Source organism: Solanum stenotomum, chromosome 12 (genome assembly GCF_019186545.1).
Source record: "Solanum stenotomum isolate F172 chromosome 12, ASM1918654v1, whole genome shotgun sequence".
NCBI lineage: Eukaryota > Viridiplantae > Streptophyta > Magnoliopsida > Solanales > Solanaceae > Solanum > Solanum stenotomum.
Window position 1 is genome coordinate 16,077,108 of NC_064293.1, and position 72,089 is coordinate 16,149,196.

The 72,089-nt window shown below is 33.2% G+C and overlaps 5 protein-coding genes across 7 annotated transcripts; 2 read left to right on the forward strand and 3 right to left on the reverse strand.

Moving 5' to 3' along the window:
* Positions 1 to 2,784: 2,784 nt before the first annotated feature.
* LOC125847163 (uncharacterized) lies at positions 2,785 to 3,354 on the reverse strand. The gene is made up of 2 exons (XM_049526848.1): positions 3,130 to 3,354; positions 2,785 to 3,075 (listed from the first exon to the last, which is right to left on the reverse strand). The coding sequence occupies exons 1-2, from the start codon at positions 3,352 to 3,354 to the stop codon at positions 2,785 to 2,787; spliced, it is 516 nt and encodes a 171-aa protein (XP_049382805.1).
* Positions 3,355 to 22,985: 19,631 nt separating this feature from the next.
* Positions 22,986 to 27,448, reverse strand: LOC125849299 (small nuclear ribonucleoprotein SmD3b-like). Its single transcript, XM_049529362.1, has 5 exons — positions 27,214 to 27,448; positions 24,251 to 24,303; positions 24,103 to 24,169; positions 23,959 to 24,015; positions 22,986 to 23,371 (listed from the first exon to the last, which is right to left on the reverse strand). Exons 1-5 carry the CDS (start codon positions 27,370 to 27,372, stop codon positions 23,309 to 23,311), a joined length of 399 nt encoding a protein of 132 aa, XP_049385319.1. The 5' UTR covers positions 27,373 to 27,448; the 3' UTR covers positions 22,986 to 23,308.
* Positions 27,449 to 28,632: 1,184 nt separating this feature from the next.
* On the forward strand, positions 28,633 to 34,623 carry LOC125849301 (peptidyl-prolyl cis-trans isomerase Pin1-like). The gene is made up of 2 exons (XM_049529363.1): positions 28,633 to 29,093; positions 34,205 to 34,623. The coding sequence occupies exons 1-2, from the start codon at positions 28,835 to 28,837 to the stop codon at positions 34,327 to 34,329; spliced, it is 384 nt and encodes a 127-aa protein (XP_049385320.1). The 5' UTR covers positions 28,633 to 28,834; the 3' UTR covers positions 34,330 to 34,623.
* A 13,852-nt stretch (positions 34,624 to 48,475) lies between these two features.
* On the forward strand, positions 48,476 to 56,052 carry LOC125849298 (uncharacterized). 3 transcript variants are annotated; one of them, XM_049529361.1, is made up of 12 exons: positions 48,476 to 48,660; positions 50,157 to 51,076; positions 51,116 to 52,069; positions 52,146 to 52,235; positions 52,393 to 52,857; positions 53,186 to 53,282; positions 53,376 to 53,540; positions 54,819 to 55,045; positions 55,155 to 55,245; positions 55,333 to 55,385; positions 55,465 to 55,558; positions 55,647 to 56,052. In XM_049529361.1, exons 1-11 carry the CDS (start codon positions 48,534 to 48,536, stop codon positions 55,540 to 55,542), a joined length of 3,267 nt encoding a protein of 1,088 aa, XP_049385318.1. In that variant the 5' UTR covers positions 48,476 to 48,533; the 3' UTR covers positions 55,543 to 55,558; positions 55,647 to 56,052. The 3 variants fall into 3 exon arrangements, with proteins under 3 accessions (XP_049385318.1, XP_049385316.1, XP_049385317.1); XM_049529359.1 differs by having other exon boundaries at positions 50,157 to 52,069; XM_049529360.1 differs by having other exon boundaries at positions 50,157 to 52,069; positions 54,822 to 55,045.
* Positions 56,053 to 62,973: 6,921 nt separating this feature from the next.
* LOC125847164 (BURP domain-containing protein 3-like) lies at positions 62,974 to 65,681 on the reverse strand. The gene is made up of 2 exons (XM_049526849.1): positions 65,564 to 65,681; positions 62,974 to 63,821 (listed from the first exon to the last, which is right to left on the reverse strand). Exons 1-2 carry the CDS (start codon positions 65,679 to 65,681, stop codon positions 63,019 to 63,021), a joined length of 921 nt encoding a protein of 306 aa, XP_049382806.1. The 3' UTR covers positions 62,974 to 63,018.
* Between the last annotated feature and the right edge of the window lie 6,408 nt (positions 65,682 to 72,089).

The following is a 72,089-nucleotide window of genomic DNA, read 5'->3' on the forward strand; positions in this document are numbered from 1 at the left end:
ATTCAATCAAAAATTGGGTCATTTGGACCAATTAAAAAAAAAACAATATAAACAAAGACAAACAACCCAAAATACACAACAAAAAATAATAAAAGACCTTACTATTTATTGTAGGAGTAAAATAAACACGTAAAAAATTAGGTGTTCACAACATGCCCCTCTTTGCTTGGAAACATGAAGAGTTTTTAAGCTAAGAAAGTGAACGAAGTGGCTAATTTTTGACTGTTTCAAACTCCGTTGAAGCCATTTTGAAAAAGATGACCGAACCTTGCTTCAGAGGTTGCTACAAATCCTTGATTAAAAGGAAATCATGTTAGTGTAGTTCGAGAAACTTTGATAGCTAAACTATTAGAAATTGCGATCAAAAGATTGTTTCGTATTGCTTGTCATCATCTATTGTCTATAATTACAAAAAAAAAAAAACTAGAGAACTATGCCTCTCTACATTATAAGAGTTACAACATCCCTACTTGATATTTTTCTTAGGGTGTCGTCTTGATCTTTGACTTGCTCTGTGCGTTGTCTTTGAGATTGATCTTTATGCTTTCTTGACGGCTTGTGGATCATTCTTAGGTGCATGTTTTAACTTGAGTAGGCGGTTGAAACTCAAAACTCAAGATCACAAAATGAAGAACCCAATAAAGGATGTGTTTCTTTTAGGGAAGAAAAAATGAGTATCTTTAACTAGGACGTATAACCCTAGAAAGAAAAGGAGAAGTGGGGTGTGTTGCCCTGAGAGTCAAATAAGACATATTGTCTTTATGGATTGTCCTAAGATTGGGTGTATCCCCAAAAATGTGAATGTGGTTTGTATAACCCATGAATGCTGGTGTGTATTGCACAGGATATGCATATGGTCCGTATTGCCCATGAATAGAGAATTGATACGTATTGCATATGAATAAGGACTGGTGCGTATTGCACATGAAAAAAGACTAGTGTGTATTGCACATGAATGCAATATCGATGTGTATTGCATGAGATTTGGATTGGTACGTCTTGCTTATGAAAGAAAGACTGATACATTTTGCACGAGAATAAAAGACGAATGCGTATTTGCACGAAATTCAGATTGGTGCGTATTGCACGAAATTCAGACAGGTATGTATTGCACATGAATAAAGGATGGTGCGTATTTCACATGAATAAAGGACGTGTGCGTTTTGCATGAAATTTAGATTGGTGCGTATTGTCCGAAGCTCTCGAATTGAGAGGCAAGAATGCGAATAGCATGAGATGAAACAACAAACATGTAAAGACTTTGGAGAACTTCCTTTTTGTGATGTTTCATTTTTGACTTGTAATCCCGCATTTTCTTTTGTTCCTGTGTTGAGCAAAAGAAATAGAAAATTGTTAGCTTAAAGTGGTGGTTGGTTTGCGGCCTTGATGCTCCAATGACTTGACAATACTCTTGACCAATTTCTCCAACTCTACTCCAAATTCTTGGTTGAACAACCTTTGAAGCTTTCTCTTTGTCGATTCAAGGGTCTTGATCTTTTTGGTACTACCAAATATCATGGTGTGACTGATGTCCCAAAGAATGAATTTTCCTGTTGAATATTTTTCATGACTTAAGAGACTATATCGTGTTCCTTCACGAGATTTCAGTGAAGATTTGAGGCATTTTTTGTCCTTGCTCGATGGCATGTCAACTCGGATACTCGGCTTTACTTTTGGGAACCCGTAGTAAACTTTGAAATCTTTTACCTTATTTTGTCAAGAGATTATACCGAAAAGACTAGAAAAATAACAAACTTAAGAGTGTGAAAAATTGGATCAAGAAAGACTATAAACTTAAGGAAAGGCATTCCCTTTTTGAAGAAAAATGAGAAAGAGAACTTATCTGGAGGCATATGTCGATTTTGAGTGAACCATGACATGCACTTTGGACTTGACCCTAGATCCGTTTGAGTTGTCTAATTCTCAAAATATGAACCATTTTCAATTTATAACTGATCTATGTATTCTTCATGCAGAGGTATCAAGAAATGGTGATCTTTGCAGATTTCTCCCAATTAGTCACTTTCATGATGTTCTCTTCTTTTATCTTAAGGTGCCCCGCAAGGGTTTTCACCGATAAGATTTTGTCTATTGTTGTCTTATGGTGCCTATAAAGGTTTTCATCGATGAGACTTTCTTTTTTTTTTACTCGACAATGTTGTCTTTGATGATCAATTGTCCGTGCAAGACACATCGAACTATCATTCTTAGAGTTGATCAAAATGTTGGTTGCTAGAATAAAATCAGAAACGGAATTACAATTTGACTATATTCTATCAAAATAAAATTAAAAAAGAATGCCCAATTTTCAATAGATACTGGAATATTGATTTTTTTTTTGGTATGACCGAACCCCAAAGGGTTGCCTACGTATCCTTTCGAAATCAGGTCAAACGTAGTTGAAATTTTCAAAGAGAGGATTTTTGGATTTTTTTTTTTTTGGTTTTTTTCTTAAAAAGATGCCTTTGTTCTCTCAACCACAAACTTGTCACAGTATCTTAGAACACATTAGATGTAGTATCTTTTGACTGTGTCCGCGTTAACAGTTATGCCTGTAATTTTTCCCTCCACATCAGTAAGGTGCAAGGCTCTTTTGGACAACACTTCCTTGATAAGATATGTACCTTGTCAATTTGGGGCAAACTTTCCCTTTGCCTCTTATTGGTGCGGGAGAATGCGTTTTAAGACCAGTTGACCTACTTCAAAGTGTCTTGGGTGCACCTTTTTGTTGTATGCACGAGCCATCCTTTGCTGATAAAGTTGACCAAAACAGACGGTCGTCAATCATTTCTCATCTATTAATATGAGCTGCTCTAGTCGGGTTTTAACCCATTCAGTATCTTCAATTTCAGCCTCGACAATAATTCGAAGATATGGAATTTTGACTTTCGCTGGTACCACAGCCTTAGTCCCATACACCAGCAAATAAGGAGTTACACCAATCGGGGTGCGCACTGTTGTGCGATATCCTAAAAGTGCAAAAGGCAGCTTCTCATGCCATTGTCTAGTGCCTTGAACCATTTTCCTGTGAATCTTTTTGATATTCTTGTTGGCTGTCTCCACAGCTCCGTTGGCCTTTGGTCAGTATGAAGTAGAATTGTGATGCACAATTTTGAACTGCTCACATACCTCATTTATAAACTTGCTATTAAGGTTTGTAGCATTATCTGTGATGACAGTTCTTGGGATACCAAAACGATAAATGATGTTTGAATGGATAAAATCCACGACCGCATTCTTAGTGACTGCCTTGAAAGTGATTGCCTCCACCCATTTAGTAAAGTAATCAATTGCGAGCAAAATAAATAGATGTTCATTAGAAGCTTTTGGCTCAATTGGTCCGATGACATCCATTCCCCATGCAACAAAGGGCTAAGAAGCGGCCATGGGGTGCAACTCTGAAAGAGGTGAATAAATGAGATCACCATGAATTTGACACTGATGATATTTTTTCACAAAGCGAAAGCAATCCTGTTCCATGGTAAGCCAGTAATATCCTGCTCGGAGTATCTTTCTCGCAAGGACATATTCATTCATGTGTGGTCCACGTATCCCAGCATGTACTTCATTCATGATCTTCTCGGCTTCTTCAACATTCACACATCTTAATAAGTTCATATTCGAGGTGCGTTTATATAAAACTTCCCCACTCAAAAAGAAACCACTAGTAGATGTCTAATAGTTCTTTTTTGGCTTCCATTGGCATGTTCGGGACATTTTCTTGTTTGCAAGAAATTCTTGATGTCTAGGTACCACGGCTCACCATCTGATTCTGCTTCCACAGTGTTACAATAGCCATGTTGGTCCCGAAGTTGAATCTCCAAGGGAGTAATACAAGTGTTTCCAGGCTATGGAAGCATTGAGGCCAAAGTAGCCAAGGCATCTGTCAATTCATTTTGAAATCTGGGATGTATCTAAACTCGATGGTCTTAAACATTTTGCTAAGATCTTCCATACATTGTTTGTATGGAAGAAGCTTAAGGTTTCGAGTTTTCCATTCACCTTGACCTTGCCGAATAAGGAAATCAAAATCTCCCAACATAATCAATTCTTGCACACCCAAATTTATTGCCATATTTAGACCCATGATGCAAGCTTCATACTCTGTTGTGTTATTTGTACAGAAGAAACGAAGTCGAGTTATTGCAGGGTAATGCTGCCATGTGGGCGATATGAGAATTACCCCAATCCATGTTCCCTTTCTGTTGATTGCTCCATCAAAGTATAATTGTCAGGCTTGATTTTCATCTGGATTTACTTCTTCAACTGAGTTAATGAGTTAATCTTTTCATCTAGAAAATATGTATCTAATGGTTCGTAGTCGCCATCGACAGGATTCTCTGTCAAGTGGTCAGCCAGAGCTTGAGCTTTCATTGCAGTTCGAGTGACATATAAAATGTCAAATTCAGTGAGCAAGATTTGCCATTTCGCGAGTCTGCCAGTTGGCATTGGCTTCTGACAAATGTGCTTCAAAGGATCCTTCCTAGATATGAGGTAGGTTGTGGAGGACAAAAGGTAATGCCTTAACTTTTGAGCTACCCAAGTTAGGGCACAACATGTCCTTTCCAAAAGGGTGTACTTGACCTCATAACTAGTGAATTTCTTGCTCAAGTAGTAGATTGCTTGCTCCTTCTTACCTGTGGAATCGTGTTGACCAAGAACGCACCCAAATGAATTATCTGTCACTGAAAGATTATAGAAAGCGAGGCCTATCAGGTTCAGGCGGGACCAATACGGGAGGTTTGGACAAATATTCCTTGATTTTTTCAAAAGCTTGTTGACAATCCTCCGTCCATCTGACAGCAACATCCTTTTTCAAAGGTCTGAAAATGGGCTCACAAGCGGTTATCAGTTGAGTAATAAACCTGCTGATGTAGTTCAACCTCCCAAGTAGACTCATGACTTCGGTCTTATTTTTCGGAGGTGGCAAATCTCACATGGCTTTTATTTTGGAAGGATCCAATTTGATTCCCCTTCTACTAATAATAAAACCTAGAAGTTTCCAGATGGAACTCCAAATGCACATTTTGTTGGATTAAGCTTGAGATCATATCTTCGCACCCTTTCAAAGAATTTTCTCAGATCTTGTATATGGTCAGCTTGTGTTTTAGACTTGATGATTAAGTCATCGACGTATACTTCGATTTATTTATGTATCATATCATGAAACATGATGGTTATAGCCCTCATGTAAATTGCCCCAGCATTTTTAAGACCGAATGGCATGACCCTATAGCAATAAGTCCCCCATGGAGTGGGGAAAGCAGTTTTCTTAGCATCCTCTTCGTCCATCAAGATTTGATGATTCCCCGCATAGCAGTCCACGAAAGATTGAATTTCATGTCTGGCACAATTATCAATTAGAATGTGGATATTGGGCAAGGGAAAGTTGTCTTTTGGACTAGCTTTGTTCAAATCTCGATAGTCAACACAAACTCTTGTCTTTCCTTCCTTTTTCGGCACATGAACAACATTTGCCGACCAAGTAGTGTAACGAATGGTTTGGATCACATTTGCATTTAGTTGTTTCATGATTTCTTCCTTGATTTTTTCACTCACGTCCGGTTTGAATTTTTTTTTTTTTTGTTGGACGGGTGGAAAATAAGGATGAGTGAGCAACTTAAGGACCACTAAATCAACACTCAAACCTGGCATGTCATCATAGGACCAAGCAAACACATCTTTGTATTCAAACAAAATTTGTATTATGGCATCCCTAATTTCCTTCTTGACATGAAGACTTATTTTATTTCTTTGACTTCCTCATTACTTCCCAAGTTGATAGCCTCAGTTTCACTAAGATTAGGCTTAAGTTTGTGCTCAAACTATTCCAATTCCTTATTAATTTCCCTTAAAGCCTCTTCTTCATCATATTCAACCTCTCAACTCGGTGATTCAAGAATAAACAACTCTTTGAGATCTCGGAGTGAATTTCGCATGCATGTCATGTTATCAAAGTCGGCATTTTCAGAACTGAAAAACGGAGAATAAGAATTAGGGGAGGGAAAAGACAAAATTTTACTATGAAACTGGAATTTTATTTCATTGAAATTAAAAAAGGATAGAAGGGTTGACATTAAAACAAAACACTTTCAAATATTCGGATCACAACCCTGACAACAACAAAATACAAAAGAGTAGCAAAACAAACTACCAAGACTCCTTCCTTATAGGGAAAGGAGTGGCTTCCCAATTGCTTAGCTTAACACCTGATCCCACAAGCTGCACATCGGCAGGACTTGTACCTTCACCAATTTGAACCATGTTTACTTCACAGAACAACTGGTTGAGATTCTGAATAACTTCTTCAATATCTTCATGAGTAAAGGAAGCTTCCATTTCTGGTCCCTGACACTTGATAAAGGAATGAGATATATGGGGAATCAATTGTGGCAGCGCCCAATCAGTCCTTTTGTGGCTCTTAGCCTTGTCTCCATTTCTCTTGCTTTGTTTATATCTGAGGCCGGATGTGCCTTGGTTCCCTAAAAGAGTAATAGGATCCACAATTCCTTACGATCATAGTCCCAAACCTTTACTAGGTTGATAACCATATTTGAGCATTGTCGTTGCTACCATTGAAGAGGAAAAAGAGAGACATGGTTGAAAAATGGGGTCTTATTCTCTAAAGCGATCGACTGATACAACCTCAAAAGACTGGTAAACAACGAAATCACATTATTCTTTTGCCTCAATGTATGGAATAGAGGGATCTCAGTAAATAGGTAGTTCATCTTCCCCATGCACAATGATTTCATGATGGTTGTGTTCAAACTTAACAATTTGATGCAGAGTTGATGGGATTGCCCGAACCATGTGGATCCATGGCCTTCCCAATAGAAAATTATAAGATGTGTCCATGTCCATTACTTGGAACACAATCATAAAGTCTACAGGTCCAATTGTCATGTTTTACTTGATTTCATCAACGGTATCCTGCCTTGTGCCGTCACAAGCTCAAACAAATACATTGTTGGGGTAAATTTTGTAATGGTTAATTTTCAAGCTTTGAAGCGTAGAGAGATGACATATGTCTACCCCTGATCCCCCATCTATCATGACCCTCTTTACATAGTGCCCTTCACATTTCACTGTAAGAATCAAAGTTCTGTTGTGTCCAGCTCCCTCCGTGGGCAACTCATTATCAGTGAAAGTGATGGTGTTCAACTTAAAGATGCGCTTGGCCATTTTCTCTGACTGATTTACCGTGGTCTCATTCGATACATGTACTTCATTCAAAATTTTATTTAACACACGACGATGTTCTTCTGAGTGCAAGAGTAGAGACAACAATGAAATATGTGCCGAGGTTTTCTTTAATTGTTCCATAACAAAGTAATCTGGAACCTTAATCTTTTTTAGAAACTTTTCTGCTTCTTCCTCAGTAACTGCTTTCTTTAATGGTACTTGGATGTTTTAAGTCATCTTCTTTTTTCTTAATTCTTCTGGAGAATAACATCTTACAGAACATGTCAGCCCTCCTACTTCATCAACCTCTTCAACAATCCCCTTTTCTCGGTAAACCACAACAATTTTGTTATAGTTCCAAGGGACAGCCTTTGAATCAGTTACCGGAAGTTGTTGGACGGGCTTAACAAAGATAGGTCCTTTCAAATTTTCCAAGCAATTTTGGTCATGTTGTGTTAATGAAAAACCCTTTGATATATACAACTTTGGCATACCTGCTCGAACTTCAATCCCCTTCAAAACCCCCGAGACACACAAAACTTTGGTATCAAGGTTGACACCTTCCACACTCAAAGATGCAACTGGTTCTAAACTCTTTATCGACTTGTCTTCCTCTCCGATCTTCCTAAAAAACTTTCCTATTTTGCCAAGGAGTTTATACACTAGATCATCACAGATCATACCCAGTTAATTGTTTTGAGCTGGAAGTGGGTTATTAGTCACATTGGGAGCTTTTTTATCATCCGTCACAACAACCACTCTATGATCGATTAGCTTCTCTACGCCCCCTTCAAGGTCCAACAATTATCAGTGTTGTGTCATGGGGCCCCTGAATGATACTCACATCTTTCATTGGCCTGGAAACCTGGAGCAGTTGGATTCAAACGATGTGGTGGGATAGACCCAATCACTTTTATATTTCGTAACTTTTGAAACAAGCTAGAGTATGACTCTCCCAATGGAGTGAATTTCCTTTTCTGTCCCTGCTCTTAAGCATAATTTTGCATAGGAGGAGGGTTGTAAGGGACCGGATAAGGTGGTCGTTATGGGCGAAGGTTTCCTTGAGTTAGGGCCCGAAAATGTGGGCGATTAAAAGGATGCACAAATGACTGAGCATTGAAGACCGTGTATGGAGATGGATATACTGGAAATTGAGGAACATAAGGGTAGTAATGCTGAGGATAGCTAGATTGTCCCTTAAGTGGTGGGTAAGGACAATTAGAATTCCTTTGAGCACCCCTTAACCCTGATGCTAGCAAAGAAATTTCCTCTTTTCTTTTTCGATTCCCAAAACTTCCTGAACCACCTTGAATGTCTCGTGTGGTAGCTTTGATTATTGCCTAGCTCACAATTTTTCTTGTTTTGAGACCACTTTCGACCATTTCTCCAATTTTGATTATTGTGTGAAATGGTCTTCCCATTGTGGTTGTCAGGTGGTGGAAGTAGTCAGGATCTTGAGCCTCTATGAAGATATCAATCAATTCTTGCTCATCTAATGGTGGCTTGACCCGGGCTGCTTGTTCCCTCCATTTGATAACATACTCTCTGAAGCTTTCATTTGGCTTTTTTCTCATATTAGAGAGTGTATTGCGATCTGGCATAATGTCGACACTGTACTGAAATATTCTAACAAAATCTTGAGTCATATCATCCCAGATGTGCCAGTGGGAGATTTATTGATCTATAAACCATTATGAGGCAACACCAATCAGGCTCTCACCAAAATAAGTCATGAGCAGTTCCTTTTTACCCCCTGCACCTCTAAGTTGATTGCAGTATCTCTTGAGGTGGGCTATGGGATCACCGTTCCCGTCATACTTATCAAACTTAGGGGTTTGAATCCAGATGGCAAGTGGACATTTGGGAACATACACAAGTTTTTGAATGCGACACTTTTATGCCCTCCTAGCCCTTGCATATTTTTCATGTGTTGCTCGATGTTTTTCAATGCCTTGAGTGGGCCTCTCAACATTAATAGGGGAGCCAAATTGTACAGAGTTAGGGCCCCCAAATGCTATCCCAGGAATATAGTATTGCTCTGTATGGATGGTGAATTGTCCCTCTTGAGCTGCTCTCTGCGTCACAGTTGGTTGTGGGAGAGTATAGACCGATGCAGCTGTCGCAACAGTGGGATTATTCCTGAGTGGCATGCCTTGAGGGTGTGTTGTTGATGATCCGGCCCCACAATTATCAAATGGACCATACCTCGGATGGAATAAAGGATCTGATATCGGGACCTGAGAAAATGATGATCGGATACTAGTGATCTCAGGAAAACAGGGAATAGACGTAGGTGGTTCTTGGCCATTGACCCAGGCTTGCCACAACTGTGCCATAACATGTCTTAATGTCTGATTTTCTTCAACAGTGGTTGACTCTCTTATCGTTGAATCATCTGGAGTATCCACTGGGTTCACCACAGTTTCAATATTGCTTCTCATTGACGCTCTTACCTTAGACCTGGTAAAGTACGGGTGTTCTGCCAATTTACCACAAACCAACCATCGAAATCTTACTAAAGAGAAATGAACAAACTTGTTAGGGGTTAGACAATTTTACACATTAATCATACATTTGTTAACCACATAGTAACATGAGTTCAGAAGGCCATTGTCTCCTCCCAGCTTTGCTTTGTTCATTGTCTTTTCTTTTTTTTTTGAAAAAAAAAGGGATAAGAGTCTGAAAAATACTCCAACTTTGGTCGGATTTGTTGTTGCGATACTAAACTTTCATAAGGACCTATTACCTCCATAGACTATTTAATACCGTATTTTTTACCCCTTGAACTATTTAATAGTATATTTTAAAGGTGTATATGTGCCCACATGGACACATTACTATTTATAATTTTGCATTATTTTTTATGTCCACGTGAGCAAATATATCTGTTTAAAATACGGTATTAAATAGTCTAGGAAGGTAGTAGGTCATCATGAAAGTTTAGTATCGCAACAACAAATCCGACCAAAGTTGAGGTATTTTTCAGACCCTTATCCCAAAAAAAAAGGTTTTGATCGAACCTTTTGGAGGTTGCCTACGTATCATGTCGCCACATGAATCAAATCATTACGTAGTCCAGAAATTTAGACAACTCAACAACATTAATTTAGACAGGAAAAATCCAAACCTTTCATTCATTTCCAGAAAACTTAAAGAAAAACGATAAAATCAATGGGTTTAAACACAACCATGATCAACATGATCTCTTTGAACACCAAATTTTAAATCGAAGCACTGAGTCTTAAACAAAACAAAATGAAACAAACAATCAGCTAAACTCTTCTTCAATCTTCATCATCTTCCTTGGGCTTTTTTTGTCCTGCCAAGGTCCCATACAGATTCAACAACACCTTCGGTAGATGGGGAACAATGGCCCGTGCTTGCTCTGCCACTTCTGGATCATTCATACGACGATGATTTTTAATAATATAGGAGATTTGTTTCGCCAGCTAATGAACTTGACGTCTAGCCCTTCCCATATTTTCATAGCAGTTATTCAACGAAAGCTGATGACCACCAAGATTGTTCCTTAAGAGGGCCTCTTGCTCCTCTGCTGCATCAAGTTGATGGCGAAGTGTTGCTCTCTCAATGATCATTTGTCTTTTCCCCTCTTCGATATCAACACAATGACTGATTTTCCTTTTATGTTCTTCTAACTATGCATTAATCTGATCATGTAAACACATCCAACATGACCTTTCTTACTCAAATTTCTCCTCCTGCCGCTTAAGTTCTCCCTTTTGGTAGTGCACGACCTCTTTAGATGCCATTAAGTCCCACTTTAATTGAGATATTTCAAAACTATGCTCCCTTTTTATCTGTCGAGCCAAGTGAATTCTACTATCCAACTCTTCCTCTAACCGGGCTAATTTTCCCTCTGCATGTTTCAATTCCCCTTCTACATCTTATAACTCCAACTGGTGGTTTCTTCCTCTTTGGACTTGAACTTCTTGTCGGGCAATGGTGACTTTAGCCTTCTCCAAATCTTTTTCCAATTGTCTTATGATGTGCTGGTCTTTTCTTTTTCTGCTGGATCCTTTAGGAATGTCACCAAATGTTATTGGATCACGAAACCACGATAGGTAGCCAGGCACCACTTTTTCTTTATCTTGCTCCACAACCATTTCACTTAGCTCAGAAATTATACTCTCAAACCAGATCTTCAGAATATCAGTGCTATCAAAGGCAAAATCTGGCGGGGAGTCTAATACAAATCTACTCATATCATCATTTGGTGAGATTTCTTCAACTCTAGCCAGCGGATGCATAACCCGAAGTGGGGCATAGGGTTGAACACCTCTAAGCCCAATCTACATAAGAAATGAGATACCACTAGACATGCAAATAACATCCTTAGCTGGGAACGAGTAATAATTCCACACTATTTCATTAGACGTGATTACTGAAAGTTTCTCTTCACACGCTAAAATTTCTTTTGAAAAATCAATTTTTGCTTTCCTTTCCTTATGGAAGGAAACATAATTACACCAGTTTGGAGTGAACCTGGATGCACAATCACGGTGATAAAGATGTTTCAAAAACCATATTTGCAACAAGATGTTGCAGCCTTCAAAGTACATTTCCCCATTTATGCATTTAGTCAATGCACGAAACATATCTGCCAGGATCATAGGTATAATAGTAGGACTTTCCATTGTGGTCAACGCCTTCACCACCCCAGCCAGACGAATATCGATAAGCTTTTCCCGTTTGGGGAAAACAATGAGCCCCAAAAACGCGACCATGAAGGCAAAATATTCATTCGCCTCCTTAGTTGCTAAGTTGGTTCCGATAGTTTTTAAATCCATCATTTTGGCCGTACCTCTCGTATAGAAAGTCCAATGAAACTCACCTATTTTTCAAACTCTCCTTTACTATTTGATTGATCTTGAGAAATTCTAAGAACTTTTTGGCATCAACATTCTTTGGAATTATAGGTTTTTTATTGCGAAGATCAGCACCTCGAACACTAGACCCCTTCCCCATGAAGCTGGTGATTTCTTCCAGAGTTGGTGTCATCTCGAAGTCAGAAAATCAAAACACATTATATTTTGGATCCCATAAAGGAATCAATACCTCGATCACATTCTTTCTAGGGTCAATCTCCATAAGATGCACTAAATGTCCTAAATGTTCATTTACTCTCATTTGCTCATGATTTCCCATATATGTCCATCATCGCCAAAAATCCTTGAGTATTGTGTCAACGATCATGAACTCTGAAATTCGTTCACTTTTAGGTCTTTTGGAGCCCTGTCCTTTTGTCGGAGGTGTCATTTGTACCTTTGAATAGAATTCAATTAATGTTTTATGACAAACTCTAATCGAGGAGGAAAGAAAAGTAAAAAAGATTTTTTTTAATTATTTTTTTTAAAAAAAGAAGAAGACAAAATACTCCTTTTTACAAACCGAACCCGAAAAGGGATGCCTACGTATCTCATTTTAGTGAGAATCGGGTGTGCATAGTTCATACAAAAAAAGACTCACACTTGAAAGACCATCCCTTTTATTTCAACCTCTTTTCTTTTTTTAAAAAAAAAAAATTGAAAGACAAAGTTATTATAAAGCTGGTCAACAATGTAAAGGCCTTCTGAATAAATTATTTTCACGTAGCACATAAAATGAACATGTTGGTCTAGAGTGGGTACATATCTTAGATTTTCTAAGTCAAATGCACATGATGCAAATAAACATAGCCTACCAGGGATAGTTTTTGCAAGATTTATCACTTTATAAGGAATGTGTCTAGACTGGCTTTACTCGAGTGGATAACTCGAATCAGGGAGGGTCAGCGTACCGATAGCAGAGCTATTTCGGCTTAACTGGTAATCCAACCCCGCCTAACATGTGTGACAAACCTAGAACCAGGAGCGTAATCGCACACTGGCTCATCCTAGACAGAAGTCCCGTGGAGCGTATCCGCACATTAAGTGTATAACAAAAATTCCATAAACTCAGAATGTGTGTGAGAGAAGGCAATTTATATACAATCACACCATATCAAAACAATGAATCATTGAAATAGTGAAATTAGCCAACAAATAAAAAATATTTATCCAAATAATCAAAATAACCAAATATAATCAATGTACAAAGTTCGAATTCTAAAGAAACTCCCCAGCGGAGTCGTCAGATTTGTCACACGACTTTCTTTTTTTACAATTGTTAAGGATATGACGGTATTTTTTTTTTAGTCGCCATTGAAATTGGGTTTTTAGGTGTTTCAAGTCACTTGATAATTCCTAATTTAAAAGAGAAAAAAGGAAAAAAAATATTTTTAGTCTACGAAAATAGAGATTGGTAAGAAATTCTATTGATTGAAGAGAATGGGTGGGCACCCACCGAGTCCCGTGGTTCTAGCACGATCGCTTTATTAACCCATGTTTGGCTAAAATAATTTTTGGATAAAAAAATAAATTTGTGTTAGTTACTAGATTTTATTTTTTTTAATAAAAAAAATGATCGACCTAAGAGCCTAATCGCACACAAGATCACTTTTTTAGAAAAAATAAACACCAAGGATTGTAATCGAACACATGGTGGTATTTAATATTTATTTAAAAAATAAAAGACTGATAATTAATGACTCAAAATATATTTAATAATGAATAAAAAAATGAACTTGTTGCAACATATAGACATGAAAAAGTTTTTTTTTTTTTTTTTTTTTTTTTTTTGCAAATTGATAAAAGGAATTAACTTCTTGTTTTTTTCAAAAAAGAATCAAATAAATATTAAGTATCACTACTTAACGATAACAACAAAAAGAAAAAAAATATATACTTTTTTTATATAAAAAAAAAAGAATAATGACTAAGCCCCTTTTAAAGCAAGTAGTTACATGCTAATTTTTTTTTCTTTTTTTTTATAAAATTTCACAAAATGACCACTTTAGTAAAATTTTCAGTTTCACACAAAATGATCATATGCTCTTCTGAAAGAAAATTACAAAAATAGTCAATTTTATCTAATAGTTAAATTACTAACCAAAAATAGTCGATTTTGTATTTTTGTTTCAATAACCATTTCATATACTTATTTAAGAGAAAGAAAAACAGAATTTATGAAATGATCAAATTTATATTTTTTGCAAAAATGACCAGATTTACATTTTTTTTTAAAAAAAAAAATTTGCAAAAACAACCTCTTTTTGTTTTCTTTTCTTAAAATGACCAGAAACAAAAAATAAAATAAAAAGACTTTGAGATTGTTGTTTTTTTTTTTTAGCAAAAGCATGGTTATGTATCAACTTCATAATGATAAATATAGAATGAACAACTAGTTTAATAATAGAACACAAATATATAATAACAATAAAACATAATTTAACTAATTCCAATAAAGTTATGTATCACTTCATAATGATAAAGATAGAATTAATACTTAGTTAATAATATAACACAAATATATAATAATAACAAAACATAATTTAACTAATTCAAATAAAGTTATGTATCACTTCATAATGATAAAGATAGAATTAACACCTAGTTTAATAATAAAACACAAATATACAATAACAATGAAACATAATCATATTAAGTATCATAACATATTTAACTAATTTAAATAAACTAAACATAATAATTTAATCAAAAATATAAACATGCTTCATTATTTTTTGAAGTTACATTGCAAAATGTAAGGAAAGAGATATATCTAAAAAGATGATGACAAAACAACGATGAAAGCAAAACTTAATTGAACTCCCAAAGACCACCAAAGATGAAATATATATATATATTTTTTCTTTTAGAAGTTATGATTTTCCCTCTTCTAATTTTCTGTTCTTGTTCCTTTTTTTTTTCATCTTCTGAAATGAAAGAAGAATGGATTAAAATAGGTGGTGAATATTAGCACTCATTCTTATTGAAAACTTAATAGTCACTGCATGCATTGGACTCCTTATCTTTCCAAGGTGTCACCCAAGATGGCCAATAGAATTTTTTCTTTTTCTTTTTTTTTTTCTTTTTCCAAGATAATAATTAATTAAAAAGCATTTTAGATGACCCATTTCTTTTATTCATCAATTGAATAATAACTTAATGGGTTATCTGAAAATTTAAAATAGGCCCAAAATACCCTTTCAGATGACCCATTTCATTTATTTATTAATTGAATAATAGCTAAATGGGTCATCTGGAAATTTAAAATGGCCCAAAATGTAGACCCATTTGATCAAGACCCAAAATCAAAAGAAAATCAGCCCACTAACACAAAATCTAAACATCTAAACTATTTTGAAGATCAAACACAATCAATAAGGCAGAAAAAAAAAACGAGATTAAAAAAAAAACAACTACTTCAATATGATAAAACTTGAAGAAGACTAACAAAACAATACAAATCCGGCACCAAAATGACTTATATGATTTTAAAAAAATGTGATAATGACGAATTTGGATAGAGGATGAGAGGGGAAATGATTTGACATAAATATTTGGATGAATGGAGGTCGCCGAAAAACTCCGCCGAAAAATTTGTTGACAAATTTTGGACATAAACTTTACATTAAAGGATAGCCCTTGAAGAGATCTACACTTTTATGTAAAGGATATAAGACGGGGATGACCGAAACTTTATAAATCTAAAGAAAAAGGTGAATATTTATATTTGATGTTTCTTAGATCTATGGAGTTTGGCTATGGATATGAACGAATGGTTTGCAGATTTGCGTAGAAGAGGGTGAAAGAAAGAAATGGTAAAATTTTAAAGATTTTTCCGACCAAGAGGTGGTGGCCGCCGGCAACAGTGGCGGTGGTGGCCGCCGGCAGCAGTGGCGGCGGTGGCGGTGGCCGGCCGGGGCAGGTGGAAGCAAAGGGAAGAAAATAAAAATGCAAATAAAAAATTTGATTTTTGGAGTTTTGTATTTTTTGGTAGGGTCCATAAGAGCTTTTGGATCAAAATATCATGGATGGTTGAGATTTAATCTTGACCATTTCTATTGGACCGGGTCAAAATTGATTGGGTCATCAGAATTTGATCTAAATCAACCTAATTCAATCAAAAATTGGGTCATTTGGGCCAATTAAAAAAATAATATAAACAAAGACAAACAACCCAAAATACACAACAAAAATATAAAAAAAGACCTTACTATATATTGTAGGAGTAAAATAAACACGTCAAAAATTTGGTGTTCACAATTTTCTCCTAAGAAATCAACGCACTTAAACAGAGAGTTACAAGCAGAATACAATCAAATAGAGGGAGTACATATTTGAGTGATTGTTGATCACGAAGTGCAGCCAAAGCAAGGAAACAAGATTGAAGAACCTAATCCATATTCATAGGCTTATGCTTTATAGTTATTAAGTCAAGTTTGCTTGTATTTGCGTTGTTATCGAGTTGTATCTTTAATTCTTTCTAACTTTAGTGAAGGATAAACTGGAGTAGGAATAGTGTCTTCAAGTTGGGCGACTTAAAGACTTGGGAACATAAATTTGGGGGTTTGTGTTGGAGTTTAGGAATTAGAGTTAGTTCCTAGGATTGCAAGAGTTGTAATCCGAATTCATAACTTGAAGTGGGGTCGACGATCTAGTTGGTTGTTGGCGTCTACGTATTAGAGTTTATAATTCATTCGGTTACATAGGTTTTTAATCTTTTGTTGAGGCTCAGAGTTTAATGAAGTGAAGTTAAATCCTACAGAGGTATAGGTCGTGGATTTTTACCCTTTATGAGCCGGGATTTTCTGCGATAAAATATTGTGTCATTACTTTATTTGTTTTACATAACGTAACTGTTTTACATAACGTAACTGGTGTAATCTGCAATGGAACAGATAGAATACACTTGTTCCTTAGGCAAATTTGGGGGTCGGTATTACAACATGTTCCCCTATACAAAATAAAAGCAACTAGATAATTAACTAGACTGGTCTTTTTTTTTTATTTTCAGGAGTGATAAGAATGGATGTGTGGTAATGTAAAACTGAATTCATAATGACAAGTTAAAGTACGGAGATTTGTACGAGAGCCCTTTGGTTAAAGATTAAAAAAATACATATTCAATCCTTCTTATTATTAGGGGACACTTTATTTTGATCAATCCATGACGGATCAGTAGGATTTGCTATAAGACTTGTCTGAAAAACAAAGTTAAGGTGATAGTCAAACAAAATCAGTGACTTGTTGCGTAAAAATATTAAAATCTCGCTTGCTAAGTACTATATACCATTATCCACAAATCAAAAAGAAACAATGAGAATAATATTCTTCTATTAATACTACTAGAAATTGCTACCTTAGAAACTCTATAATTGGAATTTGTCAATCCCACAAAATCTTCAAGGAATCTAAACTTTCCACATACAAAGTCTTATATGTCCCCAAATCTGGTTGATTTAAATTCAGTATATTCCTTTTTCCGCAGGTCATACTCAATAAAAGAATCATCATGCTTTCTCCATATATAGTATGTTACCATTCTCCTTAACAAATAGGAAGGTACCTACCTACTTTGTAGGGTTTAAGATGGCTATTCAGTGACCATTTAGGCATTTCAATGAGTGAGAGTAAAGAAGGAAACTTGTTGATACAATTCCACCTATCTTTCTCCAGCGATCAAATCAAATTTTCCTCGCCTACAGTTGTAAAAACACACACGTCATCACCTAATGCATGTAATGTCGGTTGTTTCCCCCCACGTGTACTTGGCATAATCCTATACTATTCTTATTCATATCTAATTAGTCAACTTATTATTTATGGATTACGATTAGAGTAGATCTTTTCCAAATCAAAGTCTTATTTGAATAGGCTAATTATAGAGATATTTGACAGATAATTGATTTGCTTACCATAATGAAATATGGTCAGTCCGATGACACATCACATAAAAGGAGGCAAATTCATAGTATTATACTATAGTAAATTTATAAGGTAAGTAATTAAATCATTGTTCCAAATTTGGGACATCCATTTAAAGGCGGACATATTTGACATAAAATTGATTTATTGACCTAAAAAATGAGATAATATTTCTTAGATCAACATTCATTAATTGGAAAGATAAAAGATTTGAAATACAAAAATAAATTAATAGAAGTAATTGTGGAGAGATTTGTGGCGTAAAAAAAGGAAGGAAAATCATGGGTAAGAGATTTCAAATTAATGTATCCAAAAAATGGAATGATGGGAGCAAAAGAAGGGATTTTTGATATTTTTTGAAATGGTAGGGAAAATAAGAAAATATGATAATAAATGTTGTGTAATTAGGTAATTTTTCCTTTTATACAATCTAATAATTTTGGTAGATAATAAATGTAGATGGTAGAGTCCAACTTACCTTTTGCCATTTGGAGAGTTAGCGTGTTATATTGTATAGCATCATTAAAGTAGGAAAAAAAAAACCCTAGTATACAATGGATGGCCGCTCAAAAATCCCCAATTTGCCCGAAGATATTGTCAACTCCATCCTTCCCGTGAAATCTCTTTCACGATTCAAAAGTTGTTGTATCGATGATCCTGACTTCATCAAGTCACATCTACATAAATCATCTATTGAAAATTATCTTGGTTAATGAAAATCATCTAGGAGTAACACATCAATTTATAATCATGTCAACGGAAGCATCTGATTCAAAAGTTGTGCACCTGAACGAGCCCAATATCCCAGGATTCTGTAGTAACTATGAACATATTGAGGTACATTCGATTGGTCTTAATGATGGCATACAATCCTGGCATTAGTATGACATTATGGAATCCTGCAGTTGGAAAATACAAACTCATTCCAAATTCTCTTCTCATCTCCAGTATTTGGTTTTGCCTATGATTACAAGGCTATATGTCTACATGTACATCCGTACTTGATAAACAGGAATCCACGTTACATTGTTGAAGTATACTCTGTTAAAAATCAATGTTGGAGAACAATTCACAATATTTCTCTTGTCCCCACTGATTTGGATTTGGCGTACATATATATACAATGGTCAAGTTGCATTAAACGGTGTCATTCATAGAATGTCACACAACAATGGAGCTAGCGGAATACAAGATTATATCTTTCCATCTTGCAGATGAAAAATTTATTGCCAAGTACATGTATGGTTCCCACATCCGAAATTACATGATCACGTCTGTGTTTAATTTTCACAACTGTTGGCAAGGAAAATTTGATTTGGTCGCTGGAGAAAGATATATAGGTAGAATTACATCAAAAAGTTTCCTTCTTTAGCCTCATGACTCATTGGAAACCCTATTATTTGGTCAGTAGGTGACTTCATATGTGTTTAAGGAGAATGGGAACATACTATATATGGAGAAGGGATGAGGGTCCTTTTATTGAGTATGACCTGCGGAAAAATAAATTTAAGGTGACACAAGTTGGGAACTTCATTTCAAATAAGGCCTTGTATGTGGAAAGTTTAGTTTCCTTGAAGATTTCATGGGATTGACAAATTCCAATTATACAATTTCTAGTTTCAAATACATATAGCAATTTCTAGTAGTAATAATTGAAGAATATTGACTTACATCCATATTGCCATTATTTCGCTTATATAATTTGTGTTGCCCAGATTAGAATTTGAATCACATTAATTTTAATGTATCTGCCACTATAAAGTGAATACAATAATAACTTGATATAAGATTGCTCAAACACACAAAAATAAAAGCAGCTACATCCAATGGAAACATTAAATGAGAACCATTTGCCATTGTTTCATTCTTGCTTTCTTTCTCCATTACAGATTTTTTTTCCTCCATGAAGCATTTAGAATTGTATGGGTGTTGGACTTGAAGTATAGATATCAATTTAAGGTATATGTAGAAATTTTCTTATTGTGCATTTAAATGAGAACCATTTATCATTTTTGTTATTCAATTTTGCACAAACTAATATATCATATGTTTGGACCTAATAACATACATAAAAATGTAACTCATTATTTTAGTTACCAAACTAAATTTTGTAGGTTCATCAAAAGTTTAATCATTTGACATACAATAAAGAAGTTATTTGAATACATTGATTGTGGATTAAAATATGATTTTGACAGTAATTCATACGGTATATAATTAATGCTTTCATAGGACTAGTAGATAAAATAACAGTAAGTTTTGGTGAATCTATGAGTATTAGCAAATAAGCAGCTAGATCTATTGGAAACATTAACTTAAAAAATGAGTTTTTGGTTTTCAATAGTGATAAGAATGGATGTGTGGTAATGTAAGACTGAATTTTTAATGACAAGTTAAAGTGCGGGAGTTTTGTACCCCACGAGAGCCCTTTAGTTAAAGATAAAAAAATATTTACTCGATCCTTCTCCGGACACAAAATTGAAATTCCCTACTAGAAGAAATTAGTGGATTGATTATTACATTGATCACCCCATGACGGATCAGATCAGTAGGATTTGCCGTAAGACTTGTCTTGCAAAAACAAGTTACGTACGGTGTGTAGAAATTCACCAATCACATTTTTACATTAAAATTGATGCTACTATATACCATTCACAAATCAATGGGTCCAACAGAAACAATGACAATACAGATGTAAGGAAATATTATTCAATTAGAAATTGCTACCTAGTCAATCTTTAAGGAAACTAAAATTCCACCTATCTTTCTCCAGCGACCAAATCAAATTTTCCTCGCCAACAGTTGTGAAAATACAGACGTCATCATGTAATGTCTGCATTTTCCCACATGTACATAAATTTTTCATCTGCTAGATGGAAAGATATAATCATGTAATTTGCCCCGTTGTGTGAATGACACCATTTAATGAAACTTGACCTTTGCATAGATACAAGAGAAAAATATTGTCCAACATTGATTTTTAACCGAGTATACTTCAACGTAATTGTTTATAAAGTAACGGTTTATCAGGTAATGTAATCTTCGGCCACAAAACCAAATATTGGAGATTGATTTCGAACAACAATTTGGAATGAGTTTGTATTTTCGGATTGAATAATGTCATACGATAGCCAGGATCGTATGACGTCACAAAGATCGATCAAGCCACTGCATGAAAATACTTGTAAACAAAAATAGTTACTCCTAAAGAATTCAGATACACAACTTTTGAATCAGCATTAATTGATAATGCTCCCGTTGACAGTACAATTTCAAATTTGTATGTAGAACTGGCAGGATTAAATTAACAATGCCATAATTTGCAGCAACTTTTGAATCGTGAAAGAGATTTCACATGAAGCTTAAAGAAGATGGAGTTGACAATATCTCCAGCCAAATGGGGGAGCTAGGCCATCCATGTTGGTGATAGGTATTTTTTTGTTTCTACGCTATATAATAATACAATTTAAACAAACCTAATTCAACTCCAACTAGTAGAAGGTAAGTTGGACTCTACAATTAAATTATATATGAGCTTGTTTACCAAAAATATTAAGTATTCCAAATTATATTATGAGCTTGTTTACCAAAAATACATTTGTATTTTCCATTCCTCGGCTATGCATATTTTACTTCATCAACATTATTGAAGTAAAGAATTAACAACGTAATATAATAAAATTGGCAAATTCCGTAGTTGATGATCCATTGAGAGCAAAAAACTCTTCTAAACAGCTAATTAACGTAATAAAATTATGAACAATGACTAATGGACAATTTTCTTTCAATTGAAAAAGATTAATTTATAGTTTCTCAAAGTAAAAAACTTTTGATTCTTTTTAATAGCCATTAAAATTGCAATGAACACAACATGTGTTGATTCAACGCCCTCCATGTTAACCCCCAATATTCAAGCAGCGAAAACCAGAGTGCCCCGCCCAATTATTTATTATCTGGTGAATAAATGTCATATATTTGAATATTTATCATCCTACTTGATCAGATTGTTGTGGTGACATATTCCTATACTAAGCAGATAATAAGATAACATAAATAAAGGCATGGTCTATGAATTATTGATTGTCGAAGGAGAAAAAGGAAAGAAATGAAAAATGACACAAGAACTTGAAAATACATCAACTCATCATGGAGTGAGTTGCTGTAAGTATTGGCTATCCAGCTCCCCATTAAACTTTCACATCATTACATAACGAACTACTCTTGTTGGAGCCCTTTTGCAAATTTGTTGTTTTTGAATGGAAGGGAAAGGTAAACTCATTATATAATATCTGTGGTATAATTCACATTCAAAGCTATTCCAAATATGTCATATTGCTTTCTCCATCAGTTTTTTTTTATATCAGTTTAGATGTGTTATATCCAACAAGTTTCCAAATGAATTACCTGGCTACTTTTGGCATGTAAGGAATTGGTTACATGAGGTTTTGTAATTGCCTCGTATATGGAGGAACTTCTTTCGAAAGAATTCTAAGACTTGGCTACGCAGAAGACCATTTGTGAAGGACATTGAGGATTTCATTCCTCGACTCTATCAATAACGTCATTTACTCTTATCATATCGTTATTATACTACAAGTGTTGTAAAGTATAGTTGATGGGAAAATAATAGTGTTGTAAAGTATGGTTGATGGTTAAAGTTTTTTTTTAGTGGAATTTCATATTCCTTATGTCTATTAAGTAAAAATTGAAATGTTGGAAAATTATCCTGCATTCAAGGGGTTGTTAAATCATTCCTTCTGATCAAGAGCTTATACAAAAATGTTGGATGAGAAGCTTTTACAAAAATGATGTTTGAAAATGATTTCTATGCCAATCATGTACTCTATTCTTTTAGTTATTTACTTGTCAAGCAACCTTTTTTCTAAAAAGTACCATACTACTATCAAATTGAAGCCATAGTTAAGCATGCCAATCTCCTTCGATTTAATTTGCTGAGATGGGTTAATTGGTTGTCGGTAGGTTTTACATAAGTGTTGTATACAATTGTTGGTATCGTTGGGGGCCTTTTCCCAACAAGATGAGTTGTAGTATTCATAGAGACTTGTGGACATTCACTAAACTGAGACACATCAAAATACTCAAGACTCACAAAATGTTTTAAGAGCAACTAGACCAGCCATCCGAAAGTCACTCAATTTATCAGCTTCTCTCAAGTCGTGTATCTTAGACCAGGAAGTTGAAATTCTAAACCAAGTGTTCCTTACTTCTTAGATTACAAGGAACAGAAGCGTATGCCAATACAAAAAACATAAGATATCTCAAAACCAGATCATATGAAATCCTGCATGGGTCAATCACCTTCTTACAGGGGGTACAACACCCCGACCAGGTGCTGCTCCACGACCTGCTGCCTGAGCCTGCAAATGAGATATAATAATCAGGTACATTTTATTTCTTCACTACAAGTTCAATTCTTGGCTAGCTAAAACACAACAAATACTTCATGACATCTTCCTATTTTTTTATAGTAGCAATTCTACAAAACATCCTTTCCAGGCGGATGAGAAATCCCACTTGAGTTCTTGGGAGGATCACAACTCCCAACTCACAATCTAAAGCAACCAACAACACTCTTTTATAATTTCAGTGAAATAGAGGTTAGAAGTAAATGTATCAGGAGTTGACAACTTTCTTAAATTGGAAAAACCAAGAGATAAATAAGTAGAAGTAAATCAATCAATTTCACCTCCCCTCTCCCTTTTACCGTCAACTACCCCACCCCCCATTCAAATCTCCCTCCTTTTTTTGAACCAAACATGGATAATGGCCCCACCATTTTGCAAAAATCAAGCAATTCTTTTTTGTTTTTTTTAAGGAAGTGCAAAAAAAAGAAGCAAATTAACAGCATATATCTAAATTCTACAAGAGATAGTATGTGGTTAAGTTTCAGTAGTTGGCCTCAAAACAGAAAAAAACAAGTAGAAGGAATAGAAGCAACACTCACTTTAGCTCGCATTGCCATAGCACGTCCCCGTCCAACACCAAGTGATGAACCTTTGCCCTTTAAAAGTGAAATTAAACATAAGTGAAACACTTCAAATAAATGAAGAATAAGGATAAAACAAAGACATATGCTTCAGTGAAGTACCTTAATTCTAGCTTCTAGACGCTTGAACATGGGAGCATTCTTAAGCATATCTGGAATTATCATGAACCTGGTAGAAATTAAAGTTCAGTTATGCTTTTACCAGGAAACAGCCAAAAACCATGCAATAGGAATCAATAATTTTATATACCTGACTTTACTGCCTCTGATAAAAACATGTTCCAGTTGTGACACCCTCCCATCCTGCAGAGCAAAAAACATTTTAAAATAGCCCATAGAAGGAAGGTCCTATATTGAAACCTACATTTCTTTTTCTATGAGTAACTGGAGAAAGAAGCTATTACAGCTTAGAAGCTGAATCATTTGTCCAATATCAGTCATGCAGTAACAAATGCAAAACAAATGACGTATTGCTAAATCAGCTTTTCCCGGCTTATTATTTGTTTACCAAATATCATCAACTATCCATAGGAAGCTTCAACTCAAGGATTGCAGAAATCACTCATTTTCTTTGGCAAAAGGTCAATAAGATTTGGATGCTTCATGATATATCGTGATCATTTTCCTCACAGACAACGTTAAGAAAAATATCAAGTACAGGGACAGCAGTGTAAGACCATAGTATTGTTCACCTGTTATGCTAATGCACTGGAGAGCCAGTTGCACCCCACAAGAAATTGGAAGTGAAGACACTAAAAACGGGTGAACTTGAGAACCACAAACTGGAAATGCAACAAAAACATGACAGCAAGATGTCACAAATTCTTAACCTCTTCTTAGCACCTTTACTACCAGGAATACACAGTTAATCAAATAGAACATCAGAAAGTCAAATAAATAACAAAAACCTCAAAAACTAGAAGTTAGATATACAAACCATTACTATGTTTTGTGTTGTCATTTATGTATTAATTATTTACAATAGGATATGTCCCATTGTTAGAAATGGATATGGAAGGGGGTCATATGGCTTTGCTCTAGTGGTAAGACCACAACATGTGATGTGTGGGTTAGGTGCACATCACCGGCTTCAATCATGTTGCAGACAAAAGGGCTAGTATTTGAGTGGGAGAAGGATAGAGGGATGGACCAATGATACAGCGAGTTTCAAACAATGTACCAATGACCCTCTGGGATATCTTCATCATAAAATAAATAAATAAATGGATATGAAAGGTGGAGGAGAAATTTCTATTAAATGTGCCCTTATTGTTTAGGACTAAGATCTAGTTATATTCATTATTTAGAAACTGATAACTCTGTACTCCTCAGCATTAAGGGCTATGTTGGCCACCTCCAAAAGTGTTAGTTACATAAAAAGCAAAAGAACAGAAATACTTACAGAGCTCCTATGAAATCCACTGGTTGAATTTATACCATTATTGTGAGGTATCTGAGACTTTTTTTTCATGAAAATCCGTGTTTTCATGGTTGGGTTGTGGTGGAATTCATTTCCTTGAGTGTGATGCGAAATGATTTGTGTTAGCATGTACTTTAGCCTTGTGGACTGCAAGTTCGGCTAATGACTTTTTAAGACCCATATGACTAGAAAAAGTTGTGATCGGTGCAATTTTAGCCACTATTCAATCAAACTATAAAAGGGTGACCTAACGACTAATGAAACTAAGAAGGATCATGAGTTAACAAGGTGCAAATCTCAACAAAAGACAAAAAATTAAGTGATCTGTGCACACGGAGATAGCAGGTACCTGGTAGGGATTAGTGATTAGTTGGGGTGTGTGCGAGCTGACTCACATTCCACCATATGAAAAAGAGGAGAAAAAAAAACTGCTATTCTAGTGTCTCCCCCACTATCTTGGTCTAAATTAACCTGCTGACCATGGGCAATACAGTATCAAATAATTAGATTTTGGTAAGCAAAAGTTTTATGGTATATCAAAGCCCTCATATAATTAATTATTATTTTTGAAATTGTAATGGAATATTTGATAATCTAAAGAGAAAGGAAATTTTGGTAGTGTTTTGTAGACTTCTCCTTGTCTTCAGTTATCCTTTGCCAGGAAAAGAGGGGATTTTGGAAAATCTGTTCATTAATAAAGGGATCAAGTTCCTGAAAAATCCTGGAAAACAAAGCTTGGAAGTTGTTTTTTTGTTATAATGAGAGCATGGGGGTTATTATCATTAATAGGTAGCTAGATACAAACTTAAACCCATCTATCATGCCCTTACTCTCTCCCCTGCATCCCTCCCTTTATCTCTTAACAACCAATACGCCCCTGACAATCTCCAGTATGGGCATCTTTCCCCACCATGAAATATTTTTTCAAGTATCATCACAGAATAGAATGAAATAACATCTCAGCTCTAACTCTATTTCATGACTTTTTTCTCGAGATTTGTTTATCATAGGAGTAAGGAGAAGCTCATCAGTTTACATGGAATTGACAGAAGGAGGAGCACCAGATTATTTTCTACATTTACCTTGAGAAAAGATCCTGCAACAACCAAACTACTGTCTACTTGTCCCACTTCCACGGCTCCATCTCTACTTGACATCCAAAGACTCTCATTACTAAAATCAGATAGGTTTAACAGATGATTTATTTCAAGTGCCAAACTAAGCACTGAAGAAGCCATGGTGGAATTCTTAGCTCATTACACGACTAGTCATGATGTTATCCTTGTAAACACTTTCCAGTATTCTCTTTTGGCTGGTAATCAATAAAAATGATTTGAACAATAAAAAACATATGCATTGAAATTTTCTGCTTCTGTTTAGCTAATGGAAGATGGTTGGAGATCATCCGGAGAGCTATTTATACCAAACAACTTTTCCAATAATTTCAGTGTGATTGAAGGATAAAAAAATAATGTCTTTCTTGAAGAATGAAACAGGAAATATTTCAATAAACCAAACAAACCAAAAGGTTTTTCATTTTCACAAAATAGAGTTGTTTGGCAGTAAATAAACTTAAAAGCACAACATAATCCTTCATTTGAACGCAACATACATTTAACAGAAAACAAGAGATTAACTTAAATTCTCTAGTTTAGCATGATCAACACCTAATTTTTCCATCTGAATTCGGAATAAATCGAATCACGTGAAATTACAAGAACTAGGGTTTTAGATTATAGGAACAGCAAACACGGCATTGACAAAAAGTTAAACTAAAAGGAGAAAATCCATACTTTAGCAGTGTAAGTGATGGTTTCGAGCTGGCAATTCCAGTTGTCCTCGCACTCGACCATACTTCCTCTATAAAGCTCGCCGCTTTTCATCTCTACAGTTACTATATGCCCTGTTGCCTCGTGTAGAAGTTTCACCGGTATGCCTAAGCTCCGACTCATCGCTGTATTTTCTTCCAAAAACCTAATGCTACCACAAAATTGTGAATCTGTATCGAGAAATCAAACAAGTAGAGTGCCGCCAACTTATTAATAAAACTTTAGGGCAAATTCTTCCAGCTCCTCTGCCGATGGATCGAGTTTGATCTAACGGTTCTTAAGCTTTTCTTTTCTTTTGTTGAAAAAAAAAGACCAAAATTGCCCTTATCATTGCCTTAAGTAGGGTGGGCATAAATATCGAAAAATTAAAAAATCGAATCGAACCAGACTTATTCGGTTTATTGGTTTTGATTTTTCGGTTTGATGTCAATGTTATTTTTTCAATAGTTTGGGTCTTCAATGTAAGGGTCTCAGAACTTCGGTGCACCGAAGAACCAAACTTTTATTAAAAAAAATTTTTATAAAAAAATCAACTAACAATTAAATCAACCATGTACAAATACAATTCAATAGTTAACTTCAAATATTAATTTCCAAGAGAAACCAAAACATATTTTTATCAATGTACATTATGTAAAGGAATTTGTCTTCGTTCTTATTTTCTATCGAGAAGTAGTTGTAGGCACAATGTTCTTATCAAAGATAAATATAGCCTTTTAGTTAACACGGTAAGTATCTCATGGCAAGACACATCATTCCTCAACATACTTTTAAACTTTTAAGTATCTTATACTTTAGTTTTGTCCTCATTAATTTATTTTTTCATTCACACCGAAAAATCAATTTAAAACCCCGAACTAAATCGACACGGAGTAAAAAAAATCGAACCAAATCAAATTAATTTGGTTTGCTATATGGTGCACACTTTTCTAAAACCAAAAATTGAAGAGCCGAATTGGAGTTTAATCAAATCAAATCGAAAAATCGAACGCCTTAAGACTCAAAATTATCCATATCTTTTCACATAAAGTATTACTCCTAATAGTCTTTTTTTTTTTTTTTTTGTAAAAATAAAGCTACTACTACGACATATATCACTAAGCCTAAACCTTTCGGGGAACAAGAGAACACTCAACTACATATTAATCTTCTAGAATAATCTGCGACCTCCGTACCCTCGTATCCAAGATCATCTCAGTCTTGCTTTTCTCATCTTATCCACCATTGAAGCCACTCACATCTTTGCTCGAATATCTTAATTTCTAATTTTATACTTATATATTCATCTCAACATCCTAATTTACGCAATATAATATTATTAATACATTCTATAAACTGTAACACTACGAATTTGCTTTGAATAAAAAAAAAAAAAACTATATCTACTGGTATTTGCGATTCCCCAAAACCTTGTCAAGAATCAGACAACAGCATAAAGAAACCCCAAATACTCTGCAATTCTCAGCTTCCACCCTTTGCAAAATCGTCTATCAAATCTGTAAAAATAGAGTCGGATCGGAAGAGGAAGAAGACATCGATCTCTTCTGCAGATCGACCGCCGGATAAGCACAAGAAAAAGTCCAAAATGCCCTCATCATCTTCCCGCTCCGGCGCCGGCGGAGACAAAGTGAAGGCGTCTCATATACTCATTAAGCATCAGGAGTCTCGTCGCAAGTTCTCCTGGAAGGATCCGGAAGGCCGTGTTATCTCCAACACCACCAAAGAAGCTGCCGTTTCTCAGCTGAAATCTATCCGTGAAGACATTGTCTCCGGCAAAGCCAAGTTCCAGGATATAGCCGCCACTCATTCTCACTGCAGCTCAGCCAAACGCGGCGGTGATCTCGGTCAGTAAACCCTAAACTCCCGCAGCTCCTTTTGCTTCCGCTTTTCACTTTTCTGCGCTCCTGTTTATGTTTTATTGTGCGCGAAGTATGGTTTTTTTTTTAACTAAAATAAATTATAAGCAAAATTGGTGAGAAAAAATAACAGTAGTCGAAATTATATGAGAAAGTTTGTTTGTAGTCAAGGAAAACTGTTGGACTTTGTAAATAGTTATAGTGTCATATATACTTACTTAAGGCTTCATGATCAAGTAGTATATCTGAATTAATTCATTCTTAGTAGGGTCATCTGTAGACGCAAGTGATGATTCTTTTAGTTCAGTTACTCCTAAGGAAAAGTAATATTTGTGTGTTTTGACTTGGTTGATTTAGTTTCCTAAATTGTCATGGCCGGTCATGCATTCGTGAAATTCCTACAATAGACTTTTTGCTTATCAAAAGAAGAACTTGTCATGAAAAATTGCAAAGAGAAAAAAGTCAAACTCATTCTTTGAGCCCCATGATGACATATATTTAGACTTCAGAGATCCTCATTCTCCTTGTGTAATATTGTTCTCTGCAGTTTATACTTAGCTGTAGAGGGCAAAGTTGGACACAGAGGCGGATCTATTAAGGGGTTTGGGGGTGCCACGCCACCCCCGAACTTCGACGGAAACTCTATATATACATAGGTATATATATATAATATTTATATTTATATAAAGCGTGCCACCCACAGAACAAAATTGGCTTGTGGTGCCACGGTAGGAGGGCAACTTTAGAAGGCTGATGCTGCGGGTTCGAATCCCATTTGTACCTATTTTTTTNGACATATATTTAGACTTCAGAGATCCTCATTCTCCTTGTGTAATATTGTTCTCTGCAGTTTATACTTAGCTGTAGATGGCAAAGTTGGACACCACATTCTTTCCTTTTCTTGTCCTCCATAGCGCCCCTCCCATTATATTCTGAATCGGATCCCTGTCTTTTTCTTGTGTACTTCCCCATAAGAACTAATGCAAACAACACGAATAACTTTACCTCCATCCCAGACTGGTTAGGATAGGGTATATGAATAAGTTTTGCTCTATTTGAGCTAATTTCATTTTTTTTAAACTTGTTAACTTTGTATTATATCACTACAGGGCTGTACTGAAACCTTATAAACAAATGAACTCCAAAATTCACTGTTCTATGTCTATAACTCTATATTGAGTCTAAACATCAATTGTAGAGACATCATTTGAGTATAATTGGTTACACCAAAAACATAACAAAATGCAGTTAAGTTTAACTTTATGCACTATATTCTCTATGCTCTCAAAACACCTAGAATTCCTCTCTTTCCAGATTGCCCACCATATTGAAGCAAGGATAATTCTCCATCTAGCTCTGTCTTTAGCATGTACACCTGCTTTCTCCCATGTTTTTAGAGCTTTAGTGACTCTCCTAGGCATCGTCCAGGAAATGCCTTCGAGACTAAACAACACCCTCCATAACTGTTTGAGTATATTTGCAGTATTGAAATAGATGGCTTATAGTTTCTAAGCTTTCCCCACATAGGGAACATCTAGAGCATAATGTTATCCCCCTTTTCATTACATTATCCTGCGTCAGAGTAACTTCCTTAGCCTGCAGCCATGTGAGGCATGGCACTTTATAAGGAATTCTGCACTTCCAAATTTATTTGCATGGCCAAATTGGGTTCTGTTGACTTGGTTGCTCCATCAACCTGTAAGCTGGCCCTACTTTAAATACGCCTCTACTGTCACCTTTCCACCATAACACATTCTCATTTATCTGGAGTCCATTAAAATGTCCAACAATGTTGAGAAATTCTGCCCCATCACTTCCCAGTCATTAATTGTCTCCTGAAGTTGAAGTTCCATGGCTAATTTCATTTCAATACTCAAGTTGTCTTATAAGACGTTATTTTGTGGTTCTCTGAATCTCAAATCTATCCTTGCACTGTCAATTGTCATGCACAAATCTCCAACCAAAAAGAATAAAACCCTTTCTAACGGAAAGATTGACACTACTACTACTAGCAGATTGGTCTGATCTAAAATCCTCCTTAGGAAGTCTCCTAATCAGAATCTAGGTGGCCTTCTTCGAGGAATAAATGAACTTAAATGCAACTGTACCACAGTATCTCTCTTTTTTCTTAACATAGGCACGTTCTGCTTCATAGAGCCTGTCTACTGATTCCTACTGAAGGATTGCTGAATGAAATGAAGACAAGCAACTGTGAATTGATGGATTCTACTCGAGTCATTTGATATTTAGGGCCTAAGTCTGTACGCCTCGTCTCTCTTGCACGCAAAAAGCAGTTCCAGTTGATTTTTTTTCCGTTCAATTCTGCCCATCTACCTTATCTATATTCTTGGGAGCAGGATAATCATCACTCTCTGGCCAGACAGTCTTATGCTTCTCGATAAATATCTTCTTCCAACTTTGTTAGAAACTAACAAAATGACGAGGTGGGGAAGCCACAAGAGCTATACATATACTTTGCTTCCTCTTCTACCTCCCTCTTTTCTTCATTAAGTATGTTAGCATTGGTTGTTTCTGATAAAACATGAACTTATAGGAATGACATTTCCTGTCTTTCATGAATCATCTATAGCTTCTAAAAGCTCAGTACCTCATGTTCTTCAGTATCTTGTCTGCTATGTGTTTGTTGGCAAAGTTCAATGATAAACTGTGTGAAATCTGGAGATAATGGTTTTTGAGCTCATTCTTAAGGCTCTGTTTGGTTTTATGCGGTTCATCTCCATGTGTGGAGCTATAAATTATAATACCTTTCATATCTTAGTATTTCAAGTGTTCTAAATATTTTTGAACTCTCCTTAGTTTATGTGTCATTAAAATACTTTATTTTGTGGTTCTATGTCTTACGTCTCTTTTTTTAAGAAAAAGGTTTCTTTTTTTTATAAAAGGTTCTGTCTTAAGACTCCTGCAGCTTTTAGATGTATTCAAATGTATTTCCGTAGATTTTGTTTGAATAATGTGGCAATTAAAAGAAGAAATTTGCACAAATTATTTCATTTGAGTTTCTTAGAAATATGTTTAAATAACAGGTGAAAATGTCATAAGGTAAGGAGGTCATTGTAAGTGTAAGATAATCCAAAGCAATAACTCTCATATGTTTAAATATTTGAAGGTTGTGATTTTGTCACTAGAAAATAGGTCAATATCTGTAGAAACATAATACAAGAATAAGGTGGTAATACAAAATGGAATTGAGGGAGTATTAATCTTATCCTCACAAGGATTGAAAATCCAGCAATCAAGATGAAAGAGTTATCAATTGAATGTATTTCAATGTTCATAGCAAGCTGCTGCCAACTCCATGATTGCAGAGTTCTGTTTAAACTTTAATGTGTGTTCATGCTGCAGTTTTATTTGATGAATAAGCACTCTTTTTTGCTACGCATCAGGGATGCTGTCTTAGTTAATCTTGTTTCCTGGGGAACTGTACAGTAAATCAGAATTGTGGCATAACTTCTATTCCTTGTCTGACAGTTTATATAGTTTGGTGTCATGAAATTCTCTCTTTCTTCATGCACAGACTTCCGCTGCAATTTCCTGGATTTTCTAGCTGGCTAAAAGCTTGAAACCACGAATTATGCTGTAATTTTTCCACTCTGCCTACAGCATAGTATGTCTGAGGTTCAGGAAAACTTCCACAGTTTGTTATATCTGGACACTTTGACAATTAGCTGTTTTAACTAAAAACTTGATTGCTATTGGAAGTCCTGATTTTGCATGCACTGGATTCTAAAATACTTTGCCCAATATAACCATTTCCTTTGAAAGAGAAGCAACAAACTGAGTTAACAGTGGGGCTTAAATTACTCCATCAACATCCTGTGACTTCCTTTTTGATTGCACTTACAGTCTAAAGTTTAAAATCATAATGAATGGATAGACAAATTGGTATTTCATTTTTAAAAAAAAAATTGAGACAAATTGGTATTTCCTTCATATGCATAAACAGGAAAATTTAACTTACTAATGGTCTCATTGTGACCTAATCCAGGGCCCTTTCCTAATGGTTCCATTTTGATTCTTGTAGTGTGTTTGTTGGGTTAGTGTGCTGCTTTAAAAAAAGAGGCATTTTAAAAAAGTCATTGCGACTAACAAACCTCTTGAACATACAATTACATTGCTATATTGACGGGAGGCATTTCACATAATTTATCTTATTATCTGTCAAGAAATTATGGTTAAATGAAAGTTCCTATGGAGAGATGATTACTGTGATTACTAATGAAGAAACAAGTCCACAACACCTAATTGTTTCTTTCACTGGAGGTAAGGATTAAGAGCCCACTTGGATTGGCTTTTGGCTTATTTTTGTTATTTTAGCTTAAAAAGCAATTTTGGTTTAAAAGCACCTAAAATAAGTCAATCCAAACAGAAGCCAATCCAAACAGGCTCTAACATGTTTCTATGATTCCTATGAGGGTTTATTAGAAACTAGCATTCCCTGCTTAGTGAAGTGATTCTTTGGATATAAATCTAACATTGAAAGGCTTTGAGCTTCTAGAGATGCGGAATAGAGCAATCTGATACATTTGTTCTTACCAACTGTATGTTTGAAAGATGGCAAATGAATTATTCACACTTGTCAAAAAAGAAAAGGAAAAAATCATATCCAGATTCACCATCTCAAATTTTGTATAGTAGTTTTCTCTATAACATATTGCCATTTGCCCGATAAAGCAGCTCAGAATCGGTCAACTAAGATCATTGCAAGTGTTGATAATGCCTCACTTCTTTGGGTTCTTATGGCTTCCTAGAGGCCACAAATTTGTAACTTGGCTTCTTGATGGATAACTTATTTCTGAATCATCATATATACTTATAAAAGAAATATATAGTTCTGATTTCTGAATCAGTAGCTGTTGCACAGGCCTTGCAGCACAATCTACTAAACAAGCACATACACTGCTATATAACACCAAAAGGATGTGAGTAAAGGCTTTTATCGCCCATGGTTTTAATGGACATGCACATTTCCTTAGTTTCTTGAACAACAATGAGTTCTGGTTTGTTAATGATCTTTTTTCCATTGGAAATACTTGTACTGGTTAGCAAGTTATACTAACCTCTGAAGAATTCACTTTCAGGTTCATTTGGCAAAGGTCAGATGCAGAAACCTTTTGAAGAAGCAACTTTTGCTCTAAAAGTTGGCGAGATAAGTGACATCGTGGAAACTGAGAGTGGTGTTCATATCATCTTGAGAACGGCATAATGTGAATGTGATGTGATACTTGCGGAAGAATGTTTACCTGAGTGGTGCAATACTCACCCAGAAAATGCTCATATTGATACTTATGGACATCACACCAAGGATATTTTTTCTTACGCCCTTCTATTCCCTGAGGTTGTGGTGAATATTTAAGTAAACCAGAAGAAAAAAAAAAAGAAAAAGGAAAGACTTGTGTTTGGTTATTTGGTTTTCTTTCAGTTGGTACTTTTGGGCATGTTTTATAGTTGCCAGAACCTTTTGACCTAATTTTGTGTGTTTATGCTTGCTTTTGATGTGCTTTCTCTTTCTTACAAGCTTCTATAGTCGTAACCGACCCAAACCTACTCGTGAACACCACTAGTCATCCTTATTCCATAGCTATTTGTTATAAAAATAGGTGGAATCATCGGCAATCCCCAAAAATTTATTTTGATATATTTATGTCATTAGAAATTTGTAGAACACTATTAGAAAACCTTGTGTAGAAAAAAATTACAGATGGTTGAGATATGATAAAATGATTTGAGGTATCTTCTAAATAACTACATGTATGTATTCTAGAGAAGCCCGATGGGATGAGAACTAGGGGCGGCCACAATTAGGTTTGAACCGAAAAGTTGATTGAATTAAAAGATTCAATTTATTCAATTCGATTATTTGATCGTATTCTGTTTAAATTCTGTAATTTTTTAATTTTTGATTTGATTTTTGGTTTCGTAAAATATGATTTCGGTTAGACTGAATAGTTTGAAGCCAAATTAAGCTTCTATATGTTCTGTTTAAAGTTGAATATGAACCATTCTTTATTTCATTGCTCAACTCTGAACGAAGAGATGCACATTTTTGAGGACTAATCAAGTGGTAAATGTATTGTTTTCCACTAGATTCTTTATTTTAGTTCTATATTCTTATTCCATCAAATATATATTTTACTCTTCATATGTCACATTTTTAGTAGAATCATAAAAGCACATCAATCAAACTTTACTAGATATAAAAATAAAAAATATATACATTTCCTCTTCAAAATTTCTCTTTTTACTTTTTTCTAATACTTTGAAAAGTATACTTTAAAATTAGACCTTTTTCTCATACAAATTTTCTCTCTAGATACTTTATAGGGAAAGGGTTCTGAAAAATACTTTAACTTTGGCCGAAATTGTTGTTACGATATCAAACTTTATAGAGGACCTTTTATCCCTCTGCACTATTTAATAGTGTATTTTAAAGGTATATATGTGGTCACGTGGACACATTACTATTTATAATGATGAAATATTTATGATGTCTACATTGGCGCATAAATACCATTAAAATACACTATTAAATAGTGCAGGGGTAAAAGGTCCTTTCCAAAGTTCGATATTGTTACAGCAATTTCGATCAAAGTTCGAATATATTTCAACCTTTTTCCTTACTTTATAATATTCAAAATACTTCTACGACAAAATTTATACATAAAAATCTATAAACAAATTAGGTATCCATTTTTAAATCAAATTTGAATTATATATATATTACAACTTCAATCTTATTACTATGTATATAGCTAAGGACAATTGAATTAGTTTAATTTATATTGTCGTAATTCAACAAATATTTACTTAAAAAATAATAATCACAATTATTTAAATTTTACTACTCATCATGAATTTTGATTGTTCCCAAAAGGAAAACGGGAAGTTATGACACTTTCTAATTCTTCTTGAGCGAGCATATTATTCACATGTTTTTCTTTTATAATATTAGTAGGGAATCAACTCGCGCTTCGCGCGATCGATAAAAATTTCATATTTAAAATTTTATTATATATATTTTTCTTTTTAAATGTTGAAATAACATAATATAACTTCTGAAATCTAAAATGAGTTGTTAGTTTATTTTTTGAAATATAATCTAAACACAATTTATAATTTAATTCATAAGTATTTTGCAAAACTTCTAAATTTTTAAAAGCAAAACTAAAATGAACAAAGAATTACAAAGAAGGAATGGAAATGTAAACAAAGAAAATGCGTAACATTTATTAAGTTGATGGAAGGCTTCCAAAAAATTAAATATAAAATTATATATAATTCTTCATTCAGGTTTCATAGACAACAACATTAATATTTTTTTAAATGTATTTCTTTTGAAAAGATATATATAAAAATAGATATTCTTATCATTAATATGAAAAATGGTCGGAGTAAATCAATATTATTTATATGGTCATGTAAGTATGTAACTACTATTATGCATAATGACTGCTATGATAAATGTCATTAAAAGTAAAAAAATTCATATTTTAATATATTAAATTCAATGTAACTTGTTTTTTAAATATTAATAATTATTATTTTGTTGCTTATTTTTCAATACCAATAAATATTGCATTGATTTCTATATTTTTCTAATAAAAATGTGATATGAGAAAGTAAAAAAAAAAATATGGGATGACATTTTTATGCAATATTTATATTTTAATTCTAATATAGGAAAATTTTCAAAAATATGAAGAAAAAAAAAGATTATATTAATAATATAAGAAATTTAAAAACTCTTAAAAGAAGATTAATGAAAGAAAATTATAGCATTGATTAAAGGAATTAAATGTCCTTTTTAATTCGAAGATCATTCTTTCCTTTTTCTCCTCATTTAAAAAATTTCTTAAGTAATACTATTTCTTACTATTTGGTTAATTTTTTTTATTATTTTATATCAATTTCGGAAATTATGAAACAAATCAAGATTATATGGAACAATTGATATGAAATAAAAATAATAATAATACATATAATTGGCAACTGACGATTTTTCACGATATGACATTTACTTTGATGAAAATCATAAATATATTAATCAAAGATTCATCACAGAAGCAAAGAAATGTTCACAATATTTGATACATGTTCAACAAAATGAAGAAGGAAGCTTAATTATCTTGGAATCTTCACGAAGAGAGAAAAAATTTATAAGTGAATATATATATATATATATATATATATATATAATTGTTAATAATCAGTGTTGAAACTTATGTATTGGATGGTTGGTATCTGTTAATATTGTATGGTTAATTTAAACTTATGTTTGTTTTAATTTGAATGCACTTAACAACCATAATTGTAATATAATAACTATTTTAATGATCGGATATGAGGGGAAGAGATATTATGGGAATTCTAAATAAAAATTTGGAAAAATATTTAAATTATTATCCAATCAATATTAATATTCAAAATTATTACGTGATTTCTCCCCTTATTTAAGATGCACAAATTTATTTAAAGAGAAAAAAGAGAGAAGAAAATGATAATAGATTCAAGAGGTACTTAGGGAAATAAAATAAATAAGGAAAATGCATTTTTTATGTGATTATCATCCAATATAAAATAATAATTTAAATGCAATTTTACACCATAATTGTATGATAACTGTTTTAATGGTTGGAAAATGATTAAATTATCATTCAAATATTGATATCCTCTGTTATTATGTGAATTCTTCCCTTATTTAAGACTCATAATTATATAAGAAATTTATTAGTGGTATATTTAGATGATTTTATTTAGAGAAAAGTGGCAAAAGAGGCATTTCTAAGGAAACAAAATAAATTACAATAATAAAGAAATTATATTATTTTTGTTTGAAGGAAGATGAGAGAGAGAGGGAGAATAAGAGAGATAGACTTGAAGAAATGGAATAAATGCCAATAATTAATGAGGAAATAAATATGATTTTGTACAAGTTTTTTGGTAATTTTCTTTTTAAAAAAATATCAATATTTTGAAAAGAAAAAAAGATAAATAATAATAATAATAAAAGATAAATAATGATACTGCTAAATGAAACATGTCATCTTACTTTTTTTTTTAATTATAAGAAATGATCTAAAAAAATTTTTAAAAAAAAGTGACTGAAGGAAATAATACAAGTAACATTAATGATGAGATTGAGAAATGGTAGGAAAATCAATTAATAACATTGATGATGATAAAAATTAAATATGATTATCTTAAATATAAAATTGTAAGGTAAGATTTTGAATTTTTAAAATTAAGAAAAATGTTACAAAAACACTATAGAAAAGAAAATAATGAATATATTATTTATAGTTTAAAATATTGCACCAGCAATTAGTAGTATCTATATTTTCTTTTATAGCTAATTTGAAATACCCTATAATAGTTCTTTTGTTGCTTTTTTTAAAAAGAAGAAGAAGTTAATTATATGAATAAATTAGAGCAATGATAAATTCAATAATAATTGGCTTATCCACTATATCTAACACACACATAAAAAATAAAATAAAATAAAATACTTCTTTTAAGGTGAAATCATATATATATATATATATATTCTTTATTGTAACTAATATTTACACGCTATGTTGTCCCCAATACTTTCATACAGCATCCTAATAATCTAAATATTGGATATATTCTATGTTTATATCGGATTTATTATAATAATTTCTGGGATAAATTAATGAAGAAGGATCCCATGACTAAATCATTATATGGCCAAGAATTATTGGACTCTATTTCTCAAAAAATCCTAGATTATGGTACTATTCCTCACAAAGGAATAATTGCTGACAACTCCGTCAAACATATTGCCAAAAGAATTTCCATTCAAGATGGAAATAAAGAAGAAATGATAAAGGAGTATTTGGATGAAATTAGGAGGAATCTACTCCTCAATATCACCCACTATGAAAAATCAGACACTTCGATGAGAAGTGAAATAAGTGATGATATCGCAGATGATGCTCAAGAGGCCCAGCCTTGTGAATCGGCGAAATCCATGACAGAAGATATGTTGTCTAAAGCAGAAGGTTTACTTAGGGAGTTGAAAAAGAAAGACAAGATAACCACTATTGATTAACAGTAGATACACTGTTAAACCACAGTAGAAAAATCGTTACTGTACATTTGGGATCCATTGATAAGGGACCCATGGTCACTGTAAATCACTGTAGATCGGTCATTGTAGATCACTGTAGATAGATTCCTTTTTCTGCTATAAATAAGGTCTTTTGTAGTTGGAAGGAAGGCGTCGGGAAAAACACTCTCTCTTCATTAAAGTTTTTTTAAAGTTATTTGTTTCTCTTAGTTTGTAAAGTTCTCGGTTTGCCGGAGGTTCGTCGGAAGTAAATAAAGTTGTTGATATTTCTTATCGGCCCTGTTGGCCATTGTTACAAGGTAATTTAATTTTCTTCTTTTAATTTTAAATCTTTTTATATCTCTGATCTGGAAGCTGTGACTATGTCCGGCTACAAATTTATATCTATGTTGGATAACTAACTTCTCTTTTATATAGACCATGAACGGATCTAAGCTTTATTTAAGTATAGAAGAATTTTAGTATGGCTTCTCGACTTGGTTCTGAGATTGAGGTACAGTCAGATCTAGTACTACTTTTATTGGCTTTGTCTTTATGACTTTGTCTGATGAGCCGTGGTTTTTAGCCCGAAATTGAGTTTGATAAGTAGGGCGCTTGATACCCGGTTAGAACTATCAGACACATGGGCTCAATAAAAGTATTTATATTCACTTTGATAGTTTTTATATTCACTTTCGGAATAGTTCATTTGTTTAACAAATCAAGGTTTTGAGGTATATCTACCTCTTCTAACCGAGTACTTTTAATATCTTCTTGATCCATAAAAGATAGAATATATCTATGCCGAAATTCTTCACATCAATTATATATATACCATGAAAGTTCCTAGGTTCTGATACCAACGATACATGACGTTTTAATAGAGGAAAGAGATTGGAATCAAACTAACACTTCTTATAGTGGAAGTGAGATTTATGAAAGAAATAATGCCAACATTAATTCCGGCTCTTTTCAAATCACAAAATAATTTTCCCTTATTCTCCTCCTAATTTGATAAGAATTTCATAAATAAATTGATTTTATTTCTTCAAATAATTCCTCCTTATTCTTCTCCTCCTAATTTGATATGAATTTCATAAATAGGTTGATTCTTTCTTGAAATAATCTTCTTGTCCTTTGAACAATCTTCACTCATATAAATTTCTTAGCCAACTAATTTTTTTTCCCAAACACATATCTCTTTGTAGGAAGAATTCTAGTCCAATATTCTTTCAAAAAGTCTTTTATTTTGAGGAGATATTGTTATTGCATGACCTTTCTTCTTACAATAATGTAGTCACTCTCTTTTTTCGTTTTGGATAGAGTAGAATTGTGTATTAATGTGATCAATCACTCTAATATATACAAAGTTAGACGAAATCTGTTGAAATTATGAATTGTTCACGAGTCATGTCGATGACACCGACACACATATAATATCAAATCTACAAAGTTTACTGTTGAAAGAAGTATATATACAACTTGATTTTCGGATATTGATTGACGTGAAGAAGAAGAAGAGGAGGCAAAGTTAAGAAGTATATTGTTATTGTTGTTATTGTTTATGGATGCTGAAATCTTTTTATAGTCAAAATATAACAGTTGTGAAAAATGAAAAGCTTTTAGTCTTTTCAGTTTTCATTTACTTAAATGTATTTTAATATAATTAATGTTTTAAATGGTGTGATTAATTGGACAGTGCATTTAAACACTTTCAGTTTTTTCAAAATATAAATAAAAAATAGAAAACAAATATAAAATGCCAAAAAAGGAGATAAAAGATAAAAAGGAATGCTGGTCATAGAGAGGTGCCACATCAGATTGTCTATATTCAGCTTTACATATATATATATATATATATATATAGATTATTATTATATTGAAATTAATCTATATTAAGTTGTCTGCTTGATTTCTTTCTTTAACTTTTCATATTTAATTTGTTTTAGCTTCAAATTTCTTCATCTTCACACCAATTTAATCCTACAAATAAAATATACTATTAAGCATAATCCATAAAATTCATCCTCAAAAAGGACAAATATAAATACTAAATGTGAGGCAAATAATGATTAAAAATATGTATTTTAACCTCACATCACTAAGTCCCATTACAAAAATATCAAATAAGAAGACATACAATAAAACTTAGAGAAATATTGAAAAAACACTCCTAAACTCGGTGATGTGAGTTATTAGTTTTATTATTGAACTAGTAAACTTAGCTGCGCTATGTGCGGTGTCTTTTTAATCTTCAATTCCAAATAAATTAGATGATAACTTTTAGCACTTTGATGTGTAACTTCAACATGATTCATGGATTTGATGTTATCCAAAAATAAAAAATTCTTAAATTATGACCATCTAATACCTATTCTTTAATAATTGCATCTAGCTTCCTAGGTATTTAAATAAAATATTTGATAATGTAAATAAATAAATAAAGAAGATGTATATACACATACCTCTGAATCTCTCATTCAATATATTAAACAATCAAGAATATTAATAAAGAAAAATTAAGGCCACAACACATCTAAAGCTCAAATAAAAGAGGTTTAATATATTACCACATCATCTATGATAACCACTCTTGATCCCTTTTAATTTGGGTTAATAAAAGAAAATTGTTAAATTGCAATAGACAAAAAAAATGCGGTTAAATTTATTGAGCGTCATGCTTATTGTGAATTTAGATACTACAATTCCAATTTTTTATACTGGTCATGCATTTGAATTCAATTTAGACACTAACATTTTTATTATTAACAAAAGATTCAAAGAGTAATTTCATTTGAAATGTAAAATTGAAATAAAATAATATAAATTTCATCTCTTTTTTTTTTTAGAAATCACTATGAAAATTTGCAGTTGTTATAAATAGGTGCATTATATACATATGAAGATGCCAAATCAACACCCGATCATTTTCCTATGAAAGAGAAAACATCATTCTTTCTTATTGGCATTAGGAAAAAGTCTATTTTTTTTAATCTCATAGATACATACAAATAAAAGTATGTAAATAATGTTATTTATAAATATTTAAATAAGTAAAATATAAACTTCAATTACCATATTAAAAATATATTATGGTTGAAATGTGGAGAAAATCTTGTCATATACAAACGTTAAACAAAACAGCAAGACATTTTTTAGTTTCTCATTTTTTCTCACAATTGGTCATGTATTAGAAGAATTTTTGTGCTCTTGTTATGGCAAGTGTATTCTTAATCAATTTCAACTCCTGTTATTATTCATCACAAATTAAAATTTTCTTAACCTATTGGAGAGATTATATCAAGACCAACATTTACAGATCTCACCTCTAATAAATTAAATTTTCATTTAATACAATAAGAAAAAAAGAATAACACAATCTATATACTACTATATTTAATCATAGATGAGATCTTTATGAAATTTTTACAATTTTACAGTATAGACGATTTGTAACGACCCGTTTGATCGTTTTGAGTACTAGAGCTTTTTATTGCATAAAAGTCTCTTCCGATAGATTTTAAATGGGTATTTTGAACAATTCGTAGCTACAATTATAGAACTAATGGGATAGTTTAAATAAATTAGTTTAGTTGGTGGTTAAAAAAATAACATTAAAATTAATAGTGAACCACTTTTACCGCTTTTATAAGTAGCTTCATATAATAATTAGGGTTTACTAATTTTGAGTGGTTAATTAAAAGAAAAGAGGGCTTGACGGTTGGGGACAAGCGGTAATGGAGAAGGTCGATTCAGGTAACCTAATTTACGCTTTCAATTTGATTTACATATAATTATCTCTTGGTGGCTGTATAATTAAAGCTTGGTGAATAGATAACAATTAAAAACTATTTTATAATTAAGATTGGATAATAGATAGTAGCGTTAGGTTGGGTTGGAGGTGAAACTGTTAGGCAAGAATTTATATTATTATTATTATAATGTTAGAGGTAAGAGAATTGAGGTGTTGCATTCATATATGTGTATATTATATTTTAATGGAAAGTAACTAACTAATTACATGATTGTGGTTGATATATTTTGGACAGAAATAGTGGATTGACAATGTAACTAAGGGAATCTTTGTATAAGGAATTAATGATGCTATTGATTAGAATAATGATGACTTAAGAAGGGATAGAAAGGATGAATTGCTAATCGAAAAAGTCATGCATATAATTTCGTCTTCGCTCCTCTTGTTGTTTCTGTTGGAAATTCCAAATTCCTCTTTTGATCATAATTACTAATGAATACAATCACCTTCAATTAGCCATCATAAGCAATATGAGATGTTGTAGGTACGGCCTGTGTGTTGGGTTGAAGTTTGATCGTAAGATATCATATAATAAATCAAGTTTTGATATATTGAGATAGGTCATTAAACATTAGGTGTATCGAATTATTTAAATTTCATTAAAGATATATTAATGAGAGGAATTAAGACTTACCCATAGGTTTGAACTTTAGGAAATTGATTATAGAATTAGGTAAGTTTTTGGGTCTAGGCTAGACATAGAATAATAAGAGTGTTTATAGACTCGTTAACTTACAAATTATGCATATATATTTGATAGATTGGAAAGGTTCGGAGGCATTGAGGAAAGGAAAAGTATTGGAGAAGTAACTTGTTTGACTTTAGTTCTTTGGTGGAGGTAGGTTATGCTTTATTCTATTTCAATAGTTAGACTCTTAATAGTGATTGATATGTATTGAGTGATATTGTGAAGTTCTCTATGTACTTGATTGTGTGGTTTTGTGTGGTTTGGTTGTATGATTTGTGACTGGTCTAAAATCCTAAGACCGTGAATTTATAATTTGAAATCCCTCTCTATCGAAGCGATGCCTTGAATAAAAAAGGCTTGATAAAATAAATTAATGATATTATAGGATCGGAGTGTCATGTTCTGACACGATATAATTGGATCGGAGTGTCACATTCTGACACAGTATAATTGGATCGGAGTGTCACGTTTCGACACGGTATAATTAGATCGGAGTGTCACATTCTAACACAGTATAATTGGATTGGAGTGTCATATTCCGACACGGTAACATTAAAGGAAAAAAACTATTGAATTAACTTAATGTACTCAATCTCAAAGAACTCAATTCCCAAATTAGTTTGGTTTGGAGGCATGAGTCCTCATGTGTGCTCTTGATATTACTGACTGATTACGTACTTACTTTAGTGTTGTTGATACTGGTTCATGTGTTTGTTGCTTGCCACCTGCTAAATGTCATAGTTGACTTTATACTATTATTCATTACATACTAGTTTCTATTTTGGGTTGGCCGATGATATCTACTCGGTACATGTTGCCTTGTACCGAGCCCTACTTGTGTTTTCTTTGTTTTATTTTTGTGGAGTGCAGCGAGTGTATCAGTGACTTCGACTCACCCTCAGCTCTAGCCAGTCTCTAGCACATCAGGTTCCAGGGTGAGCTATTCATTCCAGCTCGTATTGGATTATCTTGGTCATGGCATGATGTCCTTAGTTTTCGGACATAAACTATTTTATTCATTTATTTTGGTGTCTTTAATACTCTTAGACTTAGTATTTGAAGATTAAATGTCCTTGATGTGATGACTTTCATGTTTTGGGATAAGGTGTAATAGACTTTAGAGGTTGATTTGATTGGTTACTTTAACAAGTTTTGAGCTTCCGCATTTTATTGTTATTCGAAGTTGAATTATTGATATATGTTGGGGTTTAAGTTCCTTGGTTCGCCCACTTAGGAGGTTAAGTGTGGATGCCACTCACGACTCGTTTTGGGTCGTGACACGATTCTAATGCTAATACTATTTACAAAAAATCAAAGTTATTTTTTTTTCTAATTTTGTTTGCTTGATTTAATTGAGCAAAATTTCATTAAAAACAAAAAGTAGAGAAGAAAATTTTTCTTATTTCACGTCAATCAAATGTTCATTCTTCCTTCTTAAAATTCTTTTGCAAAATATTTGTTCTTCTTGTAGGTTTGTTAAATTCCGGAAACTTATCCTTGATCATCTTTTCTATCACTCCAATAGCAATTATTACCTTTTCTGTAGAAAAAAATACACAAAATTAAATTGATAGAAGTGAGATGAAGTGTTTAGATAATGAAAATAAGTGTTGAGATAATAAAAAAACTTCAAATGAACCAAAAAAAACAAAAATAGTAAATAAATTAAATACAAATCAGTATATGTTAGAAGGAAAAATTGAAAGAAAAGAAAATGAAAACAGTAGTGTCTACCTTGAAATGTTTACTCGAACAAACAAACATAAACGTGATGTTTATATATTTTTCAATGTTCATTAATGACATAACCTTTGGAAATAGAAGAGAAAGGGAGGAAAAGACAATTAAGAGAATTAATGACAAATTAGAAACGACAAAAGCACTAAAGGAAAATAACATTAAATATTATGTAACAGCCATACAAATTAATCCTCATAATAAGTAATTAACTGAAATTAATATATGCAGCCGTTTATGGTTCTTCAAATACCAGGAATATAGTGAATTTTAATCAGAAAAATAATTTTAAAAGCAAAAAAAATTGACAAAAAAATATAAATACTAATTCTGGTTAGAGAGAGGTGCCACCTCAGCTCTTCTATATCCAGAGTTATTATTATATATAGATTTGGTAAATTACCGGTGCATCGCACGAGATTGAATGATCATTTGGTAATATTCATATTTTCAATACATACACTATATTGTCAAGAATATTTTATCTTCGGGCAAAACGTTCCTCAAAAATCTTAAAGTGCTATATTTTTTAAATTTTATTTTTGTTATACAAAAAATTATGAGTCATAGAGAGATTTTAAGTATAAGAAAAAAGTCTATGAAAATCTCAAAGGAAATAGTTTGTCAAAAGTAACGAAATTTTCTAAATTCCAAGAAGTCATAAAGAACAACATTATATGTTAAAGAAGAGACAAAAAAGTATCGAACAACAACACTCCGAAGTAAAGTGAGACATCATGTCCATACAAGAAACATAATTAACTAAATTCAAATAGAGGACCTTCTGCTCCTTTCTCATGAACCTCCATCAATCTCTTTTTTATTATATGTTGAAAATGACCCTAAAATTGTTAGTATCATAAAGGTTTTTCCTCATTATCTCAGAATAGTCATTACTAATGATTAGGTTTCATATCATCGGCCTTAACGTATATGGAATTGAACCAAAGTTATTGTTATGGTTATAGTATGCAGTTACAAAGAATTAATGCAATGATCAACCACGCAGTAGGTGACATCTGAAGGGAACCGTTCATAACTGAATATTCTAAACCAAAATTTTGATACATAATATATTAAAATCTCACAGCATAAATTGTGAGCACTTGAACTCACAAATATCCACAAATTATAATAAAGACGACGTTACTTTTTCTAACAATCAAGAAGAAAAAGGCATGTTGCTAAACATATTTTCAAAAAGATAGTCTGTCGGGCTGTATCTAAGTTTACAGTTCACAAATTTAATTGAAAGAAGCCAAAGAAAGAGTTATACTACAACAAAAATGATCTTTAACGATAATTAATAGCTTAATTGCCACTAAATATGTATTTTCAGAGGCACTACGTACTCTCTATAAATGTTCCTAAAGTCTATAGAGACATTCCATCTAATGAAAATTAATAAATGTCGGTAAAGGTTCTAGCACTTTTCATTAATATACATATTTTTGCCAAAAAAATTATTTTTGTTATAATGTATTTTGGGCATCTGTTAATTTCAAGAAAACGTGATCTCTTATTATGCCCAAAAAGAAGAAAGGAAGAAATATGAAAAATTAGTCAACTTGCAATAAAAGAAGTGGACTAATTGTCTTTATACTAATATTCTAGGAATAGTGCAATGGCATACAAAATATTTGTACCTAAGATAAAACAATCAAAATAATATACTAATTGTGGCAAGTAAGAGAATAACATGTTTGGTTCTTTTAACAAACTTCACCATTGATTTCGTATTAGTTATCAAATATTTGTGTTGTGTGCTATCAAATATAACATATCCCACAAGCAATTGTCCCAAAAAGTATATGAAGAAACCCGTAGAAAGGGACAAAAGACAAGATCAATTTTCAATCATCCTTACTGAAATTGTTAACATAATTAGGAAAAAAGTCACCAAAATAGCAAAAAGAAATTGCAATAGTTACATGAATTTCTATGATCTTCATGAAATAGGAAGGAGAAAACTTTGAGAAAAGAAACACACTTCATAAGAAACTTAATTAGTGTATTTGAATTCGACTCCCCTATAGCGGGAAAAATCTACAAATAATAATGGCAGAAATAAAAGTTTGTTTCCTAAAGAACCAAATGTAATGAATTCAACCATTCAAGTAGTTGTGGACTGAGTGGTGCAAAAGTATTAATGTCACATTGCAATTGAAATTAATTTTCTTTGTTTATTCTTTCTTCTTTTGGTGCCTTGAAATTAAGTGTTGGGTTTTAAAAGGTGTAAATAAAAAATGAAGAGCTGTGACTTTTGTGAAAAATTATGACTTTTATGAAAAATTATGACTTCTGTGAAAAGTTATGACTTTTATAAAAAGTTGTGACTTTTGTAAAAAGTTGTGACTTTTATAAAGGATAAATAAAAATTTTGATTTGTGAGGGCGCCACATAGTCGGATCCGCTGTTGTAAATAGGCACAATGTTTATGAAGAGCGGCAAGAGTGGTAAAACAATGAACGGGAGAAGCGATTGTTGAAGGCTGATGTGGCGTTCTTATTGCAGAGGGGAAGGGCAATGTTGGAAATAAATAAATAAATAAGAAGAGAATCCTTGCTTCTGGTGGTGCCACGTCACCGGGTTGAGGATTCTCTTATTTATATATATATATATATATATGATATGATTAGACCTTTGCATATTTTTTTGCCTTTCTACCAATTTAATTCTAGAAAAAAGAATAAATCACAGTTTTTTAAGACCAAAAAAAATTTGAAAAATAAACAAATCAAATCAAATAATTATAAAAGTCAAATTAATTTTCATTCGGTTCCAATTTAAATTCTTGATAAATCAAAATAAAAAAATCGAGCCAAACTTTTTAAAATGCCTGCCCTAATGAGTACAAAATAGTAAATTGATAATAAGTAATAACCAAACAAAGCATTTCGTTATTTATTTGGCAAAAAACATATTTAATAAAGCAGATAGTACTAGAAAAAAAAAAAACAATTTCATTCAGAAAATAAATAAATAAGTAGTATTTGTGTGAGGGTATTCGTGTCATCTTCCATTGCCTCCGCGTTGCATTATCGACTCTACAAAACTTCATTTTTATTTTCCGTTTCCAACTTTTAATCGAATCAATCAATTATGAGAACTCGAAGTGCCGAAAAGAGGTCTGCCGGAATAAATCAAACCCCGCCGGCCGAGCCGAAGCGTACGCCGCCATCTAGGGCTAAGCAAACTAGGAACGTTGGATCCAAAAGCTCACCTGCCGGTACTCAAAAAGTTCTCTTTTTTATTTGTTTTATGTTATTTTATTGTTTTAGGGGAGGGATTATGTTAGTCTCGCAATAAAATGTGAAATTTTAGGGAAAAATTGATACTTGATTGATGTGTATCTGAACTTGTTCTATGTTGAGTTCATTTTGCTTATTTGCCCCCTTTCTGCTGTATGTTTTGGGATATCTATTGGTCTTTTTTTTTAATTGGGAGTTAGGGGAAGGGAAAATGGGGAGGGGATTACAAGGTGGGGGAATGGAACCCCTCACGGACAAGGTGAAGTTGAAAGCTAGTAGCTAACCAACTGAGCTACTAAGATTCATCCTTTATTGTCCGTTCTATTGATTCAATAAGCAATTTTTTGTTGTGTGTGAGTGTGGGGTGCACAGATATAGAAAAGTTAATATAGCTTGCCTGTTGCAAGCTTCATTGCAATAAAATGTGAAATTTTAGGGAAAAATTGATACTTGATTGATGTATATCTGAAGTCGTTCTTTGTCGAGTCTGCATGTTGTTTCATTTTTCTCATTTCCCCATTTCTGCTGTATCGTTATGCTTCAAAGGGAATGGTGGATTAGATTTTGGGAGATCCATAGGATTTTTGTTGGTCCTTTTCTTTAATTGCGGCTTAGGGGAAGGGGGAATGGGGACCAAGATCCTCCTTTATTGGCCGTTCTATTACTTCAACAAGCATTTTTTTGGGTGGTGTGTGGGTGGGGTGCACAGATATAGAAAAGTTAATAGCTTGCCTGTTGCCATCTTCATTGCAAAAGTTCAAAGATGATTTTGTTAGTTCCAAGTGTCAACCTTTTTTTCATTTATTTATCTTTAGATGGAGGTAATGGCTTGCTAAGATTACAATATATCAAATTCCAGTTTTTTGCCTTTTCGACTTTACAAACTGTACCTGATTGAACATTACAGCGGCTTAGAGGGTGTTTTGGTGAACTTATAGAATTGGTCAAACTAGCTTTCTAACTTATTTAAGCCTTTGGTACAAAGTGCTTATAAGCTAAAATCAACTAATGATTTTCCAGCTTGTAAGCAATTTTAGTTGACTGAATATTTTATCCCTATGTCTTCTAAAATTCTTAAAATAATTCTCTTTCACTCCATCATTCGTTCTTCCCCTTGTACTGATACTTTTTGATTTATGATTTTTGTGACTTATTAGTCATTGTAACAGAAAAATTGCTTATCAACACTTTTTTCACGAAATACATCAATTGCTTATTATTAGTTTCGGTGCTTCTACCCGAACACATAACTGCTTGTTTATAACATTAGTTTCAGCACTTAATGCTTATCAGCTACTTCCAATCACCAAACCAAATGAGCTTTTAACCTCCTATATATGCTGATGAAAGCATGCAAACTATCTATTTAATTGTCTTTGGTGTGGGGGTTAGAGTCTGTTAGATACATGATTAGTTATCATGTTCTCTATTTACCCAAAGAATGTTATCATGTTCTCTATATTTTTTCATGCAGCTGAAGAAGCAAAGGCTTCAGATGCAGATGGAGCTGTTCAATCAACACCAGTAGCAAAATCCGCTTCAGGTAGGAAAACTACTCGAAGGGCTGTGAAGAAGGTGGTAAAGAAAAGTCCTGCTTCTTCTAAAACTACCTCGGATAAAACACTTATATCAGAAGATGCTGGAATGGCAATGCTCGAAGATCCTGTTGAAGAGAAGGATGCGAAGGACTCAAAGGAAGATCATGGCAATGAGAAAGATGCAGCCGGATCAACGGAATGTGTCGAGGAGGGAGATACAGAGGACCCGAAGGAAGATCATGTGAAGGAGGAAGATGCACAGGAATCTATCAAGGAGGGAGATACAGAGGACACAGAGGAAGTTGATGTCAAGGAGGAAGATGCAGAGGACCCAAAGGAAGATCCTGTCAAGGAGAAAGATCTACAGGATCCCAAGGAAGACGCTGCGAAGGAGAAAGGTGCAGAGGACCTTAAGGAAGATATTGTCAAGGAGAAAGTTGCGGAGGAATCAGAAGAAAATGCTATAAAGGAGAAAGATGCAGAGGAGTCAAAGGAAGATCTTGTCATGGGGGAAGCTGCAGAGGACTCAAAGGAATATCATGTGAAGGAGAAAGATGCAGAGGACTTAAAGGAAGATATTGGTGAGGAGGAAGATGCAGAGAACTCAAAAGAAAATGCTATAAAGGAGAAAGATGCTGAGTCAAAGGAAGATCTTGTCATGGGGGAAGCTGCAGAGGACTCAAAGGAATATCCTATGGAGGAGGAAGATGCAGAGGGTTCAAAGGAAGATGTTGCGAAGGAAAAAGATAGAGAGGAGTTGAAGGAAGATCTTGTCAGGGAAGCAGATGCAGAGGAGTCGAAGGAATATCTTATGAAGGAGAAAAACGCAGAGGACTCAAAGGAAAGTGCTGTCATGGTGGAAGATGCAGAGGACTCAAAGGAAGATCCTGCAAAGGAGGAAGATGCAGAGGACTTGAAGGAAAATCCTGTCATGGGGGAAGATGCAGAGGATTCAAAGGAAGATCCTGTTAAGGAGAAGGATGCAGGACCAACACCCATGTATGAGCCAAAAAAAGAAATTGAAGAATCTTCAAATAATTTAGTGTCCACAGCTAAAGATGTTGGTGATTCTGTGGCGGAAGATCAAAATGGAAACAAGGAGGAACATGCAGGTGATGCACAGGGGGAACCAGCTCTAAATACTTTAATGTCTCAAGATGAAGTAACTATTGTCTATGATGTGAGATTGTCAGAAAAAATTGGCCATGATGTGAGAACTTCAGAAAATCAGGGACCTGCTGTTACATATGTCAAATCTCAGGAGCCTATTATTGAGGATATGAAATCTTCAAACAGTCAGGAACTTATTACTACAGAACTGAAATCTCAGGAGGGTGAAGGATCTAATAAAGGAAAAGAAGGACTGGAGTTGAGGGGAGAAAATGACGATGGTTCAACTCCTACAGGGGATAATGTAAATGCACAGTGTGCAGAAGATAGAATGGAGGAAGATACAGATAGGAAGATGAAAGGAAAGGATATTTCTCTTGACGAAGCTGGTGAAGATAAAATAGAGGCTTTTACTGATCAAGAAAATAGTGAAGAATTTGTGGAAGATGATGTGCCTGAGCACTGTGAAGAAGCCGAAACGTTGGAAGATGAGCGTGCTCAATTGAATGCTCTTGCAAAGGAACGAAAGAAGAGGAGGGAGCTGGAAGTATTTGTTGGTGGGTTAGACCGTGATGCTGTGGAGGAGGATCTGAAAAGGGTGTTCCAGCATGTGGGGGAGGTTATTGATGTTCGAATGCACAGAGAGCTGTCAACAAACAAGAATAAGGGATATGCCTTCGTGAAGTTTGCAACTAAGGAGCAAGTTAGCCGTGCTTTGGCTGAAATGAGAAATCCAGTTGTATGATTTTTTTCCAATTCATGTTTGAATACATTTGGAATTGCACTATTAGTCTAATTTATCCTTTTGACACCAGATACGAGGAAAGCGATGTGGAACTTCTCCAAGTGAGGACAATGACACCTTATTCTTAGGAAATATTTGCAACACATGGACAAAGGAAGCCGTAAGTGATATAACCAATCTCTGCTGAATCTTGTTTCTGGATAACTCTGTTTAACTTCAACAGTGCAGGAATTTGATTCTGCAAGATTGTTAATATTCAATGTACACAAATGGGTTATTAAGTATCTCTAGTTAACTATGATATGTGGTTATGACAGGTGAGGCAAAAGCTGAAAGATTATGGTGTAGAAAGTGTTGAAAACATTAATTTGGTGGCCGATCCGAAACGTGAAGGTTTGAGTCGTGGTTTTGCGTTTCTTGAGTTCTCTTGTCACACTGATGCCATGACGGCATACAAAAGACTTCAAAGGCCTGATGTTGTTTTTGGTCACTCTGAGAGGACTGCCAAAATAGCTTTTGCTGAACCTTTACGCGATCCAGATCCAGAGGTAATGGCTCAAGTGAAGTCAGTATTTATTGATGGACTCCCTCCTTATTGGAATGAAGAACGCGTCCGTGAGAAATTCAAATGTTTTGGGGAGATCACAAGAATTACGCTAGCCAGGAATATATCAACAGCAAAGCGGAAGGATTTTGGATTTGTTGATTTCGACACACATGAAGCTGCTGTTTCTTGCGTTGAGGGCGTTAATAACACAGAGCTGGGTGATGGAAATTTGAAGGTATTCTTGACTTTTATGTTGTTTGTCAGTGTTTTGCTGGCTGATGTCATACTTTATAGCTTCAGAATATACAGAATGCTTCCAGTTTGTGTATGTGGCTGAACTTCTATACATATAACCCTAATGGGTTTTCTTACTAACATATATTTTGCTCTTGAGTGGATGGTGGTCCTTGTAGAAGAGCTATAAGCTGATGTGGGACTGTTGCTATTCAGTTGTGTGTGTATTGGTTAAACATGCAAAAACCTTCCTCCTCACATAAGCAATGATTTTGATGTTATGTCTTTACTGGATTGGTGAATTCTCACAGTTTTGTTATGTTACTTAGGCAAAAGTGCGAGCCAGGCTTTCAAATCCCCAACCAAAAACTCAGGCTGTGAAAGGTGGAATATCTGGAGGGTTCCGAATTAGCCGTGGTCCCATGGGTAACTCTATCAAATTCTATATTTCTTTATAAGCTGCTCAAGAAATTTTCCTTTGTGCATGACCTAACTGCAATATGTACCTTGCTTTTTTAGGAAGGGGCCTTCCGCGAGGAGGACATACTCTTGGTAGAGCTAATTTTCCGCGTGGTAGGGGCTTTCACCCTCGTGGACCTGGTCATGGTGGTAGAATGGGCTTCACTGAACATGAGTTTGGTAGCCCTTATCCTCCTTTCCGTGGACGGTCAAACTTTGGACGAGGTAATGAAAATAACTAACTTTGTTCATCTTCATTAAAAATGAAATTTGCAAACTTTATACCTCTTTCTCCTTATCCTCTGTCTCTCTCTCCCATTTATGTTGACTGGTCTTTGGGCACACACTTTGCGCGTGTACCACATATTAATGAGTACAGAATTAAATGAGTCACAGAAAGATTATTACACACTATATTTGAGTTATAAAATAAAATATCAAAGAAAAAAGTACAAGTTCCTGAAAGTAAGAAATGTTGATACTATTAAAGTATCTGAATAAAGGAAGAAACCTGCCCCCGCAGAAGTCCTCAAATGCCTACTATAATTTCCGGCTTTCCCCTGAATGTCTTATTGTAATTTATGACTCTGCCTCCAATTACCAAAGTTATTGATTATCATCTTACTTTTTCTTTGGGATTTATTAGCAGAATATACTTGATATGAAGAAATTAAATTATGAGGTTGTAGTGCCATTGCTTCTTTGGTGTCACGCAATTCCTTATTATTGCAGCTTTTGGTGAGAGAGACTCTTATGCCTGGACTATACATATGTAAAAATAATTTGATAGCCAGTTTCGCTATCTCTAGATGTCTTCAATATTCAAATCACCATAATTTTATACATCCAACAACAACAGCATACCCAGTATAATCCCACAAGTGAGGCATAATTAATTTACATTCAAATTACCATAATCTTACATTTTGTACTCTCGATCAAATATATATTTATGAGTTAAAAATCTTATCTAAAAGTTTTCTAAAAGATCTAACAAGTCAAAGTTGAAATTTGAGATGATGTGATATGTTATTTTGTGAAATTTGAAGTTAACTTGGAAAAACATACAGGTATTGGATACATCCTCCAGAATAAATTCTCTAAACATTAATTAATAAGCACTTGAATATTTCAAGACTAATTTCTTATTTACATTTTGTTATATTACATTTTTGTAAATGTTATAGAAGTAGTTTAATTGAAGGGCAAAAAGGTAACTCAACTTTATGTGGGCATTTTGGTCTTCCAACTTTTTACTTTTGTTTCCTACTTTTATAATAATAATAATATGTTTAATGTATGTTACCTGCATAGACTAGATCAAATTCTCTGTCTTCTGATGTGGTTGACTTTAAGATAATTGTAGATCTCAGTAACCTATCTGCTTTAGCTCTTCCCATCCATTTTCCAAGTACATCACACTTTCCCCTTTTCATGTCTCCTTCCTATTTTGACTTATATATTCCACAAAATAGATCTCAGTAACATATCTTACTAATTTAGCAGGTGGGAGGTGGAATTTTAGTGGTGCTCATCCAGTAACTAGTGAGGGTCCAATGTTTGTTGATAGAATGAGGCATGGAGATAGAGGTCACGCAGATGATGCCTTCTTTAGGAGACAACAATTTCCTATTGAAGGAAATAACCAGCCATCCATGGATAGGCACATTGAGGACCGTTTCGGTTATGATAATACTGACCATGGGTTAAAGAGGCCCTTTTCCATGACAGTAAGTTACATGAATTTTCTCTGTTGCTCCTTCCCCTGTTACCATCTTAGGTCAAAGAGCATTAGATGACTGACTGTAATAGATTACAATTGATCCTTCTACTCTGTAGGTCCCGAATCCGGATTACTTGGGTCCTAGCAGACGTCCTCGGTTTGATCATCCAGATTCTGCAAGTTCTCTTCAAGGGGATCGTTATAGAAGTATGGGGTTTATCTGCAGTTTTTTTTGTTAAGCTGCTTGTTTGTTAGATCAATTATTATTTATGTATTTACTCTCTTCTATGTTAGATAATGTTCCTCCCGGTGGTGATCAATACTCACGTGGTTATTATGGCTCTGATGTGAGTATGATGTTTCACTTTATCTTTCTTATTGTTATTCAACCCTAGTTGTGATATTTCTTTCTATGTAATCTTGCAGTATGGGAGAGGCCAACATCCATCTTTCTATGGAGGTGGTCATCCACATGGGCGTGGATATGGTCGTGGTTATTATTAGTCTTGATGAGCATTCGGTAATTTGGATAATCGGATGCTTTATTCATACTCATCTTACCTCATATTGTTAGTCTGATTGACTTTTCTGTTACAAAACTATTTCAGGTGTCTTCAAATGGTAGAATGTTCTTCTTGACGATGGAATGAGATTTTTGTGGTGCCGTATAAAAAGGAAAGAGAAGCCGTCTTTTAACTTATTTCCTATGCATTTAATGTTTATCTCTCTTTTTGTTTCCCCCCGCTGTAATGTTTCGCTTTCGGCTGTCCAAAGTTCCATCTTTCTTAGTTTAGATTGTGCCTGTTTTGGGGGCATCAATCCGGACATGGTATTATGTCTGTTAGATGGAGTTGGACTAGTAACAATCTCCTTCTGCTCTAGATAGAAACAGTGTTATGGGGTAGTGGATATGACTATTAAGATAAGGCAACTTTCGTACAAGCGTTCATTTTTGCTGGAATAGTTATATGTGTTGAGATCTTCATTGTGAAAGATTTATTTTTGGGTGTCTTACTATATTTAGTAGTTAGTGGTATTCACATACATGGAGAGGCAAATTTGCAGAGTCTTTCAAAATAATGATATTGGGGATATTACCTCGATGGTATTTGTGGAGATTTTATATATAGGTTCAAATATTCAGCACTATTGTTAAGGGAAAGATCCTCCTAAGGTAGACTCTTGTAAAATTCGTCATGGAGCAGTGGTAGTCATTGAGATATTTCAGCCTTTCAAGAGAAGAAGAATATCATTTGGTTTCAATTATGAACAGTATTTATGAATTGCAATGATGTATTGTCGTGGAAGGGATTTGCCTCATCATGGTGATGCATTGTGAGTGACTTGTCTACTATCATGGCTTGTGGGATCACCTTTGGCTCAATGTATTCTCATGGTTGCTCTGTAACAGAAATATGATGTGGTTATAGGCCATTTTATACAACTGATGAATCTGGTGTATCTAGAGAGCCACCTAAGCTTTTATATCATATGATCAGGTTTCTCCAAGTTGAATAAAGTATTAAGAATTTTACTTTTGAAGTGTCAACAAATAGAGCGCTTGGTTGGCTTAGTGTAGATTCTATTTTTTTTTTTTTGATGGTGGAAAAAGGGTGTATTACCATCAGTATTAGGCACTGATGGTTTGATTCTATAGAGTTTCTCTTGTACTTTTGGTAAATGGATGAATGTCCCTTCTGAAGCTTGAGATGGAAACTTCTAGCTCCCAAGATAAAGAACTTTGAACTATCCTTGGGCCTTTTCTTTTCAATGGTTGCAACAATTTATGTAGCCTTTAAGGACCGTTTTGGTTTGGGTTCTAGGAGATATCAGATATGATCTCCACATAAAGATCAACATAAATTTATACAATTTATGGTTATAAATTGAGGAGATTTATCTCCATGTAGAGATCAACGTTAGTTAAATACAATGTTTGGTAGATCCTTTTTGTTTAACTCACAAATAATACCTGCATGAGTTTTGTGATAATCAATGTATTATTTAATGTTGGGTAGAATGTGGAATAAGGATGCACTTATTAGTAGTATAGGATTAAAAATGCTAAAATGACCCAGCTAACCCTCATAATAGTAACATTTTTATTTTATTTTGTTCAAAAAGTAGACAAATATTTTAAGTCATACATTGTATACTAATATGTAATATATCAAGGTAAGCATTCAACAAGTTTTGAAGACAAGTATATTCCGTACAAAAAGTTAAGTTGAATTGTATTTTAAATTTTCAGTTTTGGTAGATGATACTGAAAATAATCTTAGGGCTTGTTTGGTTGGGGACAACTAACTGAAAATAATCTTAGGGCTTGTTTGGTTGGGGACAACTAACTGAAAATAATCTTAGGGCTTGTTTGGTTGGGGACAAGTTGTCCTAATCCCAGGATTGTTAGCCCACCCTCAATGTGGGATAAAAATAACACTACAATCTCGGGATAAGTTATCCTGCGATTTTATCCCAATCAAAATCGCAGGATAACTTATCTTGCGATGTTTTAGACTTCCTGTTGGCTCCAGTTACTGCATTATTTCATGGAAGTAAAGAGACTAAACTTACAGCTCCTCTATCATCTACGAGGAGCCTAAAACATCAAAAATTGAATCATGATATTCTACACATGTTCCTTTACACCAAAAATGCAAAAATACCACACACTTATACTTTATCTTCTGGATATGACTTGATTTATCTAAAATCATCTTTTGTTCATTTATTCCCTTATTGTCCACCAAATACAGGCTGGAATGACCTTTCATCTCTCCTTTGGGCTTGAGTTAGCACATTCTCTGTTCCCACTTGCTAGAACATCTACAATGTTCCTAGCAGGGCCTGCTTCAGTATGAAGCTACTCAGCCAAGGCTTTAGGCCCCCGGCTTTTAGCAATTATAATTTTATAGTCATGTAGATTTTTTGTTTTAAAACTATTGAGTACTTTTAATATTCTTCCTTCTCATATTAAGTTGTGGTAGATCCAAAAAAAAAATCATTTAGGAATTTAAGATTAAAGTTGACATTTGTTTCCAATTATATCATTAACAATAAAGAAGATTTAAATACTGCTCAATCCTAAAAAAGAGAATCTAATAAATAGGAATAACTTAGTAAACTATACCCTATATTTATTATTTTGCTTAATGGACGCGAGGGACAGAGGGAGTAGAAAGGTAAGAAATATTTCAATTAGATATGAAGATCTTATCATTTTCCAAATGCGTATATTGCTTATAGAGTTCCTATAACAATTGTCTCGGCTGAAAAAAGTTCCTTGAAATTAAAATTGAAAAAACCGATCATAAAACAAATTTATTTATAATTTGCATCTCAAAAAGCTATAAAAATAAAATTTGAATAAAATAAATATATAAAATCTTTTTTTCTTGAGAATAAACTTAAGGCCTCATTTTAAAATTTTGCTTTAGGTCACGAATCATATTGAGCTGCCCCGAGCCTACACCATGGACGTGGCCGGCACTCGGAGACCATTGCTGGCCCCAAGCGAACTCTTGGCCTGACTTACTTAACTTAGCGGAAGACTTAACTCAACCAAATAAACTCATGTAATAGTTTAAATGATAACATCTTAGCCAAATTGGCAACTTTTGTCTCAAAACAAAGTATCTGCAAAATTTGCATAGATGCGAGACTCATAACTATTGTCTGACTGTCTATGAAGCCTCTATAATACTGAGATGGATGTTGGGACAGACCCCACAACATCCAAATAATGAAAGACTAAAAGCAAATAAAAAAGTCCTTCGGAATGCAATGAGGCTCACCACTGACTCTGAGTGTTCAACTGGATCAACGAGGCGTTGGATGCTGATCTTGGTTACCTGCGTCTGCATCATAAGACGATGCAGGCCAACTGACATCAGTACATTGAATGTACGAGTATGCGAGTTGGAATGCTAAACAACAACTTAAGCTTGAAAAGAGTAAGAAGGAACACTTACCCTGGCTTTGTACAACTCATGAATAACTGAACTCAATATAAAACAATAAGACACATGCAATATATATATAAAGTTTGTAAAACAATGTAAACAACTTAGTTCGTTAAAGATAAAGCAATAACAAACTCAACTTTACTGGAGATTCTCTAACCGACAACCACCACTCTGAGCCTAAGTAATGATACAACGTTTTACCTCGCGTTGCCCAAGGACCATCCTATACCTTGCCGTGATGTAGGACCTTACTTAACTTAGTGGATACACTAGTCTATGCTAAAAGCATCTTAAGGAGGCATCTAAAAAGTATGATCCTTTACTACCCATGATGGCTACATGGTTTATGGAGACTTGAGTTAATATGAACTCGCATCCCCATATCGGTGCTCAATACTACTCCCAAAATATACTTGGCTCACAAGTGTTTTAAACAACTTTCTTTCTTTGATTTGAGATAATTACTCAAAGCTTAGCCCAAAGGCTCTCTTGAAATCGATGTTCCCTTTTCTTGCTCAAATGTGTAAAACCATTTATAAACTCTTAGGGAATACTTAGTTCCCTTATAACTTTTGAGAAATAAACTCAACCCTTTACTCTTTGCTTAACTTGAAAACTTGAGTCTTAAAACGAAGTTAAAACATTGTTAAAGACTCTTGAAATCTTTAAGAAACTTTGCTTTGACTTGCTTCTTAACTTCTAGATTTGACTCTTTAACTTCTTTGACTTTGATCTTAACTTTCCTTGAATTGGATTATGGATTCAAGGTTCATGATCTCATGTTTATGGATGATTTAATGATGTTTAGATGTACCTTAGAGTGTTGGAATCAACTAGAAAACATAGGTACATTGCTAGGGAACAAGTATGAAAAGGTGGGGAACAAATGGGGAGAACTGACGTCCCTGACGCTCTTAGAGGCGTACGGCGCCTGGCCCCAAACTTCAGAGAACATGTTGGGGCGCGCTGCTGGCGCGGCGCCCCAAGGCCAAAACTTTAGACACTGGCTGGCGCGGCGCCCCACCCCTTTTACCCAGAAAATTCCGACTTTTCTCCTTCGTTTTTCATCTCTAAACCATCCAATCTTCCCTAGTTCTTTGCCCAAACACTTAGGGTCATTAGTACTCTCAACTTACAACAGATCTAACTCGAAAATCCACCCGGAAACACGAATCAAATCAACAAGAAACTTCAACAACACAACCAATCAAGAACTTAACGATGTCCTTCAAGAACTTCACTTTTTAACATGTAAACAACCCAAAATCGCTGAATTGAAACTAGTTGGTGTGTGGGTGAACTAACCCATCACTAAAAGATCTCACATACCTTGTAGGGATCACCCCCGACGAATTCCACTCGAACCGCTTGGATGATCTGGCTAATTCTTGACTTTTTCTCCCGTTCTTTCTTCCTTTCTCTCTTCTCCATGCCCTAAGCGTATTCTAATTTTCCAAAACTGATTCAAGTTCTGTTTTTACCCCAATAAACCCCTAAAAATGAATTAGGAAATTAATTAGAGAAAAGACTAGTTTGCCCTTCCTTAAATCCGAATTTGGACTTTCCTCAATCCAACATCCCAACTTCCGAAAGGCATAATTCACTCATACGATATCGAAATCGCGCAAACTCGGCGGCATTGGAAAGATCTTCCCAATGGCTTTCCAACCATATCAAGAACTACTCCTAACTCATCCTGAGCTAGGAGTTATGGTCGTTTGAAAATGACTAAAACTCACTTTTAACTTAGACAAATTTTCCAGATTTTTCTTATTCTTTCCAAAAATAAGTATTTTCAGATTTTAAACTCTTCTAGTCGTTTCTAGGTGCGAGATGTTACAGGGGGCTTCTCCCGCGCGCTCCTATTTTCATGCAAACACTGCAAGTGCTAGGTGTCGAAGTAGTCGGGCTACTAAGCTGAAAGTGTGTAATTGAAACTCAGGGACACGTTTGAGGGGACCTTGTGTATCTTTTTTTTTGGGTTGCTTTGTGGTGGGAGTTTATAAATCTAGGTTACAAGATCAACATTTGTTTTGAAGTGCAGGAAAATTTGGTTCATGATGGGAGCCTTTGGAGTTTTTGGTGCTGCTCTGTGTGTTCCTCCAGTCTTTTTTTTTTTTTTAATTTTATAAATATGAAGGTTTCCAATTCGAGATCCATTCTGCTGATGTTGTATACACATCATGGTTGGTTCTTTAGTGCAGTAAAGCCAAGATTTAGTGCATCTCTATTGTGGACGAGAAATTTTAGAGTATATGTTTTCTGCAATGATATTAATTACTCCACTCTGTTAAAGCTGGTCAGTTTGCGTATATCATCTTTTCAAAGTTCATGTTTGTTTCGGATTGTAATGGGAGTAGATTTTTAGTTGGTGTATGATTTAGTTTCTGATGATATTGATTAGATATTGACTATGAGTTAGTTGAGGGTTAGCGGAGGTGCTTTGGATTGAGATTTTTGGGCTGTGATGGTCCAGTTTTGTTCTTACATCTCTTTTTCGAGTCTTAAAGTTAGGTGAGATTGCGTTCATCGTTTCCATGAAATTACAGGTGATGCAATTCAATCCGAGTGGTCCAGTCTTGCAACTTCTATTTACCTCTCTTTTTGGTTGATGCATATGTAGGATATTTAATTAGAATAAAGCAATAACTGAGGTTTGTTTTTGATTGTAAGTAATTCTTTTCTGCATTATTGTAATTCTAATTATCTGTGGATTCAGTTTTAGTAGAATGCTAAAGTTAGTGAAGAAACTGTAGAAATCCCATTCAGCTTGTTAAATATGTGTTCTTGATTGCGTCATTATTGTGTGTTTTTTTAGGCAAGAGATTAAAATATCCGAACTAGACATTTATGAAAGCATGTGTAGATTAGGCTTGTGGAATTGGCTTGTTTTGCCTTCCTGCCATTCTCAGATAGCTGATTAGTGCAACTGTGTATTTAAAAGATGCCATGGTAACTGGGGGAAGTGTTAATGCTGATTAGTGCAAATATGTTTCTTTAAAAAGATGACATGGTAACTGGGGAAAGCATTAACGTAAAGCCACAAGGGAATACTAAGTGGTTGATGCTTAGGAGCAGTGTTATAAAGACGAGCGACGCACTGGGTGCAAGTCTAATGAAATCATTATCCTTTCTATCATCGTTCTCCACCTACTAATCCTTTTGAGATACTTTTTAAATGAAATTAACATCCGTTTTATTATTGTGCAAGTCTAGAACACACTCTTTTACCTCTGAGGGGACTTTATGGATTTATGCTTTTCATCTATGTGCTGGAGCCTATTTGGTGCGCTACGCCCTGCTTTGGGACTCAAAACACTGCATATGACGGAAGACGAGTGGGTTGAGGGGTTGGAGTAACACATTCAGTTTGAGCTTATTTGCTCTAATCTTTCGTGTAAAGGATTAATCAGCACTTGTGTTTGTGGGCTGTACTGGTTATCAGCAGAGGGAAAACAAGCAAGTTCGATTTTATCGTCATTAAGAATAGAAAAAAGAATAAAAACCTGGTGTTGAAGTTGAAATTATGATTTAACTTCTGCCAAGTGAAGAAACAAAAATGAATGTAAACAGTTGCAGAATCTCATCTACTAAACAACCTGTTTTCCAATAAGTTATAATATATTCTTATACAAATATACACAATCTGGTAAAAACATACAATTGGCAAATCAATATATATATATATATATTTTTTATAAAATATAGACAATATAGCAAAAACATACCATTAGCATATAAAAATACAATTGTATTGCATGTATGTATTTTGTACATTGGACGTATAAATAACACACGCTCGACAAAATACCAACATGCAAAAGTTGAGCAATCGATTAGAAAATCTAAAAATGACTTTGCAACATGTTGCCAAAATCATGATTTCCATTTATTATTGTAAAAAACATACATTTACAGGAAACGACATAGGTACTCAAAGGCTATAACCAAAGTGTTCTTTTAAGGGCAATCTAGGATTATATATATTTACCTGCACTTGATATTTACATCGAACTTATGAAACAAAAGGGAGAAAAACGATTTGATCATCTTGAAGGTAATGACAAATAGAGGGAGCACCAGGCTTAGCATTAAGCACTACAAAAGGCAATCCTTTTGGATTCCAAAGAGATGTATCTTTGTGGCATATTGATATTGCTTTAACCTTTGTTCCATCAACAGCAATCATCGATACCATATATGTCTTTGTACCTCCTCCACCATGACAAAAATGCACTGCATACGCGTAGTTAAGTTTGTGGCATATCATGTTAAGTCCATCAGCCATGAGTTCGACTTCTTTAATGGTGTATTTTTGCACCATTTGATTTTCTCCTTGTACCTCTGTTGTAACTACCTTAACATTGTTTGTTCCAAGCATGAATATCCCAAAATCTACCATAGACTCTAAAGAAGTTGCACACTTTCTTTTCTCTCCTTTCATCGCGGGTTCTTCACATACTTTGACTGTTTCCTCAATTGTTTTAGCATCTTTTGAGTTGTTATTTATTGAGAAATAGTTTAGAATTTGTGGGATTTTTTTCGATGAGAAGGGAATGGATTCCACAAATTGTCGAGGCCAAAATGGTGCTTTGTTTTTGTTCTTTAGAGAGGGAAAGTTGATGACTTTCCCTTTCACTAATTCTTTTTCGAAGAAGTAAGGTTTGTAAAGGAAATTGTTATCTTGATGATCGCTTTGGGTAGGGGTCTCATTTTTTAACTCGTGAATCTCATCCTCGGTAGCAGCATGGAAAATCCAGGCTCCATGTTGGTGTAAACCATAGTATACTTTCTTCTTTGTGTCAAGAATGCCATCATCTGTAGTAACATATAAATAACAATCAATTTTTTCAAATAGTTGAATAAGTGTCTTCATCAAAAGAAAAGTTGGATAGTTAACAAAATATGGGCAGCAGGGGTGGCTCAACGCAATCAGAGGTCTAAAGCGAAATTTCAACTAGAGGCCGAAAATCTAAATAAACTTCATATGCATTAATTTTTTTTTTTAAAAAAAAACTTACATTTTTAAATGCAAAGTATACTTAATATTTTTTTATAAATGATTTATTCGATTCCTTTTTCAATTATTAGCTTTAGATAAAATTTTATCAATTCAACGTTGAAAAACATTTTCTTACTCGGACAATTATTATATGAATTGTTAACATAGAATTTGATTCAAGAAGTTGATAATTTTGTATACCCCACATTTTACTATGCTTGTTGTAATGCTTGAAAATCTAAGAAGAGTAGAAAAAGAATTTACAATTCACTTTGTTCAACACTTTTCGACTATTGATTCATATTTTTGATAGAATATTACTCTAACTTATCAAAAATTTAAAAAAGAGAGTGTAACAGGAGTTAAAAAGAATAAAATAATGTGAATATTAGCATAGAGAATGTAAGAAAATAAAACAATTTTTTTGATTTCTTCTATTTAAATAAGATTAAAGAGAATAAAATAATAATTGTTTTAAAAATATATATATATATATTATTATAATTAATTAATCTTTTCTATAAAAAAAAATAAAAAATTTATTATTGTTAAAAAATTTAGGCCCCCTAAAATTGGGCCTAAGGCCAATGCCTTATTCAAAGAAGCATAGAGCCGGCCCTGATGGGCAGTCATCTACCCAAAAAATTAATACTTGTACGGTTCATATGTGTAGTTAAATTCGTCTGTTTCAAATTGGACTAATGGTGCTTTCGATACGGAGGATCATGTTTGGTTGGTCAAAATTTTTAGAGAACATTTTTTTTTTAGGAAAATAAGTTTTTTTAAAATAAGAAAGACGACTTCCTATTGGACGATGGAGGAGCTACATAGAACAAATGGTAATCGGTTGAATACCCTTCACCGAAAAATTATCTTTTATAAAAAGAAAATTATACTATACATATCAAAGGATGAAATTTCTGGTTTCGCTACTGCTAGTGAAAGTATGAAAAACAAGTTTCACAAGTGATATTTCACACATAGATTACGTTTTCTCCATCCTCCAATACACCTCATAGCCCGTAGCGCCCCACCTCCCACAATATTTTTTTAGATTATATATATATACTATTTTTTTGCCAGAAAACAGTAAGAAATTCAATTATTTTCTAAAAACATCTTCCTTTATTAGGAACATACCCTACTCTATAATATCTGATGAATAAATTTCTACATGAAATTGCATAGGATTTAGATGCATGCATATAATCTGAAATATTTATGGAACTTTTATCCATAGTGATAGTACATAGCTAATTAACCTCAATTGTAGAAATATAATTATGCATTAAGACATATATGTGAAACATGTAATAATAAAATTAATACTTAGTTAATTTGATGTATAATCGCTGTAACTTTTTCACTATAATATAAAATCATAAACTTCTTTTTGTCGAAGTATGTGAACTTCATTCCTAATTTATTTTAGTCAGACAAAAACTAATCATGATTTTACTATTACAGAGGACAAAATTAAATAACAATTTTGCGATCTTATAATATATCTGACATTAACTCTATAAAACAATATCCATCGAAACGAATTATAACTAACCTGCTTGGGAAAGTAAATCTTTGATCACTTTGGGAATTTGAGCTTTAGGCAATTTTATTTTCCAATAAACTTCCGGAGATATAGCTGCATGAGTACTTGCTATAAAAGTAAGCTGCATGTATATAACAATAAACAATTTTTCTATCAGTATCTCCCCTGATTAAGTCAACTATAAGGCGGATTCGGATATGATTTCAAATTATGATTTGGAATTAGTTATTTAAAAATGAAATTGAATTTTTTTTGAATGTGTAATTTAAATTTTTTAAATTGTATTTTTTTTTTCAAAAACATAAAAATCTCAAAATTTGTAATGATTATCAAGAACTTTATCAATTCTTATCAATTTTACCAAATGAGCAAAACATATATAATTCATAAGCAAGACATTTGAACATCCTAAAATGTCGATTAATAAATCACATGTCTTCATATTTTAATTAAGAAATATTTGCTATTACATGTTGCTACAAACTTTTAAATACACGGATCTACTGATCCAATAAATCAACAACAGTAGTAAAGTTATTTGTTTATACATTACTTCCACATGACACGTACAATTTATTTAGGTCAAACATAAACAATATTTCTTTTGTAAAATTCAAAATGATTGATTTTCTTTTTATCAAATATAAATTTATAGATTAAATTTTACATTTAATAAATTGAAATGACAACTTGAAATGTAAATTACTACTAAAATATTAATTTAGGATTTCAAAATCATAAAAATACCACTCACCAAGAAAATGGTAGAGTAGAGTAGCTGCAACTTCATTGATTTTTTTTTTTTGTTATAATAAATTGTGAATAGATTAAAAAAACTCAAAAAGAAAAACCTTGGATGAACAAGAATAGAAACTATCCTATATTTATAGGCATAGAATACTACTATTAAATATTTGTGCCCCTCTTAATTAATTATTAGAACAATTAATGAATTTTTATCAACAATGGTCATAAAAATATATGTATATTTTGTACGTTGAAACCTCTACAGTGTGATGAATTTGAATTCCTCTAGAACTATTGACCATATAAATAAACGTGGGAGGTCCATGATCGGTTAATAATATTTTACTCGTCTATTTTTTTATTTGTCTATTATATTAAAAATAATTATTTAATTTTAAAAATTAAGAGATAATATCAAATATAATATTATTTATTTACTAACATTAAGATGGTTTATAATTAATAAAAATGATATAATTAATTTTTTTTTTAAAAATGTACCGCATCAAATATAAATATAAGAAATTAATTTTATTTTTAATAAAAATTCTGACTCAGCCGATGGACGGTCTTTATCAAACAAATATATTGTCTCTTAAATTTTTCGGCTTGAAGTTGAAATTTGCTATTAATAAAATGGCTGCATAATTAAGGTTTGAATGACAAATTGGAATATCCCTATAGTGACATCAATAAGTTTAATTATCAACTATGAACTACTTCATAGTATATTACAAATTTGTATTTCTCAACTTTCATATTGGCTGCAGTCAAGCGTCGTATGCGGAATATGTAAGCGTCGAATTTCTATGATTAAGTCGGACTAATTTAGATAAGTTTCTAAATATAATTCGAGTTACACGAAATTCACTTGAATATAATAAAATTATAAGAAATATATTGATATAAGTTGGAGTAATAAATTATAATTCTTCTACTGATATGTTTTTTTAGTCTTTTTTGAGTTGTCATGTTGCGCTTTTTGAGAATCCGTTTGATTAATTTTCAAAGCTAAATTAAATTACATTAATTTGATATTTTAAAATAAAACGAAAAAGAGTCATATTTATTTTTGTACTCTTAGAAAAATGTTACATTTATACTTCTTCATATTTTTTTGATATATTTGCCCTTGTCAACCGACTTTGAACACATATTTCTCTTTGGGTCCGTGACATCATACTGATGTTTTAGGATGAGTTTGGGGAAAAAGTTCAAGATTGTTAGGAGTTTGGGTAGGTCACATTTTATTAAGTAAACTTTTAAATAGAAAGTAATTTTTTAATTATAATAAAAATATATTCATACGTAAGCGCCACGTAAACGTTAAATAAAAGTGGTGACATGATATTTAACTGTCCAAGGGCAAATATGTGCCCAAAATTAGATAGCAAGGGCAAATATATCAAAAAGTATGACGAATGGTAAATATAACCCTTTTCTAAGAGTATAAGGACAAATATGACCCTTTTCCGAAAAAATAATAATTAGATATTTAAAATCTATATGAAAAGTATTATAAATTGCAACTTTTTTCATATTAATATGATAAAGAAAATACATTTTAAAATATTAATCAAAGTTTATATCATTTTACTCTAAAATTTTTTATGAGGACTAAAAAGGACCTGTGGGAATAAGCGTTTAAATTAGTTGAATGAACTAATATTATTGCATTGCTTCGAATCATTAGTTAGTAATAATTGAGAAATAATTATGTGAGTAATTATTCAATAATGATTAACTAATCATTGAAGTCATTATGGGAACCAAGGATTAATTAGCAAAGTGAGAAAACAATGGGAACAAGTGACAACAATAGTGTTTGAGCATAGATTTTTAAGGAAAAATTCTTTTGGCCATAAAAAATTGGCCATAATTTGGTCAGAATGGTAAAAAGACATGTTTACATTATAAATTAGTTTATTTTTGGATATTTTTGCCCTTTAACTTAAATATTGAATATATTTTTCAATTATGTTTTCAAGACATCAAAAATGATTAATGAGTTTAATTATTGATGATTTCATAGTTAAACACTCTAAATTAAAAAAAAAAAAATATATATGACAGTAGTAGTAAAAAAATAATAAAAAAATATATATCCTTTTCAATTTCTAAATTTCCTCCTTTCTACTTATTCTTTTTTGTTTATTTATTTTTCATTTCTTATTTCTTAATGATAAAAAAAAATAAAAAGTACAAAAGAGGATTAAAGTGTAGGAGGCTATCTATTTTACTTTATAATTTCTAAACGTGAAAAGATAAATTATATCTAAGTTTCAATATTAAAAATTTATATCGATAATACTCAAATTAAAAATATGAAATTCACCAAGTTGACAAAACAACTACTCTTATTTATTTAAAGGAGTTGTTATGCATTTGACAAAACAACTACTCTTATTTATTTAAAGGAGTTGTTGTTATGCATGAATTTTGTAGAAAAAAGTTAAATAATAAAAATATATTTTATCCGATTATACTTAGACTGTATGAGAGTGAAATATGAAGAAACTGAAATTACCATCATATTTCCTCCATTATGTGATTAACGTATATGAATCACATCATACACAAATAAAGACTCATTAAAATTAATGAATCATATTATAACACAAATGTTAATGGTCCTTCCTTGAAAATTATAATAACTAGGAAAGGATATAGAAAGTTCTTTATGATTTCAAAATATTTTTTTATAAAAAAATAATTGAAAGACAAACATCTTCATAATTCTCTGATGATAATGACAACACAAATTTGTTAAACATGAACTAGATCAAAGTTTCTTCACACATATATTTTTCTTTATTACGACCCATTTGGTCGTTTTGAGTACTAGAACTTTGTATTTCATAAAAGACTCTATTGATAGACTCTAAATGAGTATTTTGAACTGTTCGAAATTACAATTATGAAATTAGTGGGTAGTTTTTATAATTTATTTAGTTGGTGGTTAAGGAAAATAACATTATAATTAATAGTGGGTCACTTCTACCACTCCCAAAATTAGGCTTAAATAATAATTAGGGCTTAAAAAAGGCTTTATGATTATTATTATTATATTGTTGTTATTAGACGGGAAATTGAAAAGAACGAGTTTTCAATGTTAGTGTTAGGTTGAATTTTGGTGATTAATGGCGTTGGGTGTGGGATTGTTGGAGACAAATTTGTCTCCCACGGATTTCTAGTGAGATTATTTAATTGAGTTAGGAAAATTGCCTTAGGGGTGGGTCATGATAATGATAAGATGGGTCACTTTATATTCTAAATAAATGATTGAATTTCCTTTAAGTTTAGATGTTAGTTCTTAAATCTAGGGGACAAACTTTGGTGGGTAATTATTGGCCATTTAATAATCCAACATTAGGAATGAGGTGTATTATCATAAGTAAGATAGTCTGCAATTGATAAGTGTGTGCATATTGATATGACTAATGGAGAAAATAATCAGGAACTAAAGTAATTGGGGCCAATGGTTAGTTGATGGTTGGTTGGTTTGATTAAATTATTGTGAAGTACTAAAACAATAAGTGGTAAATTATTGTTTATTGAGTTAAAGAGTGGATTGCAGGTGAACGTTTTATAGAATTGAATTGTCACTGTTATGTTCATATTTTGGAATGGGTTACATTTGTTTTCTTTGGTTAGTTTATTTTGTGGTTTCATGTGTTGGCTGCCACTGGTATCGTGACCAGTGGTTTCAGTTTTACCATATTATAAACTAAAATTTGATATATTGAGATAGGTAATTAAATATAAGGTGTAGTATATTATATGAATTACATTAAAGTTATGCTAATGGGAGGAATTAAGACTAACCTTTAGGTTTGAACTTTAGGAAATTGATTATAGAATTAGATGAGTTTTTGGGTCTAGGCTAGACATAGAATAATATGAGTATTTATAGGCTTGTTAACTTACAAATTATGCATATATACTTGATAGATTGGAAAGGTTCGGAAGCATTGGAGAAGTAGTTGCTTGACTTATGTTCTTCGGTGGAGGTAGGTTATGGTTTATTCTATTTGATAGATAAACTCTTAATAGTGATTGATATGCATTGAATGAATTGTGAAGTTCTCTATGTACTTGATTGTGTGATTGTGTAGCTTGGTTGTGTGGTTTGTGATTGGTCTGAAATCCTGAAACCATGGAATTTATAATCTTGAACCCTCTCTATCGAAGTGATGCCTTGAATAAAGAAAGCTTGATGAAATATTGTTAATGAATTGAAAAGTGATGATAATAAATGATAAATTAATGATATTATTGGATCGGAGTGTCACGTTTCGACACGGTATAATTGGATCGGAGTGTCACGTTCGACACGGTATTATTGGATCGGAGTGTCACGTTCCGACATGGTATTATTGTAATTTTTTTTTTAAATTTCTTCCTGTTCCAATATTTAAAGCAACAGGTTGTCTTATTCACCTGACACTTGACTAAATTGTTTAGTATAAAAATGCCAAAGTTGATTTGTTGTGAATTGTTGACATAGAAGAATATTGCAGTGATTTGCTGGAACTCCTCATAGTCCCTTTTGAATTATTGCCTCTTCATAATCTCAATTGGTTCTTCTTATTGTTTATCATTTTTGTTTCTTTCTTTGTGCATGTAATCTCTCCGAATGAGTTCCATTGACTTTAGCTTCGGCCTTGCATCGCTTATCGGACCCCGTAGGCCCAAGTTTTCTCCTCTAGTCAGCCCTTAATTACTAGCAACGGAGCCGACGAACAAGTCCTTGAAGGCAAAATGTTGGCTGGAAATTGAAATATGAGCCTCCAAAGGCCCAAAAAGTGGGCTGTATACAACAATATACACTCACTATATAGAGATACAGGTAAAAAACACAGGAATATAGGGCTGAAGGGAAACACATGTGTTTGGAAGCAAGAAATAATGAAAAGGGCTGATATACACGCTAATATATACTAATATACACCAGGTGTATACAAAAACGGGTTTAGTATTAACCCCAAAAATTTTCAGCAAAATTGGCCCAAAAATGGGGCCCAAATTCATTTCTCCTTTACCTTTAAATTATTTAATTGTCTTTATTTATTGTTTGTTTTTTTTTTTATCATTAACTCTAACTTAGAATTGTTAATTAGCTTAATTAAATTCCTCAAAAGATGTGTTATTTTCTTTGTGTTGGTTTAATTTTAATACATTTCATGTTTTGTGTTCATTTATTTTAGTGATCAAGTATATTGGTCAAAATTTTATATCTTCAATTAAGTTAAACATTTTGTACTTAAAAGAGATGTTCTTTAATGCTTTTTGCTTAATCATATTTTACTCATTTTAAAAATTGTTTTAAGTTAAAGTACTTTTCTCAAATAAACTTTAACAATGTTAGTCAAAACCTTTACAATTAATTAAAAAATAATAATACTTACTTAGTCATTTTCTCAAAAAGTTTAGTCAATTAATTCAAAATGATATTCATGCTTTAATTTATTAAATTAGTTTAAATTATTATTTCAAAATGAATTAGATAAATTCTAATTAATTTAGTTTTATTAATATTCCAATCACTTGAATTTCGAGTCAAATGTATCATTTTGGATCCCTTCCTCTAAAAAATAAAATGAAATAAAATGCGTCATTTATTTAATTATTTTCTTAATCAAATATATTATAAGTTATTATTTTTTATGTTAAATCATTATTTTTTCTAAAAATAGTCAAATATATTTTAGTCAAGTCGCAGGTCAACCGCATGTTAGCGGGCACTTCGAATGCTTAAACCCTTCTCGAAGTGTAAATTGAACCCCGA

Excerpts from the sequence above, each read along its gene's own strand:
- LOC125849298 (XM_049529359.1), top strand. The coding sequence starts at position 48,534 with ATGAGAACTCGAAGTGCCGAAAAGAGGTCTGCCGGAATAAATCAAACC. Across the intron at positions 53,283-53,375 it reads AATTAGCCGTGGTCCCATGG|GAAGGGGCCTTCCGCGAGGA; the intron begins GTAACTCTATCA and ends TTGCTTTTTTAG. Across the intron at positions 53,541-54,818 it reads ACGGTCAAACTTTGGACGAG|CAGGTGGGAGGTGGAATTTT; the intron begins GTAATGAAAATA and ends TTACTAATTTAG.
- LOC125847164 (XM_049526849.1), bottom strand. The coding sequence starts at position 65,681 with ATGCAGCTTACTTTTATAGCAAGTACTCATGCAGCTATATCTCCGGAA. Across the intron at positions 63,822-65,563 it reads AGATTTACTTTCCCAAGCAG|ATGATGGCATTCTTGACACA; the intron begins GTTAGTTATAAT and ends ATGTTACTACAG.
- LOC125847163 (XM_049526848.1), bottom strand. The coding sequence starts at position 3,354 with ATGGATGTCATCGGACCAATTGAGCCAAAAGCTTCTAATGAACATCTA. Across the intron at positions 3,076-3,129 it reads ATAGCAAGTTTATAAATGAG|GCCAACGGAGCTGTGGAGAC; the intron begins GTATGTGAGCAG and ends TACTGACCAAAG.
- LOC125849301 (XM_049529363.1), top strand. The coding sequence starts at position 28,835 with ATGCCCTCATCATCTTCCCGCTCCGGCGCCGGCGGAGACAAAGTGAAG. Across the intron at positions 29,094-34,204 it reads CAAACGCGGCGGTGATCTCG|GTTCATTTGGCAAAGGTCAG; the intron begins GTCAGTAAACCC and ends ATTCACTTTCAG.
- LOC125849299 (XM_049529362.1), bottom strand. The coding sequence starts at position 27,372 with ATGAGTCGGAGCTTAGGCATACCGGTGAAACTTCTACACGAGGCAACA. Across the intron at positions 24,304-27,213 it reads CCATCACTTACACTGCTAAA|GATGGGAGGGTGTCACAACT; the intron begins GTATGGATTTTC and ends TTTGCTCTGCAG. Across the intron at positions 24,170-24,250 it reads ATCAGAGGCAGTAAAGTCAG|GTTCATGATAATTCCAGATA; the intron begins GTATATAAAATT and ends AATTTCTACCAG.